Source organism: Bufo gargarizans, chromosome 1, assembly GCF_014858855.1.
Source record: "Bufo gargarizans isolate SCDJY-AF-19 chromosome 1, ASM1485885v1, whole genome shotgun sequence".
Taxonomy (NCBI): domain Eukaryota; kingdom Metazoa; phylum Chordata; class Amphibia; order Anura; family Bufonidae; genus Bufo; species Bufo gargarizans.
In genome coordinates this window covers 81776368-81848456 of record NC_058080.1, presented here as the reverse complement: position 1 = coordinate 81848456, position 72089 = coordinate 81776368, and positions in this window count along the sequence as shown.

The following is a 72089-nucleotide window of genomic DNA, read 5'->3' as shown; positions in this document are numbered from 1 at the left end:
GGGCCATCTAAAGGGGCATAATCTATTATGGGGACATCACTGTGTGTGGGGTTTCTTAAGGGGGCATCATACTGTGTGGGGGGAACTTGAGGGGGCAGCACTGTGTGGGGGCCACTTAATACGGCATAATAGTGTGTGGAGTCTACTTAAAGGGGTTGTCTCACTTCAGTACGTGGCATTTATCTTGTAGAGAAAGTTAGTATAAGACACTTACTAATGTATTGTTATTATCCATATTGCTTCCTTTGCTGGCTCGATTCATTTTTCCATCACATTATGCACTGCTCGTTTCCATGGCTACAGACCACCCTGCAATCCATCAGTGGTGGTCATGCTTACACACTATAGGAAAAAGCACTAGCCTATGTGTGCTCCCATGGTCCCAGCCACAAGAGAGGCTGATGCTTTTTCCTATAGTGTGCAAGCACGACCACCACTGATGGATTGCAGAGTGGTCTGTAACCATGGAAACGAGCAGTGCATAATGTGATGGAAAAATGAATCCAGCCAGCAAAGGAAGCAATATAGATAATACCAATACATTAGTAAGTGCCTGACAGAGCTTACATATTATAATACACTGAGGGGTTTTGTGGTTGTTTTCATATCAATTTGGTCTGCCTTTCCTTTGTGTGCATGCACTAAATTTAGGAACCTTAAAGGAGTTGTCTCACTTCACCAAATAATATTTATCATGTAGAGAAAGGTAATATAAGCCACTTACTAATGTATTGTGATTGTCCATATTGCTTCCTTTGCTGGCTGGATTCATTTTTCCATCACATTTTACACTGCTTGTTTCCATGGTTACAGACCACCCTGCAATCCATCAGTGGTGGTCGTGCTTTCACACTATAGGAAATAGCATTAGACTGTCTGGTGGCCGGGACCATGGGAGCACACATAGGCTGGTGCTTTTTCCTATATTGTGCAAGCATGCCCACCACTGATGGATTGCAGGGTGGTCTGTAACCATGGAAACGAGCAGTGTATCATGTAATGGAAAAATGAATCCTGCCAGCAAAGGAAGCAATATGGATAATAACAATACATCAGTAAGTGTCTTGCATTAACTTTCTCTACATGATAAATGCCACTTACTGAAGTGAGACAACCCCTTTAATAATATATGTGGCATGAGTGTAATGTGATTTACATCTTTAGATATAAAAGTAGACCTGGCTATAGTCAAAAATAGTAAATGAGCCATAATCCGTGTCTTATCTCACTTTTGGCTCTTAAACATAGACCACTGTGTAAAGTCACATATTTAGGCCTCATGCACACGACAGTTTTTTTTCACGGCCCGCAAAAACGGGGTCCGTGGGTCCGTGATCCGTGACCGTTTTTCCGTCCGTGGGTCTTCCTTGATTTTTGGAGGATCCACGGACATGAAAAAAAAGTCATTTTGGTGTCCGCCTGGCCGTGCGGAGCCAAACGGATCCGTCCTGAATTACAATGCAAGTCAATGGGGACGGATCCGTTTGATGTTGACACAATATGGTGCCATTTCAAACGGATCCGTCCCCATTGACTTTCAATGTAAAGTCTGGAGTTCTGTTATACCATCGGATTGGAGTTTTCTTTTAACTTGTAGCATCCCCATCACCATGGGAACGCCTCTATGTTAGAATATACTGTCGGATATGAGCTACATCGTGAAACTCATTTCCGACAGTATATTCTAACACAGAGGCGTTTCCATGGTGATGGAGACGCTTCAGGTTAGAATATACAAAAAAACTGTGTACATGACTGTCCCCTGCTGCCTGGCAGGTGCTGCCAGGCAGCAGGGGGCAGACCCCCCCCCCCTGTTTTTAACTCATTGGTGGCCAGTGGGCCCCCCCTCCCCTGTTGTTAACTCGTTGGTGGCCAGTGTGCGCACCCCCCTCCCTCCCTCCCTCTATTGTAATAATAGCATTGGGGCCAGTGTGCGCGCCCCCCCAACCCCCCCCCCCTCCCTCCCTCTATTGTAATAATAGCATTGGGGCCAGTGTGCGCGCCCCCCCAACCCCCCCTCCCTCTATTGTAATAATAGCATTGGGGCCAGTGTGCCCCCCCCCCCCCGATCATCGGTGGCAGCGGAGTAGAAGATTCATACTTACCTGGCTGCTGGCTGCTGCGATCTCTGTGTCCGGCCGGGAGCTCCTCCTACTGGTAAGTGACAGGTCTGTGCGGCGCATTGCTGTCACTTACCAGTAGGAGGAGCTCCCGGCCGGACGCAGACATCGCAGCAGCCAGCAGCCAGGTAAGTATGAAAATCTTCTACTCCGCTGCCACCGATGATCGGGGGGGGGGAGGGGGGGGGGTGCGCACACTGGCCCCAATGCTATTATTACAATAGAGGGAGGGAGGGGGGGGGGGTTGGGGGGGTGCGCACACTGGCCCCAATGTATTAAAACAATAGAGGGAGGGAGGGGGGGTTGGGGGGGCGCGCGCACACTGGCCCCAATGTATTAAAACAATAGAGGGAGGGAGGGAGGGGGGTGCGCACACTGGCCACCAACGAGTTAACAACAGGGGAGGGGGGGCCGCACAATGATATTCAAACTGGGGAGGGGGGGGGGTCTGCCCCCTGCTGCCTGGCAGCCCTGATCTCTTACAGCGGGATATGATAGTACAATTAACCCCTTCAGGTGCCGCACCTGATGGGGTTAATTGTACTATCATATCCCCCTGTAAGAGATCGGGTGCTGCCAGGCAGCAGGGGGCAGTCTTGTACACAGTTTGTAGTGTATTCTAACTAGAAGCGTCCCATCACCATGGGAACGCCTCTGTGTTAGAATATACTGTCGGATCTGAGTTTTCACGAAGTGAAAACTCAGCTCTGAAAAAGCTTTTATGCAGACGGATCTTCGGATCCGTCTGTATGAAACTAAAACCTACGGCCACGGATCACGGACACGGATGCCAATCTTGTGTGCATCCGTGTTCTTTCACGGACCCATTGACTTGAATGGGCCCGTGAACCGTTGGCCGTGAAAAAAATAGGACAGGTCATATTTTTTTCACGGCCAGGAAACACGGCTCACGGATGCGGCTGCCAAACGGTGCATTTTCCGATTTTTCCACGGACCCATTGAAAGTCAATGGGTCCGTGAAAAAAAACGGAAAACGGCACAATGGCCACGGATGCACACAACGGTCGTGTGCATGAGGCCTTAACCAAATGTGGCAGAAAATGTACCAGCTGCCACAAAACATTACACCACAAAACTGACATGTGTGATTTTTTTAAATGACCTCCAGGGTCTCTATTATAATACACAAAGTCCATATTATAATATACAGTCTATTTTATAATACACAGTGTCCTGTTCTCACAACATGTACCCCCGGGGTCTGTATGCAGTTCAACAGGCAGATATCACCATTCTACTAGTTAATAAGATGAGACTTGTTTCTGTAATCTGTGGTTTTTATTAACCGGCAGTAGATAAGGTAAACTATAGGAAAATGAACATACAAAAACTGAGTATACAGCACAATGTACACAAAAACAATACAAAAACATAAATAAATCCCTTACCGACGATGCTTTAGTAAGAGACACACAATGTGCAGCTGCTCCTTCCATGAGGTGAGGAGAAAAGGAAGCAGGAGCTTGTCTCTTTCCCAGAAAGCACTGTGAGCAGGAAGTCAGGTGACCTAATGAATATGCATAACCTAAAAAGGCAGAAGATGCACTTACAGCTAAAGGTCACTAGATGGTGCTGAAGGCACACACATGAGCACTCACATTAACAAACTATGAAAGAAGACAGTACACTCCCCGCTTGACATCAGCCGATGTCACCACTAGAGTCCTCAACAGATAACAGTAGGATTAGTTCGGAAGTAGGTCTGATAAACAGTTTGGCCTCATTATTGTTTGAAAATCTTGACCTCTACTTTACGGACATGTCCGTCTTCACTTGGGAACACTTTAGTAATGAGGCCCAAAGGCCAATGATTTTTTGAGCCTGAGAGTCTTTAACAAGAACAATGTCATCAGGTTTTAGGTTGGGCTTAACTGTGTGCCATTTTGTTCTTGTCTGTAAGGTGGGAAGATATTGCCTCTTCCACCTATTCCAGAAGGTATCGGCAAGGCCTTGCACTTGTCTCCATTGGCGTTTGTAGAGATCTTTGGTGCCAAACTCTCCAGAAGGAGCACTCACTATACCAGTCTTTTGGGTAAGTAGAGAGGCAGGCGTAAGCAGTATTGGATCTCCTGGGTCATTTGATATCAGAGCCAAGGGTCTGGCATTGATAATGGCTGAGACTTCGGCCATAAAGGTTGTAAGGCATTCATGAGAGAGTCTAGCATTACCCACTTGTAGGAAGATAGAGTTCAAGATTCTGCGGGCTATGTGTACTAAGCAGGTGATAGCTCGCACAAGTGACTTCCAGATGGAAAACCTGATGAAACGTTGACTACCAAGCTGATTGTACGAATTTACAGTGAGTAGTACAGATACCTGGGGGCGGATTTCTTTGTCAGAATCTGCATCTAACAGCTCATATGAGTCACAGGCAGAAGAATGTTCTGAGTTGTATAGAAAGGCAGGACCCGTGAACCAGACTGTGACTGGCAGCAACTGACCTGGTTGCTAAGTCTGCTGGGTTATGGTCAGTAGGTACAAAGTGCCATTGCTTTGGGATAGTGGACCTCCTGATTCTTAACACTCGGTTGTTAACGTAAATGTAAAAACGCCTAGTTTGGTTGTAAATGTAGCCCAGGACCACTTTACTGTCTGTATAAAACTCGGTGTCTCGAATCTCTAGGTTTATCTCTGTTGTAATTAATTCCGCTAGTTCAACGGCTAGTACAGCGGCACAGAGCTCTAGCCTGGGTATTGTATGTTCGAGAAGTGGTGCGAGTTTTGCTTTGCCCATGACAAACCCTGTGTGGCACTGACCTTTGTTGTCTATAGTTTTAAGATACGCTACAGCGGCAATTGCTTTGACGGACGCATCAGAGAATACATAGAGTTTTTGTGTTTTTACTACTGTGGATGGCACAGGAGCGTAAGAACGTGGAACATGCAGGCTAGATAAAGTCTTTAGGGAGTTTCTCCACTCTATCCATAGGTTTCTTTTTTCAGGGGATAGTGGGTGATCCCAATCCAATGTTTCCTGAGTTAAGTCTCTGAGTAGTGATTTGCCCTGGATTGTAACAGGGGCCGTGAATCCTAAGGGATCATAAAGACTGTTTATGGCAGACAGGACACCTCTACGGGTAAAGGGCTTCTCTTCCTGACTTGGAAGGTAAACGTATCTGATTTTAGATCCCAGAGGAGACCGAGGCTACGTTGTATAGGAAGGGAGTCAGTCCCTAAGTCTAAGCTCTGTAGGTCATTTGAATGGTCTTGAGAGGGAAATGCTTCTATCAGCTGCTTACTATTGGAGGCTATTTTGTGGAGTCTCAGGTTTGAGCGTGCAAGCATTTCTTGAGCTCTCTTAAGGAGACTTATTGCACCCTCAACAGTGGGTAGTGATTTTAGACAGTCATCTACATAAAAGTCTCTTTCTACGAATTGTCTGACATCTGACCCATATTCTAGTTCGCCTTCCTGAGCAGAGTGTCTGAGACCATAAGTTGCAACTGCAGGGGAGGGGCTGTTACCAAAGATATGTACCCGCATGCGGTACTCCGCAATATCTTTTGTGGGGTCATTGTCAACAAACCAAAGAAATCTTAAGAAGTTTCTGTGTTCCTCTTTAACGAGAAAGCAATGAAACATCTGCTGAATGTCCGCCATGAAGGCAACAGAGTCTTTGCAAAAACGAAGCAGTACTCCTAGGAGCTTGTTGTTAACCCCTTCACGACCGCAATCTGTATATATACGTGATAGCTGCACATACCCCGTGCAGCTACCATGTATATAAACGTTCTGGCAGCTCTTTAATCCAAGCGCTGCAAAGCGCTTGGATTAAAGCTTCTGCCCCTGCCCTGTATGCTGTCACGGACCGCATACAGTGCAGTAATGCCGGCAAGGGACCAATCAGAGTGGCCCCTTGCCGGCAATCGATCCGATTGGTTAGTCTGTGCAGACTAACCAATCGGATCGTGGCAGTGAAAAAATGCCGGTTTCAGGCTCTGATCTGCGCTCTGCAGATCAGAGCCTGAAATCAGTGTCCTCGTGCCCCCCCCCCCCCCCCCCGATCCGTGCAGCCCCCCCCCCCACCCCGATCTGTGCAGGTGCCTCCCGATCTGTGCAGCATCTCCATGTCCACAGTGCCCCATCTTGTGTCCCATCAGTGCCCCCTCCTGCTGGCCGTGACAGTTTCCAGCCCCCCCCTTCCAGCGCTGACCGCCCCCCCCCCCTCGGTCTGCCCCCCTGCTGTGCTTGATGGCGGCGGCTCCATTCCTGAACCGCCGCCATCATCAGAGTGTCAGCTCTATGCGGCAGCGGCATCTATGGGGTTAATGGAGGGAGGGGGCTCCCTCTCTCCACCATCGGGGCTGCTGCGCTGCGATGGCAGCCCCGATGGTTGCCCTGGCAACCGGACGCTTTGCAAAAGCGTCCGCTGTTGCCACCTACAGGGCATCTGAATGTATTACACTTTGCAATGCAAGAGCATTGCAAAGTATAGTACAGCCATCAGCCCCACTGGATCTTCATGATCCAAGAGGGACTTGATAAAAAAAATTAAATGTGAAAAAAAATAAAAGTAAAAAATAAATAAATAAAAATGTAAAATAAAAAAAATGCCTTTTTTTTCCTAAAAAAATAAAAATAAAAAAACGACACATATTAGGTATCACCGCGTCCGTAACGGCCGTCTCTATAAAGATATCACATGATAGACCCCGTCCGATAAACACCATAAAAAATAAAAAATAAAAACTGTGTAAAAAAAAGCCATTTTTGTCACCTTACATCACAAAAAGTGCAACAGCAAGCGATCAAAAAGGCGTATGACCCCCAAAATAGTACCAATCAAACCGTCACCTCGTCCTGCAAAAAATGATACCCTATTTAAGACAATCGCCCCAAAAATAAAAAAGCTATGATTCTCAGACTATAGAGACACTAAAACATCATTTTTTTGGTTTCAGAAATGCTATTATTGTGTAAAACTAAAATAAATAAGAAAAAGTATACATATTAGGTATTGCCACGTCCGTAACGATCTTATCTATAAAACTATCACATGACCTAACTCTTCAGATGAACGCTGTAAAAATAAATAAATGAAAACTGTTCCAAAACAGCCAATTTTTGCGTCACCTTGCCCCATAAAGTGTAATAATGAATGATCAAAAAATCCTATGTACCCAAAAATGGTACCAATATAAACCTCAACACTTTCTGCAAAAAACGAGCCCCTGCACAAGACGATCGGCAGAAAAATAAAAAACATATGGCGTTCAGAAAACCAATCCAGCACAATCTGCCTTCCAAAAACCGTATGGCATTCCATTCCTTCTGCGCCCTGCCGTGTGCCCGTACAGCAGTTTACGACCACATGTGGGGTGTTTATGTAAACCGCGGAATCAGGGTAATACATATTGAGTTTTGTTTGGCTGTTAACCCTCAATGTGTTAAAGAATTTTTTTTTATAAAATGGAAAATCTGCCAAAAATGTGAAATTTAGAAATTTCATCTCCATTTTCCTTTAATTCTTGTGGAACACCTAAAGGGTTAACAAAGTTTGTAAAATCAGTTTTGAGTAACTTGAGGGGTGTAGTTTCTACAATGGGGTCATTTATGGGGGTTTCCACTATGTAAGCCCCACAAAGTGACTTCAGACCTGAACTGGTCCTTAAAAAGTGGGTTTTGGAAATTTTCTTAAAAATTGTAAGAATTGCTTCTAAACTTCTAAGCCTTCTAACGTCCTAAAAAAATAAAATGACATTTCCAAAATGATGCCAACATAAAGTAGACATATGGGGAATGTTAAGTAATAAATATTTTATTAGGTATGACTTTCTGTTTTAGAAGCAGAGAAATTGAAATTTGGAAAATTGTGAATTTTTCCACATTTTTGGTAAATTTGGGATTTTTTCATAAATAAAGGTGAAATATATTGACTCAAATATATGACTGTCATGAAGTACAATGTGTCACGAGAAAACAATCTCAGAATGGCGTGGATAAGTAAAAGTGTTCCAAAGCTATTACCACATAAAGTGACGCATGTCAGATTTGTAAATTTTGACCTGGACATTGGGGCATCAATGACCCTTGGTCATGAAAGGGTTAAGATCTGGACCTGAGAGCAGGACGTCGTTTAAGGAGACGCCTTCATATTTTGCACTAGAGTCAAACACTACTCTAATTTGGCCCGGTTTCCTTGGGTGGTAAACCCCGAATATGGGTAAATACCAACATTCTTCTGAGTTTTTGAGGGTGGGAGTTACCTCAGCATGACCATTCTCAAATATTTTCCTCATGAAAGTAAAGAAGTGGTCTTTCATTTCTGGTTTCTTGTGGAAGCTACGCCTTAGAGAGACAAAACGTCTGTAGACTTGCTCTCTGTTGTTAGGCAAACGTTGCCTTTGAGGCCTGAAGGGAAGGGGTGCTACCCAACTATTTGTTTCATCCTTAGTGATTTCCTTTTGCATGGTTTCTAAAAACAATCTGTCTTCGTGGGACATTGCTACCTGATTGTCCTCCTTGGTCCTTTGGAACACTGAGCAACCTAGATGGTCTTTGTCACTGTCACAAGCTATGTCGTGGTCTACAGAGTCTATGAAAGAACAAGGTAGTTGAGTACTATGTGGCAATTCCTTTATGAGGAAGTTGTTTTTACATGGTTGGAAGATAGAGGGACGTCCATTATCTAATGTGCTTGTAAGCATGCTATTAATGGAAGTTGGTTTGTGTATGCTTCCTAAGCAGACATCTCCTACTATGACCCATCCTAGGTCATGCCTTTGGGCATAAGGAGCATGATGTGGGCCATTAATCTGCTCTCTAGTTTTATGAACTTGTAAGATATCTCTCCCCAGGAGTAGGATTATCTGAGCGTTAGGATCGAAGTTTTGGTAAGAGATGGGCTATACGCTGTAAATGGGGGTGATGTATGGCTACCTCTGGTGTAGGGATCTTGTGTCTATTATCAGGGATTTGGTTACATTCAGTAATAGTTGGTAAGGAAAGACACGTTTTACCATCTATGGACTCAATTAGGTAACCACTAGCTCTCCTCCCCGCTGTTTCTACAGTACCTGCACAGGTCTTTAGAGAGTAAGGAGTGTTGGGCCCTTTGATGTTGAAAATGTCAAAGAAAGTAGATTTGGCTAGGGACGCATTACTTTGGTCATCTAGGATGGCGTAAACATTGATGGCTTTGTCTCTGCAGCCCTTTGGGTATACTTTTGTTAGGCAGATTTTTGAGCAGGACCTGCCGCCTATGAGATCCTTTACAGACTTCAGTGCATTGTGAAGTAACTGCTGGTGGGTTAGCTTCAGAGTTACTTTCCTCCCCGCCATGCTCTCTGGCACTGTTACTCTGTGATGAGGTCCATGGGAAGGCCCAGGATGTAGGGCCGTGTTGTGATCTGAGTTGTTGCATTCTGTGCATTTTACACTAACCTGACAGTCTTTGGCAATATGTGATGTAGATGAGCAGCACTTGTAGCAAATGCGGTTCTCTTGAGGAAGGCTTTGCGATCTCCTATGGACATTTCTCTAAAGGCTCTGCACTTCAGAAGAGGGTGTGGCTTCTTGTGTAGAGGGCACTGCTTACCAGGATCTTTGACTGTTTCGCGGCTGGGGGAGCTGTAATGCCTGTAAGAATCTGCAGGTGAAATGTTAGTTTTGTGCACTGCCACTGATCCTTTGTGTGGTCTGTGGTCATAGGGAGTGGCACAAGACTGTGATAGATCAAAGCTAGGGTCATTACGAATATTAGCTTCTAGCCTTACAAAGTCAACAAACACACTGAAGGGAGGGAATGGCACATTGTAGGTATGTTTGTACCTTGACCCGTGGGAGACCCATTTCTCCTGTAGGTTGTGGGGAAGCTTTAATACAATAGGCTTGACACCTCTGGCAGTGTCGAGGAAAGCAAGCCCCGGTAAATCCCCTTCGGCTTTGGCAACCTGTAATTCCATCAGTAGATCACTTAAATCCCTAAGTTTCTGGAACCCTTTGCTAGATATTTTAGGGAATTCGTCAATTCTTTTAAACAATGCATCCTCTATGACCTCTGCAGAACCATAACATTCATCAAGTCTATCCCAGATCATTTTTAGGCCAATCTCTGGGTAGTTTATATTAATATCCCTGATTCTCTTGGCATGTTCTACAGAGTCTTTTCCAAGCCGATCTACAAGGAAGTCTATCTCCTCACTGTATGACAGACCCAAGTCTTTTGTAATGTTATAAAAGGAGGCCCGCCATGCTCTATAGTTTTCAGGGCGATCACTGAACTTCGCCAGTCCCTTTGTAACTAGCTCACGTTTAGTAAAGAACCTGGCAAAGTCTATTGTGCTCTGGTTACTACTAAGGTTGGTTGGAGGTGGAAGGTCACAGTGAGAGTGTGGTGTGCGATCATACCTGTATGGAGTCTCTGACTTAGGCCAGCCCATGTCATACCGTCTTGTGGGATAAGGTGGCTCTGTAGGCTGGACTGGAAGCTGGCTTCCTTGGTGTGCAGGGAAGTTAGCTGGAGTTTTGTCACGTGGCTCTGGGCTCTCTTGTTTGTAGGACTGGGTTCCGAGCGTTACTCTTTCTTTTGGACGGTACGATTGCTCTGTGGCATAGGTGACATCTTCGGTTCCAGGGAATGGATCGGCATTGCTGTTTGGTCTGGAGTGTTGACGGACGTACTCTGAAGTGCGTTGTACAGGATCTTGCTGGCCGAGTTCTGGACTAAGCACACTACGGTGACTTCCGGTTTTCGGGTATTCCATTGCTTCCAAGAACTCTGCTTCAGCTATGGCGGCTGCCGTTTCTTTCTCTACGGCGAGTTTCTCTAGCTTTGCATCTAAGAGGACCTGTTGCTTTGCTTTCTCAGCCCTTTCTTCTTTCATCTTCATTTCTTGTTCGGCAAAGGCTGCTTTGACCTTCGCGGCTTCTGCCTTTGCGCGGGCAATGGCGGCTGCATTGCTAACGGAAGATGATTTGGTGGAACCATCCTTCCCTGATCTTGTCTTGTAGCTTGATACTGTGCTACGCGACATGGTGTTGGTGAAGACACTTAACTGCGTGGAGACTACTGTGCTGTGGAATGCCGGTCGCTGTGCTTAGAGAGCAGGTCACAGTATGCAATCAAATGTGTCTACATTGCTTGAAGCGGCTATCTCCTTGCAGCACTGGACTGTATAGAAGTCGCTGTGGTGTCCGTTTGCAGATATTGCGTGGACCGTAACAGACTTCTGTGTAGTCAGGTGTGCTTCTCTCGCTAGAAGTCGTCGTTTACTGTCCTGTTCTCACAACATGTACCCCCGGGGTCTATATGCAGTTCAACAGGCAGATATCACCATTCTACTAGTTAATAAGATGAGACTTGTTTCTGTAGTCTGTGGTTTTTATTAACCGGCAGTAGATAAGGTAAACTATAGGAAAATGAACATACAAAAACTGAGTATACAGCACAATGTACACAAACTAATACAAAAACATAAATAAATCCCTTACCGACGATACTTTAGTAAGAGACACACAATGTGCAGCTGCTCCTTCCATGAGGTGAGGAGAAAAGGAAGCAGGAGCCTTGTCTCTTTCCCAGAAAGCACTGTGAGCAGGAAGTCAGGTGACCTAATGAATATGCATAACTTAAAAAGGCAGAAGATGCACTTACAGCTAAAGGTCACTAGATGGTGCTGAAGGCACACACATGAGCACTCACATTAACAAACTATGCATAGAAGACAGTACACACAGAGTCAATGTTATAACACACATTGTTAATATTATAATACACAAATCTCAAACAGACTCTGTGTACTATAACATTGAATTATTATATGGACCCTGTGTTTTATAATATGGACTCATGGATCCATGATCACTGTTACTCGTGGAAGCGGAACATCTGGTGATGTCATCATGTAGAATCTCCAGGCCTGGTGAAGCTCCCAAACTATTTATGATGTCATAATCAAACTCTCGTCTGGCCACACTTATCGTGATGTCATAATGTGTAGAATCTGGATGAGGTCAACCTCTTGTGATGTCATAATGTAGAATGTGGGTAATACCGGCTTACACCCTGGCATCGGGGTCAGTCTATGTCTGGCTCACCATGTGCTCACGGAAGCGACGCAGAGATGAGATAGGACAAGTGGAGGGAGTTCTGCTCAAGCGAATCAAAGAAGAAGAGGTCGTCCAGCGCAAGCGACGACGAGTGGAAATGGATACAGTAGAGGATATGGAGGTAGAAGGGAGACAGTATGCGGATGACATTAAGATGAAGGACGCAACTGAAGAAACAGAAGAACCAATGGAGGTCGGGGAGCGGCAGTACTCCGACGATATTGAAATGGTTGAAGTTGATGATGATTACCAGTTTGACAAAGATGGCGATTGCATCATGACAGACCTCAGCGCCCACAAACAATGAACCCCAAAATAAGGTGCAGGCATTTCTTATAGTATTTATTTATTTATTATACATCCTGGAATTTTTGTAAACTAAACATTATTGTCCATTGTTTTCTAGATCACGGATGGTAACAGACAATGGAGTTTTATATAAGATCCTACCTGAGATGATGCATGGAAAGAAGGACAACATCTATGCCACCTTATCTACATAGAAACACACAGCTGAACATCGAAACATCACAGCCAAAATTACAGCAAACTCAGTTTAAAAAATCGATATATTTCAATAAACATGTTTGTTATCCATTAATGGTGTTTTTTCAGTTTCTATGCAACAAGGTTTTTTGATGTTGGGGTGGGGGGGGGGGCTGTTAATTGGGCAGTTGTCCAAGGCTACTTCTTAATAGGGAGGTCCTAAGGATTGGTCGGGTGGTGGGGCAGGTAATTGGGCAATTGTCCAGGGTGTTTTCTTCCTAGGGGAATCATAGTTTTTTTTTTTCTAGAGGAAGAGTAAGAGTTAATTGGGCAATTCTTCAGGACCACTTCATGCTAGGGAATTCTAATGGTTGGGGTTGATCTACAGTGGTTAATTAGGCAATTGTCCATTGTCCAGGGCTACTTCTGACAAGGGAAATCCTAAAGGTTGGTCTTAGGAGGGAAGGGGGGGGGGGGGAGGGGGGGGGGAGTGTGCAACTCTCCAGGTCCACTTCTTTCTATGCCGGGGATCCAAAGCATAGGACTCTTTTACAGAATTCCATAGAGTCATGGTGTCTTGTCTTTGGTCTAATAAGAAGCTATTGTAATTCAGGTAGAGTAACAGCGTTCTCTTAGTTTGCACATTGTAAATTTTGGGTTCACGTGTGGTCATATCTGCTCATATAGATATTCTAAGCTCATCAGCATATAGCAACAGAGGGTAATTCATGTCCTTTTGGGCTCTCAGTGGGACTTGTGCTTTAGTATACAGAAAAAAACAAAAGGAAGGACCTGCGTAGTAGACTGATCTATTCCATACCACGGAAAGGCAGTAAATACATAGTATTGTGCAAAATGTTTAGGCAGATGTTGGAAAATTCTGCAAAACAAGAATGATTTAAAATGTACACGTGTATTTATTAATTTTTTTAGCAATTTATAAAATGCTAAGTGAATGAAGAAAAGAGAAATCTAAATCTAATCAATAGTGTTGAGCGCAAATATTCGAATAGCGAATATTAATCGCGAATATCGCAATTTTGCTAATTCACGAATATTTCAAATATAGTGCTATATATTCGCTATATCGAATATTCGTCATTTTTTTACATCTGAAAACATGATTCCTCCCAGCTTCTTTCTTGTGGGTCATTGCAGTTTATATGTGTATTTCCGAATATTCGCTATATTGCTATAACTTCATTTTTTAGAATATTCTTCATATTCTAAAACAAGAATATATAGCAATATAGCGAATATTCGTAAAATACCCATATTAGCCAATAGCCATAGCCAACCAATAGGTAAGTTGCCTTATACAGTTAAAAAATAAAATAAAACGCAATACGTGAATAATTCAATAGCATATTATTTGCGATAAATAGAAAAATAACGAATATTCGATTTTGACGAATATAAGACAAATTTTCAATCGAATATTCGTCGTATATATCGCAAAATCGAATATGGCACCTCCCGCTCATCACTACTAATCAATAGCGTGACCCCTATACTTGCGCACAGTTTCTGAAGGAACGTGGCACGGAGTTTGTTCAAAAACTTTTTTAGAATTAACCACAGATCTTCTGTGGACGTAGGCTTGCTCAAATCCTTCTGTCTCTTCATGTAATCCTAGACATAGTCGATGATTTTGAGATCAGAGCTCTGTGCAGGGTTGAGATCTAGACTCTGTGGAGGCCATATCATTACTTCCAGGACTCCCTGTTCTTCTGTACTCTGAAGATAGTTCTTAATTACATTGACTGTATGTTTGGGGTCATTGTCCTTGGCTTGGCACATGGAAAGGGAGGGACTATAGTAAAAATAACTTGGCTAGAAGCACATTCAGCTTCTGCGCTGTTAGATGATTGCACACATACTGTTGTCTCTTTTTAATTGCCTCGGTGATGAAACACATGACAAGGAGTAGGAGGACAAGGAGTATCAGGACCAGTAGAGGATGGGAAGGAAACCCAGCTCTCTTCTGCTGAGGTGCGGGCTGCTGAGAGATGCATTAGGGTGTGCCACTACATTAGCACCACGGTTTTCCCAGGCCACTTTATGATGCCGCTCTATTTGTTGATGCAGGACTGTAGTGCCAACATTGACACCCTGGCTGTGCTTCACCTTCTGCTCATAGATCCTACATACGGCCATGCTGACGTCTTCAAGCGACTTGATAAAAAATACCCACACCAGCAAGTATGACATTTTATCCCCACCACTCCGTGCTGACTGCATGCCACTGCTTCTATGAAGCCATGCACCACTAGTTGTTTTCAGACAGGAAGGCTCCAGAGTTGAAGACAGTCTACCCTGGGCACGTTTGGCTTCAGACTTCACACTGCCTCCACCCTGCTGGCTCGAGGCCACACTTGCACCTTTCTGGCTCAGAGGAAAGCTGCCACCCTGCCCATGACTCACAGGCACGGCCACCCTCACCCCCTGATAATGTTGATGAAGCCCCCTCTTCACCCAGCTCCTATGTTCGGCTAAATCATCTTCCACTACTGTCTGCTCGTCACTTATGTCACCCTCACCAGTCAAATTACTTATTCACCCCAATTTGTGAATCGGGGCAAAATAGAATTGCTTATCTATTAAATAAGGTGGACACCCCAATACCAGTAAAATTAGATAGCTTTTTAACCCCCATTTGAGAATCAAGGTCTAATAAAAATCTATTGAACAAGGTGACCACCTTAATAACAGTAGTATAAGGCTACTTTCACACTAGCGTTCGGGGCTCCGCTTGTAAGTTCCGTTTGAAGGATCTCACAAGCGGCCCCGAACGGATCCGTACTGCCCCAATGCATTCTGAGTGGATGCGGATCCGCTCAGAATGCATCAGTCTGGCTCCGCTTGGCCTCCGTTCCGCTCAGCAGGCGGACACCAGAACACAGCTTGCAGTGTTCGGGTGTCCGCCTGGCCGTGCAGAGCCAAACGGATCCGGCCAGACTTACAATGCAAGTCAATGGGGACTGATCCGTTTGAAGTTGACACAATATGGTGCAATTTCAAACGGATCCGTCCCCCATTGACTTTCAATGTAAAGTCTGGACGGATCCGTCTGACTAACAATTAGACTTAGAATTTTTTCTGAAATATAATGCAGACGGATCCGTTCTGAACGGATCCCATTGTTTGCATTATAAGAGCGGATCCGTCTGTGACGAAACCAACCTCGCCACAGTGTTTTGGAGGGGGCTGTTGGCCAGCTTCTTGCCTCAGGATTATGGCCCATACTAACTTTAAAGGAGAAGACAGACCGGCCGCACAGCTTAAATCTTTCTTTGGAATTGTATGTTATGTTATTATGCGTTCGGTTAAATTGTATGTTATGCGAGGGTACCTAGCTAATATTATTGTATTTGTGTATTCTGAGTGCCATTCACCTAATGATATGCACTCAGACTTGAGCTATCTGGGGATATGTTAAATGTCTGTGTTTTCTGTGGGGGTGTGACATTGTGTTTGGGTGGTGATTCCTGTCCTGTTGTCTCCACATGTGTATTGGCGATTTCCCTTTGTCCTGAGAGATAATTGGATTGCTCCTCAGGTGTCGCCAGGGCAGAGAGGAGGAAACCATGATGCATTGTGGGGATGTGTTGTGTCTGTGTATCCTGAATTGCTGCATATCTGTCCTGTGTCACAGTCTCCCTTCTGGTCCCCTAGGGGCGTGGCCACCAGATGGGGACGTGCATAAATACGGGCGAGTAGCCCTCAATAAAGAGTTCCTGTTTTATCCTTCATCATGTTGAGGCTGGTGTTTGGATAACTGATCAAAACTGGGGGATTGCTATACGCTGAAGATTTGCTATACTCCCCTGGCATAACTACTAGCTCTTGTAAGAGCTGTTCCTGCTCTCGGGATTTAGGAGAGGTTCACCCACTGGAGCCTGGAGCCTTGTCGTAGGTCCAGGGTGGGTAGGAGACGGTGAGACCTCGACCAAGCTTCAGGCGGTTCGTGGGGTCTGCAGTGCGTACGGTGTCAAGTGGAGTGCTTGGAGCACTAGGAGCCTCTATCGACGGAGGTACCCGGTCGGGGTGCCAGGAGATCCGTTACATTTGGTCTCTTCGGAGGCGTGGGTTCGTATCCCACTGCTGCCACCAAATGTAACGGATCTCCTGGCACCCCGACCGGGTACCTCCGTCGATAGAGGCTCCTAGTGCTTTCCGAGGACTCCAAGCACTCCACTTGACACCGTACGCACTGCAGACCCCACGAACCGCCGAAGCTTGGTTGAGGTCTCACCGTCTCCTACCCACCCTGGACCTATGACAAGGCTCCAGGCTCCAGTGGGTGAACCTCTCCTAAAACCAGAGAGCAGGAACAGCTCTTACAAGAGCTAGTAGTTATGCCAGGGGAGTATAGCAAATCTTCAGCGTATAGCAATCCCCCAGTTTTGATCAGTTATCCAAACACTAGTCTCAACATGATGAAGGATAAAACAGGAACTCTTTATTGAGGGCTACCCGCCCGTATTTATGCAGGTCCCCATCTGGTGGACACACCCCCAGGGGACCAGAATGGAGACTGCGACACAGGATAGATATGCAGCAATTCAGGATACACAGACACAACACATCCCCACAATGCATCATGGTTTCCTCCTCTCTGCCCTGGCGACACCTGAGGAGCAATCCAATTATCTCTCAGGACAAAGGGAAATCTCCAATACACATGTGGAGACAACAGGACAGGAATCACCACCCAAACACACAATGTCACCCCCCCACAGCAAACACAGACATTTAACATATCCCCAGATAGCTCAAGTCTGAGTGCATATCATTAGGTGAATGGCACTCAGAATACACGAATACAATAATATTAGCTATCTGGGTACCCTCACATAACATACAATTTAACCGAACGCATAATAACATAAAATACAATTCCAAAGACAGATTTAAGCTGTGCGGCCGGTCTGTCTTCTCCTTTAAAGTTAGTATGGGCCATAATCCTGAGGCAAGAGGCTGGCCAACAGCCTCCTCCAAAACACTGTGGTGAGGTTGGTTTCGTCACACCGTCTGTGCAGACACCAGACGGATCCGCTCCGAACGCAAGTGTGAAAGTAGTGTTAGACAGTTTATTATTCACTCCAATTTGAGAATTAAGGTGTAATAGAATTGCTTATTTGCTAAACATGGTGGGGCACCCCAATAACAGCAAAACTAGACAGCTTATTCAACCCAATTTAAGAACCAAGATCTAATGGAAATCCTTATCTATAAAACAAGGTGGACACACCAATAACAGTAAAATAGCTTATTTACCCCAATTTGAGAATCAAGGCCTAATAGAACTGCTTATTTATTAAACAATAACAAGCTGAACTGGATGGACAGATGTCATTTTTCAGCCTTATAAACTATGTTACTATGAGATGTGTTGCCAGATTGGAGTCGAGAATAGGGGCATTGCTAGGGTCTCAAAAGATCCGGGGCACAAGCCCCAATAAATATGTTGCCCCTTCCCCCGCACTTTGCTGTACTTGCTATACAGCAGCACTTACCTGTCACATCCAGGGCCTCCAGGTGACATCTCCTCTCTGTCATCATCTGTAGATCTTCTCTCTCATCATCTTCTCCACTCGGTCTGGACAACTTCTCTCAGCCGCCTCGTCTCTGCAGAGTGTGACACACAGACATCTTAGCTTCCTCACATTCTATCATTATCCCCCAACTGGAGTCCCCACAGTGTTCTCCTGCTGCTTGCTGTGCCCCCCCCCCCAGGGGTGTAGCTATAGGGGGTGCAGAGGTAGCAGTCCCTACCGGGCATAGGAGCCTGAAGGGGCCCAAAGACACTAGTGCCGCATAAGAAGACACACAAAGAACTGAGGGAAGGGGGGCCCAAACTGAACTCTTGCATCGGGGCCCATGAGCCTTTAGTTACGCCCCTAATACCCCCAAATACTATCCTGAAGAAACATTACTGCCCCCACAGTAATAGTGCTCCTCATAGTCCCACCAATAGTAATTCCCTTCTAGAATGTCCTCATTAGTAACACTGCCCCAACCATAATAATGCTCCTCAACAATGCCCCCAATATTAGAAGAGCCCTCCCATATTAATAATACCCTCAGAGTCCCCAGGAGAAATAAGGCCCCCTATTGTTCCCCCAGTGGTAATAAAGCTCCCTACAGACCCCTCAGTAGTAATAAGGCCCCCATAGTGCGCTTAGTAGAAATAAGGCGGATCTATAAGACTCTCCTATAAAGCCCCCAGTAGTAATAAGACCGCTTTTAATGTCCCCTGGATCTGCAGTGCCCCCTGCAGTTATAATCCTCCCTCCACCATACAGTCCCATGTAAATAACATCACCTCCTCCCCAGCCGCCTCCAACGCACAATCCCATGTAAACATCACCCCCTAAGGCTACTTTCCCACTTGCGTTCGTGCGGATCTGTCCTGTACTTGTACAGAGAGAACCGTTATATATTCTAAAAATACAGTGGGGCTATTCTACTGTATATTATAATAATACAGAGGGTCTATTACAAACCGGATTCCAAAAAAGTTGGGACACTAAACAAATTGTGAATAAAAACTGAATGCAATGATGTGGAGATGGCAAATATCAATATTTTATTTGTAATAGAACGTAGATGACAGATCAAACGTTTAATCTGAGTAAATGTATCATTTTAAAGGAAAAATACTTGATTCAAATTTTCACGGTGTCTACAAATCCCAAAAAAGTTGGGACAAGTAGCAATAAGAGGCTGGAAAAAGTAAATTTGAGCATAACGAAGAGCTGGAAGACCAATGCACACTAATTAGGTCAATTGGCAACATGATTGGGTATAAACAGAGCTTCTCAGAGTGGCAGTGTCTCTCAGAAGCCAAGATGGGTAGAGGATCACCAATTCCCACAATGTTGCGCAGAAAGATAGTGGAGCAATATCAGAAAGGTGTTACCCAGCGAAAAATTGCAAAGACTTTGAATCTATCATCATCAACTGTGCATAACATCATCCGAAGATTCCGAGAATCTGGAACAATCTCTGTGCGTAAGGCCTCATGCACATGACAGTATTTTCTCACTGTCCGCAAAACGGGGTTCCATTGGTCCGTGATCCGTGACCGTTTTTTCGTCCGTGGGTCTTCTTTGATTTTTGGAGGATCCACGGATCCGTCCTGAATTACAATGCAAGTCAATTGGGGCGTATCCGTTTGACGTTAACACAATATGGTGCAATTGTCAATGGGTCCGCGAAAAAAAAAGGAAAACGGCTCAACGGCCACGGATGCACACAACGGTCGTGTGCATGAGGCCTAAGGGTCAAGGCCGTAAAACCATACTGGATGCCTGTGATCTCCGGGCCCTTAAACGACACTGCACCACAAACAGGAATGCTACTGTAAAGGAAATCACAGAATGGGCTCAGGAATACTTCCAGAAACCATTGTCAGTGAACACAATCCACCGTGCCATCCGCCGTTGCCAGCTGAAACTCTACAGTGCAAAGAAGAAGCCATTTCTAAGCAAGATCCACAAGCTCAGGCGTTTTCACTGGGCCAAGGATCATTTAAAATGGAGTGTGGCAAAATGGAAGACTGTTCTGTGGTCAGACGAGTCACGATTCGAAGTTCTTTTTGGAAATCTGGGACGCCATGTCATCCGGACCAAAGAGGACAAGGACAACCCAAGTTGTTATCAACGCTCAGCTCAGAAGCCTGCATCTCTGATGGTATGGGGTTGCATGAGTGCGTGTGGCATGGGCAGCTTGCATGTCTGGAAAGGCACCATCAATGCAGAAAAATATATTCAGGTTCTAGAACAACATATGCTCCCATCCAGACGTCATCTCTTTCAGGAAAGACCCTGCATTTTTCAACAAGATAATGCCAGACCACATTCTGCATCAATCACAACATCATGGCTGCGTAGTAGAAGGATCCGGGTACTGAAATGGCCAGTCTGCAGTCCAGATCTTTCACCTATAGAGAACATTTGGCGCATCATAAAGAGGAAGGTGCAACAAAGAGGGCCCAAGACGATTGAACAGTTAGAGGCCTGTATTAGACAAGAATGGGAGAGCATTCTTATTTCTAAACTTGAGAAACTGGTCTCCTCGGTCCCCAGACGTCTGTTGAGTGTTGTAAGAAGAAGGGGAGATGCCACACAGATGGGAAAATGGCCTTGTCCCAACTTTTTGGGGATTTGTTGACACCATGAAATTCTGATTCAACATATTTTTCCCTTAAAATGGTACATTTTCTCAGTTTAAACTTTTGTTCCGTGATTTATGTTCTATTCTGAATAAAATATTAGAAGTTGGCACCTCCACATCATTGCATTCAGTTTTTATTCACGATTTGTATAGTGTCCCAACTTTTTTGGAATCCGGTTTGTAGCTGCCATTGCTGTTACTTAGTCCAGTAGTAACGTTCTTCAACTTTCCTTCCTTTACATGTACACAGGTGCCTAATAGTGATGTGTTATATATTAGTTTTTTAGAATATTCAGCATTTTTTTCCATCTGAAGTCATGATTCCTCCCTGCTTAAGTTACAGCAGGGAGGAATCATGACTTCAGATGGAAAAAAATTACGAATATTCTAAAAAACTAATATATAGAGGAATATAACTAATATAGTGCTATATTCGTTTTTCAGAATATTCGTTATATCCTAAAACAAGAATATATAGCAATATAGCGAATATTCGGAAAAAAAAAACGAATATAGAGCAATTTAGCTAATATAGTGCTATAAAAATATTTTTTTATAGTCGTAATTAATTTCCAATCTGAACTTCAGAGAAAAAAATTACAACTATTATACAAAGAAGATTATAGCACTATATTAGCTAATAAATTGCTCTACATTCATTTTTTCGAATATTCTCTATATTGCTATACACGGTATTCTTGTTTTAGAATATTACGAATATTTAAAAAAATGAATATATAGCACTATATCGAATATATTTGTTTTTTAGAATATTCCTCTTTTTTCTATCAATCTGTACAGTTTTTCCACATCGGCATACTTCTCCCCGACAAGCGTCCCTGTCACCTTGGGAACTCCTGGGGGTTAGAATATACCATCGGATCTTAGTTTTCACGATCTTACTGAGATCGTGAAAACTCAGATCCGATGGTTTATTTTAACCCCCAGGTGTTCTCATGGTGACGGGGACACTTGTCGGGAAGGAGTATGCCGAAGTGAAACAACTGTACAGATTGAAAAAAAAAAAGACGAATATATTCGATATAGTGCTATATATTAGTTTTTTAGAATATTCGTAATTTTTCCCATCTAAAGTCATGATTCCTCCTTGCTTAAGTTGCTTGTGGGCCAATGCAAGAAGCAGGGAGGAATCATGTGCTCAGATGGTAAAAAATAAAGAATATTCGCTATAATGAATATATAGCACTTTAATGGGTCCGCAAATCCGGAGATGCGTGCTGAACAGAACAGAAGCACGGAATAGAACCCTACGGGAGCACTATGAAGTGCTTCCATGGGGTTCCGATCCGTGCTTCCGTTCCGCAAAAAATTAGAATTTGTTCTATCTTTTTGTGGAACGAACAGATCACGGACCCATTCAAGTTGAAATTGTGGTCCCCAAGCACAGAACGGAAACAATTCGTGTGAAAGAGGCCTTAAGATGTGTAATACCGTCAGGCATCTTTTTTCTCTTCAGTAATATCTCCTTGCTTGTGCCCAAGTGGTTAAATGCTGTTTTAGGAATGTGAGGATCCAATTGTACATCCACATCAATGCTCACACTCTTACAGCCACAATTAAATATTCACATAGTTACGTTGCAAAAGCCAAATTCTGATCCAGTATCTAAGAATGGTTGAACTTTGATGACCACTAAATAATTGAAGAACAGTGGAATTCTGTCATAAGACTTTTATCACTAATTGGTCTCCCCCTCACCAGAACTTCCCCTCTACTACCCGTGCTCTCCGTTCAGCCAATGACCTACGACTGACATCCCCCATAATCTGAACCTTTTACTCCAGTCTCCAAGACTTCTTCTGAGTTGCACCAGTTCTCTGGAATGCCCTACCCCAAGAAATTAGGTTGATTCATAACATCCACAGTTTAAGGTGCTCCCTAAAAACACATCTTTTTAGGTTAGCCTATCGCATCCCCGGATCTAACTTTTTTATATTCACCCTCCACTCCAATCATCATTCTTCTGAACCTTTTCACACCTCAAGCATTAAGAAGCACTACAGACACAGATCAATGATGACGGCAGGGCCGGTGCAAGGATTTTTGCCAACACAAGCAAAGCTAGATTTTGGCGCTCCCCTCACAGCTCCCCTGATCCCGTCTGCATCAGCTGGCTTCTCCTCTGTGTGGTCCTGGTATCTTCGCTCTGCTTCAGACAATTGCTGGTTTGAGGACCGGATTTTTCACCCATAAGACACACCTAGGTTTTAGAGGAGGATAATAAGAAAAAAATATTTTCCATTACACCTCAGGTCAGACCAGCAATCAGACCCCCAAGGTTAATTAGACCTCAGATCAGACCCCCAATGCCTCAGATCAGACTTCCATGTCAGCCACCAGCCCCTATCCATCAGCCCCCCATGTCAGCCATCAGTCCCTCATGTCAGCCATTATGCCCCCATGGCAGCCATCATGCCCCCATGGCAGCCATCAGCCCCCCATGTCACATTTCTCCCCCTCAAGGCCTCCATGATGCATTTCTCCACCTCCATGTCACTTTTCACCCCTTCAATGTCACATTTATCCACCTCCATGTCAAACCACCTATGTCACATCAGCCCTCACATGTCTCCCCCTCCATCCATGTTGCCACATTTCTCCCCCTCCATCCATGAGGCCACATTTCTCCCCCTCCATCCATGTTGCCACATTTCTCCCCCTCCATCCATGTTGCCACATTTCTCCTCCTCCATCCATGTTGCCACATTTCTCCCCCTCCATCCATGTTGTCACATTTCTCCCCCTCCATCCATGTTGTCACATTTCTCCCCCTCCTTCCATATTGTCACATTTCCCCCCCCTCCATCCATGTTGTCACATTTCTCTACCTCCTTCCATATTGTCACATTTCCCCCCCTCCATCCATGTTGTCACATTTCTCTACCTCCATGTCAAATCCCCTATGTCACATCAGCCCTCCATGTCACATTTCTCTCCCTCCATGTCACATTTCTCCCCCTCCATCCATGTCGCCATATTCCCCCCCCTCCATCCATGTTGTCACATTTATCCCCCTCCATACATGTTGTCACATTTCTCTCCCTCTCCATTCATGTTGTCACATTTCTCCCCCCTCCATCATGTCCATTTCACCCCCCCATGCCACATACATTTTTCCCTGAGGGCCGCACAGACAGACTACTCAGAGACATTTGTCCACACAGTTACCACCAACAGCTCCGCCCCCAGTCTGCAGACCTCAGTTCCCCAGCCTACACCAGTTGCTGCTGCCTGCTGCCAGTGCCACTCGGCAGTCACACCCTCCTGACCCCGTGACTGTCTGTGTTGCCAATGCCGTGCTGCTGCTGAGCCTGCGTGCGGCTCTGTGAGGAGGTGAGGGCCGTGGCCGCACAGCACACCTGCAGGCTGCAAGTTTTGTATTTTAAAAAATAAATAAATAAATTCCGCCCTGGCGCCGCCCTCCCTTCTCTGCGCCCTCAAGCAGCCGCTTGGTCTGCCTTATTATAGAGCCAGCCCTGGATGACGGCACCACGCTCGCCCAGCTTGGTGACGTCATCACGTCAGTGACCGAGAGAATTGTTGCATTTTCTTAAATCAAGATGGCCATTGCAGCCTCTCCATAATCAAATGGATGAGGTAAGGCCTCTTTCACACTTGCGTTCCCCGGATCCGGCGTGTACTCCACTTGCCGGAATTACACGCCGGATCCGGAAAACCGCAAGTGTACTGAAAGCATTTGAAGACGGCATGCTGCAGTATTTTCTCCGGCCAAAATACGTTCCGTTCCGGAACTGAAGACATCCTGATGCATCCTGAACGGATTTCACTCCATTCAGAATGCATTAGGATAAAACTGATCAGGATTCTTCCGGCATAGAGCCCCGACGACGGAACTTTATGCCGGAAGAAAAGAACGCAAGTGTGAAAGAGCCCTAAGTATGTTTTTTTTAACCCCTGATTAACCCCCTGATATGTTGAATTTGACTCTAAGATGCCGGGATCAGTGTTGAACATGGCATCTGAGGGCTTAAATGACTGGGAGGTGCCTGATCACTGTTCCCTGCCATTGTGCCCACTCCATACAATGGAATGTGATTCGTTACGTAATTCGTAATGAAACAAACTTCTTTTTTAAGTTCGGTGAAGCAGCCAAATAGAATTTTTTAAAACTTTGCTCATGACAAATGATCACATCTGGACTCCAACCAACCTAAAAGAGCTCAAAGACCTTACAATGTGCAAACTAAGAGAACAATGGCTCCTTATTAGACCAAAGACAAGACACAATAAATCTAAGGGATCTTTTAAAAGAGTCCTATGCTTAGGATTAGGGGTGTAGTTAGAACTGACTGGGCCCAACAGAACATTTTTGTCCTCTCCCCCAATGATCAATGACATCATCATGCTGCCTGAGATCCTGTGCTGTTCTACCAGTGAGCAGTAGCGATGAGCAGCATGGGTAATATTCATTTTCGCTATATTTAGCGAATTTTTGTCCTAATATTTGCAATAAATTAGCAAATTCTAAAATTTGTGATCTTCAGTTTTGCTACATTTTTCAAGCTGCTAGATGTTTCCTGAGACTGGAGAAAATGCACAGTACAGTAATTCCTATCAGATACACTATATCACGATCTAACCTACACTATCTCTCTCTAACTATCTATATTATACAGTGCCTTCCAAAAGTATTCACCCCCCTTGACTTTTTTCATATTTTGGTGCCTCACAACCTGGAATTAACATGGATTGTTTGAGGATTTGCATCATTTAATTTACAGAACATGCCGACAACTTTGAAGATGTTTTTTTTATTGTGAAGCAAACAACAAATAGGAAAAAAATAACAGAAAAGGTCAATGTGCATAACTATTCACCCCCCTAAAGTAAATACTGTGTAGAGCCATCTTTTGCGGCAATCACAGCTCCAAGTCGCTTTGTATAAGTCTCTCTGAGCTTGCCACATCTTACCACTGGGATTTTTGCCCATTCCTCCTTGCAAAACTGCTCTGGCTCCTTCAAGTTGGATGGTTTGCACTTGTAAATTGCAATCTTTAAGTCTGACCACAGATTTTCTATTGGATTGAGCTATGACTAGGCCATTCCAACACATTTACATGTTTCCCCTTAAATCACTCAAGTGTTGCTTTAGCAGTGTGTTTGGGGTCATTGTCCTGCTGGAAGGTGAACCTCCATCCTAGCCTCAAATCACGCACAGAGTGGTACAGGTTTTGCTGCATTTAGCACCATCCATCTGTCCCTAAACTCTGGCCAGTTTCCCAGTCCCAGCTGCTGAAAAACCTCCCCACAGCATGATGCTGCCACCACCATGTTTCACTGTGGGCATGGTGTTCTTTGGGTGATGTGATGTGTTGGGTTTGCGCCAGACATAGCGTTTTCTTTGATGGCCGAAAAGTTAAATTTTAGTCTCATCAGACCAGAGCACCTTCCGCCATACATTTTGGGAGTCTCCCACATGCCTTTTCGCAAACTCACAACGTGCCTTTTAATTTTTAGCTGAAAGTAACGGCTTTCTTCTGGCCACTCTGCCATAAAGCCCAACTCTATGGAGCATACGGCTTATTGTCGTCCTATGTACAGATACTCCAGTCTCTGCTGTGGAACTCTGCAGCTCCTCTAGGGTTACCTCAGGTCTCTACCTCTATGATTAATGCCCTTCTTGCACGGTCCATGTTTTGGTGGGCGGCCGTCTCTTGGCAGGTTTGCTGTTGTGCCATGTTCTTTCCATTTGGTTATGATAGATTAGATGGTGCTCCTAGGGATCATCAAAGATTTGGATATTTTTTTATAACCTAACCCTGACTTGTTTGGAGAGTTCCTTGGTCTTCATGGCAGTGTTTGGTTAGTGATGCCTCTTGCTTAGGTGTTGCAGCCTCTGGGGCCTTAAAAAAAAAAGGTGTGTATATGTAATGACAGATCATGTGACACTTAGATTGCACACAGGTGGACATCATTTCACCAATTATGTGACTTCTGAAGGTAATTGGTTGCACCAGAGCTTTTTAAGGGGTTCTTAACAAAGGGGGTGAATACATACGCACATGCCAATTTTCTGTTTTCTATTTCTAAAAAATTGTTTTTTTTATATATTTTTCTCATTTCACTTCACCAACTTAGACTATTGTGTTCTGATCCATCACATAAAATTCAGATTAACAAAACATTGAACTTAAGGCTGTAATGTAACAAAACATGAAAAAAGTCAAGGGTGTGAATACTTTTGCAAGGCACTGTATATATGAGCTAACTAACTATCTAATGTAATTGGATAAGGAATAGGATCCAGATGAAAGCACAGAGCACAGCAATGTCACTGCTCTCTCTCTCAGAACTGCAAGTAAGTGGTAGGGAACTTTCCTGTTGGTTGCTAGGGATGTTGCTAAGCTCTGACAAAGAAATTGCAGCCGTCTGATTGGCCCACAAGCAAGAAGCAGTGAGGATACTGATGAAACAAAATCTAGAATATTCATAATTACAATGATATAGCATCATATTCTACATCTTCGTGAATTCTCAAAGTGCCGATATTTGCAATACAAATTCACAATTAGAATATTCTTGATCAACACTAGTGAGCAGCGATACAGTTGTAGAGCCAGCGGCCATAGCATTCAGGGCCCTGAACAAAATATACAGGGCTCAAAGCCCGAATGTTTTGTCCTGACGACCAGGGCCATATTTAGAGCTCATGCTGCCCTAGGCACTGAGGTGAAATACGCCCCCATTAAAAGCACATTTACACTAGATTTGCTGCATTCTGCACAAGTGTAATAATAAAGTGGTCAATGTCAATAAAGGAGATTAATAACTGTAATCCTGCTAAATAACGCACAGCCTTCTCCTGGTAATCAGCAGTGTGGACTGTTCCCTAAGGCCCATTTGCTCTATTGGGAACTACAGGGCACAGTACAGTATAATATACTAGAATCTACAGTATATACTGTGATAAAATAATAATAAAACATTTAGGGCGAGATTAATCAGTGTGGTGTAAAGCAGAACTAGTTTAGTTGCCCATAGCAACCAATAAGATTCCACCTTTCATTTCTGACAGCTCCTGAAAGGTGGAATCCGATTGGTTGCTATGGGCATTTAAGACAGTTCTACTTTACACCACTTTGCTAAATAACCCCTTTAGTGTCTATATAGAGACAAAATAATACTGCCATACTGGATAATAGCTCATACCATGACTGGATAATAAACACTGTAACGCTATAGCTCTATACCATGACCGCATAATGCCTCCATACATTGACCGGATAATGCCTCCACACAGTGACCGGATAATGCTTCCATACACTGACCAGATGATGTCACCATATAGTGACTGGATAACGCCTCCATACAGTGACCGGATAATGTTTCCATGCAGTGACTGGATAACGCCTCCATACAGTGACCGGATAATGTTTCCATACAGTGACCGGATAACGCCTACATACAGTGACCGGATAATGCCTCCGTACTGTGACCAGATAGCGCCGCCACTCAGTGACCGGATAACACCTCCATACAGTGACCGCATAATGCCTCCATACATTGACCGGATAATGCCTCCACACAGTAACCGGATAATGCTTCCATACACTGAACAGATGATGTCACCATATAGTGACTGGATAACGCCTCCATACAGTGACCGGATAATGTTTGCATACAGTGACCGGATAACGCCTCCATACAGTGACCGGATAACGCCTCCCTACAGTGACCGGATAATGCCTCCGTACTGTGACCAGATTGCGCCGCCACTCAGTGACCGGATAACGCCTCCATACAGTGACCAAATAACGCTCTCATACAGTGACCAGATAACGCCTCTATACAGTCATGTATTGTCACCATACAATGTCACCATATAGTGACTGGATAACACCTCCATACAGTGACTGGACAATGTATGACTAGGAGCACTGTACAGGGTATAGTAATGGGGCACAATGCTGGGTATGAGAGGGCATAATACAGGTTAGAAGGAACATTACAGGGTATAAGGGGGCTCAGTGCACAGTAGATGGTATAGTGCACAGTAGTAAAACCAAAAGAAAATACTTGGATCACATAAAGCTCAGAACAAGTCACAAAACACTCCTGTTATCAGGGAAACATAGAAAGCAATAGGATATGACGACTTGGAGTGTGCAGATATTACTGTTAAAATAAAGTCTATTTAAAATAGGATCTGTTTTGACCTATAAATCTCACCACTCCACAGGTGATACTCAGTCTCTCCTCCTGATAAGCCGGTCTGCAGTGCTGGCCAAATTCCACTTGTCACTTTGGCAGTCCAGTGGTCTTCATAGCTTATTCCCTCTGGGTATTCAGTATGGTAATCCACCCTTGCCGGGAAAGGAGACTTTAAAATTACGTCACTTATGGCTATTTTGCGGACCCTCATGCAAAACTAGCAAGGAGAGAAAACACCTTGTGCAGGATGTGACAGTAAAGGAATTTGTTTGATTCGGTTATACTCACAAAATTAAAACTTTTTAAAAAACATCATGATAAAAACGCAGATCCCTCTTCCCGACCGGTTTTCGCCAGTAGGAGCTTTCTCAAGGGCTGTTTGCAATCCAATGAAACCCTTTTCCCTTTTATCCCAAAACACTCACAGGAAACAATTTAAATCTAGCTCAACATTTAACTCATTAGGGGACAGGGAGTTGAGGTAAATGTATATTCTGTTTCCTTTTGGGAAATGGACGTTATCACATCTTTCTCTCTCCAATTCCTTTGATGTTGATACACAGCTATAGCCTTCACACCTCTTGGATCGCAGTGATGCGATACCGCAAAGGGTTAAGACTAGTGATGGCCTTGCGGTTTTGCGCGGTGGTCAGTTCGCTGCTAACTTTGCGCGATCGCGATCCGGCGAACATGCAAACATATGGCGATGTCCGCGTGCGCTATATTCTTTTGCATTGCGCCAAACTTTGACCCATGACACATCCATCAGGTGGGATAGGACAGCCAATTGAGACTTTTCAGCACATGGACACCACCCAACCCTATAACAGAACCTGACCTGGCAGCCATTTTACATTGTGTTTTGCCAGTGTAGGAAGAGGTTGCATTTTGGAGCAGGGACAGGCTGTTAGGAACTTAGGGACGCCAAACGCTAGCTAATAGGGCCACAAAAGTCCTTTTTAAGGACTAGTAACGTTGTGCTATCGATAGGTGATACACAGAGGGGTGTGATATACTCATAATATACTTTCTAACATAGAAAGTATATTATAGTGCATTTGAATACTACCAGAAAATACTGATTGAGGGCTGCGATCTATCAGCTTCCACAAAATAGTGATGAAGTTTTCCATATACCTGCATCCACAAAATTACTGCTTGAGGGTGATATACAAGCTTCAACTAACAACTGATTGAGGCGTACCATATATCAGCTTTACAAATACTGCTCTTCTCTAGGGACTTTGGCACAGGGTCATTTTGAAAATGACAGGCAGAGGAAGAGGCAGGCCGTTCCGCAGGGGTGGTAGGGGTCGGGCAGGTGCACCAGGCTGGAGCTTAAGTGGGAAGTTGCAGAAGGTGCGTGCAATTTTGTCAAAGGACGCACCAGAGTTGGTTGAGTGGCTCACTCAGCCTTCCGCTTCTGCACCCTCCTCATCCTCTCTATCTGCACCCTCCTTACTCTCTGCTGTGTGCACCCCCAAAGACACCACCACCAACATAGCCCCTCCACTTGAGTCAGAGGAATTATTTTCCCATACATTCCCAGAACTTACCGATGTACAGCCATTCTTGGCATCGGATGAGGAAGAGGAAGTAGCAACGGCCGCCACTCAGCGGACTGACGACAGTACACGGATCAACCCAAGGAGGGTGGTACCCACTGTTGCTGCCTTCTCTGAGATCTCTAATGTCAGTGGTGGTGAAGGTGACTGTAACGGAACGCCTAGCACCCCGACCGGGTACCTCCGTCGATAGATGCTCCTAGTGCTTTCCGAGGACTCCAAGCACTCCACTTCACACCGTACGCCCTACAGACCCCACGAACCGCCGCAGCTTGGTTGGGGTCTCACCGTCCTCCACCCACGCTGGACCTACGACAAGGCTCCAGGCTCCAGTGGGTGATCCTCTCCTCCAGCCAGAGAGCAGGAACAGCTCTTACAAGAGCTAGTAGTTATGCCAGGGGAGTATAGCAAATCTTCAGCGTATAGCAATCCCCCAGTTTGATCAGTTATCCAAACACCAGTCTCAGCATGATGAAGGATAAAACAGGAACACTTTATTGAGGGCTACCCGCCCGTATTTATGCAGGTCCCCATCTGGTGGCCACGCCCTTAGGGGACCAGAATGGAGACTGCGACACAGGACAGATATGCAGACACAACACATCCCCACAATGCATCATGGTTTCCTCCTCTCTGCCCTGGCGACACCCGAGGGAGCAATCCAATTATGTCTCAGGACAAAGGGAAAACACCAATACACACGTGGAGACAACAGGACAGGAATCACCACCCAAACACACAATGGCACACCCTCCCAGCAAACACAGACATTTAACATATCCCCAGATAGCTCAAGTCTGAGTGCATATCATTAGGTGAATGGCACTCAGAATACACGAATACAATAATATTAGCTATCTGGGTGCCCTCACATAACATACAATTTAACCGAACGCATAATAACATAAAACACAATTCCAAAGACAGATTTAAGCTGTGCGGCCGGCCTGTTTTCTTTAAAGTTAGTATGGGCCATAATCCTGAGGCAAGAGGCTAGCAACCAGCCCCCTCCAAAACACAGTGGCGAGGTTGGTTTCGTCACACATCTCCCCCTTCCAGGGAAGACTAACCAGATACCTGACCTCACGGTCAGTACCTGAGTTAGTCTGGCAGTCCAACCACAACCCCATACTGGACCTGTTGAATTTTGGGGCCTGGCTCTGTTCCGTATGTCCCCAGCTGCTGAGTGGGCATCTGCGACTCCTTGCTGCCTTGTGGTTCTCCAGCTTGAAGCTGTAGGTACTTGGTGGGCAGAGGCCGACTGCGCTCTGCCCAGATGCTAGCTCTTCCGCTGGGGTCGCTTGTGGGGAGTCCGGCTCTGAAGAAGAGGATAGGGGAGGGCAGAGGCCGACTGCGCTCTGCCCAGAGGCCAGCTCTTCCACTGGGGTAGCCTGTAGGAAGTCCGGCTCTGGAGTAGAGGATAGGGGAGGGCAGAGGCCGACTGCGCTCTGCCCAGATGCCAGCACTTCCGCTGGGGTAGCCTGTGGGATGTCCGGCTCTGGAGAAGAGGATAGAGGAGGGCAGAAGCCGACTGCGCTCTGCCCTGATGCCAGCTCTTCCGCTGGGAAGAAATCAGTGGGTAGCGCAGGCTCATCCCCTGCCCCCAGAACTCTGTTGGGAAGTAGCTGGGAAGGGGAGGGCTCGCTTACCTCCTCCTCCTGGTATCCCTGCGGAGATGGATGGGGATCTGGACCGACTGTCCAGCATCCCTGTAGGACTGGCACCGAGCCCGCGGTCTCATCTGCGCCCATGCAGAGGGGCTTGTGTTCCCCTTTTCCCGGTATCTCCGGCTGCTGGTGGAAGGTGAGGCCGGTTGCCTCTCCTCCCCAGGACTCTGGTTGCTGTAAGGCAGAGGGACCCCGCATCTCCTCCCCCTGGAACTCAGGTTGCCGCTGGGGAGAGAGACCGGTTGTCTCCTCTCCCTGTGATATGCACTGCCGCTGGAGATCTGGGCAGGCGGCCCAGCATCCCTGTAGGGCCAGTAGAGAGACCTCGGTCCCATCTCCACCTGCCATCTGTGGGTCCTCCCAGGACCAGTCTGTGAGGTCCCTCAACATTTGCGAGTCAGGATCACCTGCGTCCACACCTGGCAACTCCGGCTGCCGCTGAGGGTCTGGGCCAGCATCCCAGCATCCCGGTGGAGAGCCCTCGGTCCCTTCTCCACCTGCCTGTTGTGGTTCCTCACAGGACCAGTCTATGAGGACCCCTACCTCTGTAGCTGGTACTGAAGCAGGGGATACTTCAGTCGAGTCTTCCCAGCTGTAGGGTTGTAGGTCTGGGACTGCCACCCAGCTCTCTGGCAGTGTATATTGGGACCGAATTGAGCTGAAGAAGTATTGGTAGTCCTGCTCCAGCTCCCACTCCTTTGTGACTAGAGATGCCAGGTCTTGTCTCACCTCTCTCGCTGTAGCCCAATCATGCATAGCCTCTCTGTAGTCATAGATATCCCAGAACCGGGACCCTCCAGCATCTCCGAACTCCGGTTCTGCGAAGGCCTCAAACAACAGGCCAGGGCCATCATAATCCTCACCCTCGGGTCTGTCGTGCTCAGCCATCCAGGGAGAGTGCCGAATCACATACCACCAGAGTGCCTGGTAGGCGTCATCTAGCCAAAGCTCCTTCCATACCAGGCTCTCCAGTTCTGTCACCCACTCATTCAGGGGCTCCTCTCCCAGAAGGGGCATTCGCAGGGCCACTCGCATCCGCAACTGCTGCTCCTCACTGGGGAGACACTCGCCCCGCCGACGCTGTACATCTTCCAGGGCCTCGTGCCAGACGCCTTTCCGGACTGCATCCCTCCAGTCTGGGTCATCATCCTCCTCGTAGTGGAATGCTGTTCGAAGACTAGCCGATTCCATCCTGCTGTAGCCAGGGGCGCTGTACGGATACTAGCGTTGCCCTCAATATACTCCACGAACGGTGTCTCCGAGCTGCTTCTCCTCACACTAGGACGCCATCCCACTGCTTGCCACCAATGTAACGGAACGCCTAGCACCCCGACCGGGTACCTCCGTCGATAGATGCTCCTAGTGCTTTCCGAGGACTCCAAGCACTCCACTTCACACCGTACGCCCTACAGACCCCACGAACCGCCGCAGCTTGGTTGGGGTCTCACCGTCCTCCACCCACGCTGGACCTACGACAAGGCTCCAGGCTCCAGTGGGTGATCCTCTCCTCCAGCCAGAGAGCAGGAACAGCTCTTACAAGAGCTAGTAGTTATGCCAGGGGAGTATAGCAAATCTTCAGCGTATAGCAATCCCCCAGTTTGATCAGTTATCCAAACACCAGTCTCAGCATGATGAAGGATAAAACAGGAACACTTTATTGAGGGCTACCCGCCCGTATTTATGCAGGTCCCCATCTGGTGGCCACGCCCTTAGGGGACCAGAATGGAGACTGCGACACAGGACAGATATGCAGACACAACACATCCCCACAATGCATCATGGTTTCCTCCTCTCTGCCTGGCGACACCCGAGGAGCAATCCAATTATGTCTCAGGACAAAGGGAAAACACCAATACACACGTGGAGACAACAGGACAGGAATCACCACCCAAACACACAATGGCACACCCTCCCAGCAAACACAGACATTTAACATATCCCCAGATAGCTCAAGTCTGAGTGCATATCATTAGGTGAATGGCACTCAGAATACACGAATACAATAATATTAGCTATCTGGGTGCCCTCACATAACATACAATTTAACCGAACGCATAATAACATAAAACACAATTCCAAAGACAGATTTAAGCTGTGCGGCCGGCCTGTTTTCTTTAAAGTTAGTATGGGCCATAATCCTGAGGCAAGAGGCTAGCAACCAGCCCCCTCCAAAACACAGTGGCGAGGTTGGTTTCGTCACAGTGACAATGATGACGTGTCACGTGGGTGCCCACAAGAGAGGAAGAGGAGGGGAGTTCAGAGAGAAAGACAGAGCAGCAGATAGGGAGGAGAAGCAGGCAGAACTTGCAGTGTACAGGAGGCAAAAAGCAGACTGCAAATGTATCTGGAGCGAGCCATCCACCATGTATGGTCACATCTTGCACTCCCAAGACGCCGGCACATGGCGCAGTGTGGACTTTTTTAACGTGTCAGCTGCTGACAATAGTGTTGCCATCTACAGCCTGTGCTGTCAACGCATAAGTTGCGGTAAGGCCAACACTCACCTAGGGACGACTGCCTTAAGATGGCCTCCCATCACCGAGCCTAGCGGGAGCAACACCGTCAGAACCCACAAAGCCACACTCTCGGCACTCCATGTCCTGCCTCTTCTCCTCTCTCCTCCCATTTGTCCTCCACTCCACCTTCCACCGTAGTGTTGAGCGTATATTCGAATTGCTAATTTTTTTCTCGAATATCGCAATTTCGAGATTTCGCAAATATATAGAATATAGTTCTATATATTTGCGAAATTGAATATTCGTTTTTTTTTTTTGTTCATTTTCTATTGTTATATTTTTTTCTTTCCCACTTCCCTAAAGTTGTTCTTACCTGTCCTTTCGATTCCTGGCTTCCTGGCTGCTCCAGTCAGTGCCCGTTGCCGCTTCTGCCGGCTTCCGTGCTCATGAAGCGTCCCCATCACATGGGAACGTCTCCATATACTAGAATGCACTGTCGGATTTGAGAATTACGTTAAAATCTCAATTCGATTAATTCAAGTTATAATAATCGAATTGCGATTTCAACTTAACACTGCTATATTCCATATTCGTTAATTCTAGCCTAATATGGAATATAGCAGTGCTAAGTTGAAATCGCCATGCGATTACTTCGAGTTATATTAATCGCATTGGGATTTCAACATTTTAAGTATATTCTTAATATTGCTCTAACTTCGTCTTTTAGAATATTCGTAATATAACGAAAATTCAAAAAGACGAAGTTAGAGCAATATTACGAATATTCTAAAAGACGAAGTTAGAGCAATATTAAGAATATTCGTAAAATACACATATAGATTGTAATTTAGCTAATATACTGCTATAGTAATTTTTTTAATAGTGTACATATTTTACAAAACTTAAGTTCAGAAGAGGCAAAAAAAATTAGAGAAAAAAAAGGATTATAGCACTATATTAGCTAAATTACAATCTATATGTGTATTTTACGAAATTTTGTAATATTGCTCTAACTTCGTCTTTTAGAATATTCGTAATATTCTAAAAGGCGAAGTTAGAGCAATATTACGAAATTTCGTAAAATACACATATTAGCCTAGCCATAGTCAATTAGTCATAGGAATTTTGCCTTATACTATCAAAGGAAAAATCGCAATACGCGATTAATTAAATCGCATATTATTTGCGATAATTGGAATAATTCCGAATATTCGATTTCGACGAATATAACACGAATATTCAATCGAATATTCGCGAAATATTGCGAAATTGAATATGGCACCGTGCCATCGTCACGTTCATCTGGCATAAGGCAGGCTTCTGTGGCCCAAATGTTCGAGCGTAAAAAAATGATGACGCCGGATAATCCTTTTGCTCAATGGCTGGCTTGTCGGAACTGCTAGCCCCTCAACTACTGTCATATAAATTTGTGGAATCAGAGGCCTTTAGAAAATTTGCGACCATTAGCACACAGCAATGGAAGGTCCCTGGAAGGAAATATTTCTCCCAGAAGGGCATCCCTAAACTATATGGCCGCATTCAGTAGCAAGTCAGTATATCTCTGGCACACAGTGTTGGTAACATAGTAACATAGTACATAAGGCCGAAAAAATACATTTGTCCATCCAGTTCAGCCTGTCATCCTGCAAGTTGATCCAGAGGAAGGCAAAAAAAAAACCTGTGAGGTAGAAGCCAATTTTCCCCACTTTAGGGGAATGAAAAACTCCTTCAGGCAATCAGAATAACTCCCTGGATCAACGACCCCTCTCTAGAAGCTATAGCCTGTAATATTATTACACTCCAGAAATACATCCAGGCCCCTCTTGAATTCCTTTATTGTACTCAACATCACCACCTCCTCAGGCAGAGAGTTCCATAGTCTCACTGCTCTTACTATAAATAATCCGTTTCTATGTTTGTGTACAAACCTTCTTTCCTCCAGACGCAGAGGATGTCCCCTCGTCACAGTCACCGTCCTGGGGATAAATAGCTGATGGGATAGATCTCTGTACTGACCCCTGATATATTTATACATATTAATTAGATCTTCCCTCAGTCGTCTTTTTTCTAAAGTGAATAACCCTAATTTTAATAATCTTTCAGGGTACTGTAGTTGCCCCATTCCAGTTATTACTTTAGTTGCTGTCACGAGGGTATCGAGCACCACGCCTGACTCCGTTATACCCGGGGTCAGGAAGTCGCAGCGGTTGGCTGCACGCTCTATTTAAGATAGGGCTGTATTCCTTATGGTAGCTTTCTGGGTTTGCTTTGCAAACCCTTTTGGCTCACTCAGGGATCCGTAGCTCCTTCTCCTCAGCTGTTCCTTGTCCAGCACTCCCAAACCTCCTTATATTCCTCTCTCACACTTCTCTGGTTGCCAGAGATAGAGCTTCCTGCCTGGACATCTATTCTGACCCACTGGAGCTGTGTTGCTGCGTTCTCGGATGGTTGTTTCAGAACGTTACCCTCCGGATCCCTGTTGGACCTTTGTGGACTGCTGTGGTCGCCCACTTGGGTGTTTGTGTTTGTTTGTATTTGTCTGTCCTCTCCCTGGTGTTTCCCTCTTAGTGCAGTGGTGCGGACTAGTGATCCCACCGGCCCGTTCACTATCTAGGGCTCATTTCAGGGAAAGCCAGGGCTTAGGCACGTGATCGCCGCATGGGTGAGGAACACGTCTAGGGACGTCAGGGCAGTCAGGTGCCAGCCGCAAGGTGAGTTAGGGGTCACCACCTTTCCCTCTCCCTTGGGCAGGGCTTTCCCTGTTTTCCTCCCTGTGTGTGACGCCGGTCATTACAGTTGCCCTCCTCTGGACCCTCTCCAGCTCTGCTATGTCTGCCTTGTTTACAGGAGCCTAGAACTGAACACAGTACTCCATGTGTGGTCTGACTAGCGATCTGTAAAGTGGTAGGACTATGTTCTTATATACGGGCATCTATGCCCCTTTTGATGCAACCCATTATCTTATTGGCCTTGGCAGCAGCTGCCTGACACTGGTTTTTGCAGCTTAGTTTGCCATTTATTAAAATTCCTAGATCCTTTTCCATGTCAGTGTTACCGAGTGTTTAACCATTTAGTATGTACGGGTGACTTGCATTATTCCTTCCCATTTTTCATAACTTTACATTTGTCAGTGTTAAACCTCATCTGCCACTTATCTGCCCAAACCTCCAATCTATCCAGATCCCTCTGTAATAGTATACTGTCCTCTTCCGTGTTAATTACTTTACACAGTTTAGTGTCATCTGCGAAAATTGATACTTTACTATGCAAGCCTTCTACAAGATCATTAATAAATATATTGAAGAGAATAGGGCCCAATACTGACCCCTGTGGTGCCCCACTAGTAACAGTGACCCAATCTGAGTGTGTACCAGTAATAACCACCCTCTGTTTTCTATCATTGAGCCAGTTAATTACCCACATACAGACGTTTTCTCCCAGTCCGAGCATTCTCATTTTATATACTAACCTCTTATGTGGTACAGTGTCAAATGCTTTGGAGAAGTCCAGATATGCGACATCCATTGATTCACCGCTGTAAAGTCTAGAACTTACCTCCTCATAGAACCTGATTAAATTAGTTTGGCATGGGGGGGGCGGAGCTAGCCGCGTCAGGAAATGGCCGCTTGACCCGAGAGCTATTTAACGGGTTCCCACCCTGCTTTATCATGGGAAACTCAACAAAGACAAGCCCAAAGAGACCCAGATGACGCCTAAACAGGCTAGAGGTCAATCCGACCTGGATAAGTATTTAAAAAAGAAAATATCCTCGCCAGCCGCAAGGTCCAAGATGGCGCAGGAAGCTGCTGCCGCCGCGACTTACACAGAAGACTCCGATGATGAGGGCTCCTGCGCCATGTCTGAGACACACAGAGATCGAGGCTCGATACCCATCACCAGAGCCTTCCTCAAGGAGTCCCTAGCCCTTGCTTTTGAACCAGTTCTGAAAGAACTATCCGCTATTAAAACGGAGCTTAAACAGACGGGGCATAGAGTGGCAGCCTTAGAAGATTCACAGATCGCCCTAACTAAGCACAGTCGTGGGCTGCAATCTAAAGTGGAGGAGATCCGTGAACAAATGAACACAGCTTACCTGCACCTGGAAGATCAGGAAAACAGGAGCCGGAGAAAAAATGTTCACATTAGGGGCGTACCTGAAAGTGTGCATAGAGATGACATCTTAACTACGGTCAGTCAAATTTTCGCATCCTTGCTTGGCCAAGAAAGGGCAGAGACAGTAGTCATAGAGAAAGCCCACAGGGCTCTCAGGCCCAAACCATTGCCAAACGCACTGCCACGCGATATTATCTGTGGCTTACTTAGCTTTGTCGATACGGCCGCCATTTTAACTGCCGCCAGACACAGAGGCGAAATACTGCTTGAAGGCGCTAAAATACAACTTTTTCAAGACCTAGCAGCAAGCACCCTGGCGAAGCGGAGGCAATTCAAGCCGCTGACAGACCTCCTCAGGGAGAGAAGGCACCCCCTGCGCTGGCTCTTTCCATTCGGCCTTTGCGCCGCTGTCAATGGGAAACAGATTACCGTCCGGCAACCAGAAGATCTCGCCAAGATGTGGGATGCTCTGCAGATAGAACCCTTAGATATTCCCTCCTGGTTACCTCTGGCAGGTGATCTGAGAATGCCATCACTGCCTGCAATTGATGACTGGAGAGTCGCCAAGAAATTCAAGTCGCTGCAAGAGAAGAAAAGACAAGCGGAACTCCAGGACACTTGAATATGCTTGAGCATCCCATCCTTCTTCTTACCCTCCTTTAGGAGGCACATCGCCGGTACCTGCCAGGTTCTAGTTACAGTTTAGTGGTTTTTAGCACATTGACTATATTTAACGCTGATATATCACTGTCTTTATCACCACCATTGCCTTCTTACCCATTACCTGTCTCTTACTGAATTACAACACCTTACTCGTGTTAATATTAGAGATTGGTTTATCTCCTCCCTCTGTTCACTTAGTACTCAGGGCCAGGTGATGCCAGTATTCTTAGATCCCAGAACATGTATACACTCTAAGGCTCACCTTACTATAAGTAGGGAGGCAATGGTGGGGGCAGTTTCTTCTTGCCCTTCCCAGGGCCCTTGCATACCATTATATACCAGTGTTTTACTTGTCTGTTATATGTCTATCTGTGTTTACCCCCCATTGCATGGTACTACCTGGGAGATCCATGTTCATGATGGGTCGTCCCAGTTATCATTTATGTGGGAATCCACAGTTTAGATAATATGCTAGTGCTGTGAGAGCCCACACAGGCTTTGTGTATCCCACAGTCTCTCCTCACTCTCTCCCATACTTACTTCTATTCTTACCTTTTCCCTCACTTTACATCGAATACTTTCCCTCTGTCGCTTTCCCTTACATAATTCTATTCCCTCCCTATCCTTTCACCCTTCATATATACCCTCCTTTGGAGGAGGTTCTCACTTTGTTGTTATTGACTGAGCATTAACATGCTTAACTTTGTTTTTCTGTACCTTGTATATAGTTCTTCAAGATGGGTACTGTTTCTGGAAACATTTGACTCTCTGGAATGCAACTTCTTATACTGCCATACAACCATCCACACCTTATGGATTCCTTGAAGGTAACCTCTCTAAATGTAAACGGACTTAATGTTCCCCAGAAGAGAAGTCAGGTCTTCCAAATGCTAAGGAGAGAGAGGGCAGACCTAACTGTATCCCAGCTCTTTTCTCTAAACATTATACAAAATGGTTTCATAGCTCCCACTCTTCAGCCTCTAGGGGGTTGTCTAATGGAATTAGTACCAATATTCCCATCCAAATCCAAGCGCAATACATAGACCCTGAGAGCAGATATTTATTCCTGAAAGGTACGCTCTTTGGTAATAAAGTGACCTTGGTCAACATATATGCTCCTAACTCCAAACAAATACCCTGGTTAATTAAGGTATTAAACTCACTCAAGGATTTCAGAGAGGGAATATTGATCTTAGGTGGAGATTTGAACCTAGTACTAGATCACCCCTTGGACTCTACCTCTGGTGCCCCTAAATACTGTGCTGCACAACTTCGTAAACTTCGGGAAGCACTTTCAGCTCACCAAATTACAGACGCTTGGAGACTGGCTCACCCTAGCGACAGAGACTATATATTTTTCTCCGCTGTCCATAGGTCTTTTCAGCGCCTAGACTACCTCTTTAGCTCCAATCATGTACTGAAGAGGATTAAGTCCTCTACTATTGGTCAGATCACTGTTTCTGATCATGCCCCTGTCTCTCTGGTGATCCAATTGAAAGGCCTCCCTCCTAAAACGTGGTCATGGAGACTTAATGAGACCCTTCTAGAAGATGAGAGAGATAGACTCAGGCTTGAAAAACTTGAAGCTTTCTTTGAATTGAACTGCACTCCCCTTTATGGATAAAGCCATGATATGGGAAGCTCATAAGGCGTTCATGAGGGGTGAGCTCATATCCTTAGGCGCATGAGTACGTAAGCAAAGGTCGCTTCAAATAGATTCTATTTTAGCCCAAATCTCTGTCTTAGAGAACATTTCTTAAAGGGATCCCTCAGATGCTCACTATAAGGAAATTCTTAAACTTAGAAGCCAGTTGAAGGATTTATTAAATATTAAATCAGCCAAAGCTCTTAGGTTTGCTAAATACAAGCTCTATATACACGGAGATAGAGGCTCCAAGCTCCTTTCACAGTTGATCAAAGGTCAAAGAGAGAAAACTTTTATATCCAGCATTAAGTCAGAAAAGGGACATCAGCTTACCAATACCCCTGCGATAGCAGAAGAATTTGCTAAATTTTATTACTCCCTTTACAACTTAGAATCCAACAGCCCAGACCATACACTTGCCAAAATAAATACCTTTCTGGAGACGGTTAAAGTCCCGACTTTGGATACTGATGAAAAAGATATGTTACTATCCCCGGTGACAGTAGAGGAGGTATTAGAGGTCCTAGCGAGTATTCCCTCAGGAAAATGCCCAGGCCCAGATGGGCTACCTATTGTATACTATAAAAAGTTCAAGAAAATCCTTGCCCTACAACTAGTAGACTTATGTAATTCCCTGTTAAAAGGGACATCCCTACCACCCCAATCACTAATCGCTCACATAACAGTTATCCCCAAAGAGGGGAAAGATCCCTCCAAATGCAGTAGCTACAGACCAATTTCCCTACTTAATGTTGATGTTAAATTATGGGCCAAACTTTTAAGCCATAGAATAAAAAAATTATTACCTAAGCTGATTGGCGAGGAACAAGTGGGCTTTGTGACGGGACGTGAAGGTAAACATAATGTCAGCAGAGTCTTACACGCCATTCACTACGCGAAACATTAACTCTGTTGGGAACTGATGCTGAAAAAGCATTCAACAGGATTAATTGAATTTTCATAGATAGTGCTTTGCGCCACTTTGGCTTTCCACCTCTGTTTATCTCTGCCATTTTCTCGCTCTACTCGCAACCCTCTGCTAAAGTCCTCATCAATGGTACCCTATCTCCACCCTTTCGCATATCTAACGGGACAAGACAGGGCTGCCCTTTCTCTCCAGCTCTGTTCATTCTGACCCTTGAGTTATTACTATGCAAATTAAGAACCTCTGAGGTTATTAAAGGCCTTCCATTGAAAGGGAAAACCCACTCCTTGGCAGCCTTTGCGGACGACCTGCTTCTCTTCATAACAAATCCAGTAGTTGCAATCCCAGAGGTGATTAAAATCTTTTCGGATTTTGGAGAAATCTCCAATTTTAAGGTCAACTATGACAATTCTGAAATACTTAATATTTCTGCCCCAGAGAGTCACATGCTGGAAGTCAAAAAGTGTACTTCCTTCCAATGGCCAAAATAAGTCATTAAACATTTGGGAATCATGATTCCAGCGAACCCCTTACGTTTGTTTAGACTTAACTATGTCCCTTTACTTAGTAAAATCAAGGTCTTTTTGGCCTCTATCAAACTTCCCTTCCTTTCCTGGTTTGGTAGGAAAAACCTACTATCTACCTACGTCTTACCACAGATCCTTTACACTTTGAGATGCTTACCCATTCCATTGGCAAATAGGTACTTCTCTGATTTCCGGGTTCTCTTCAGAAATTTTCTTTGGTCCAACAAAAAACCACGCCTAGCATACCCTTTACTCATTAGGAAGACTAATAGAGGAGGGTTAGATCTTAAAACTTACCTCCATGCTATACAGCTGGAAAGGTGGATGGAATTAACTAGACCCTATAACAGTTCGCTACATGTTGAATTGGAAAAAGCCCTCTTAGGAGAAAACGCTCTCCACAATCTATGGGTCCTCTCCCCCTCCAAAAAGAAAAAAAACCCCGCTCAGTGCCTTAACGCAGTGTTTGCTCCAATTTTGTAGTAGATCCGAGGCCCTGTCAATGTCTGCTAATAAACTATCCCCTATAGCCCCGTTGTCTGTTCTCCAATATTACCTCAATAAAGGCGGAAGCGATTTCCATAAAGCCTGGTTCTATCTTTCTGATCTCAAAATTTCTGACCTGGTCAAAGCCATAAATCTTCCGGAATTTCAAAAAAAGAGCCCATAATCACATACCGGGGTCTTTACGTTCCAGGCTAGTTGAGTTAGACCTAGAGCTTAGTTGCAAAAAATACAAGAAAATTTGTGCGGAGCCCCATAGTGACCCCACTTGGCTCGAAAATTACACCCTGCTACCGAATTTCTCCCCCCCCTAAAACCCTTTCCAAAATATATTCTCAACTTGGACTAGACTCCTCAAGTGGGAAACCCACTTACTTAAGAGCATGGGAACGAGAACTGCAGATCTCTCTCTCAGATGAAGAAGTTAAAGCAATTCTTAAACACACTCATGGATTCTCGAGATGTATACGCATTCAAGAAAATTCCTTTAAAATTTTATCTAGATGGTATAAAACCCCAGACTTCCTATATAGAGCCCACCTCTCTCCCTCAGATAGGTGCTGGCGTTGTCAAAAAGAGCAGAACAGAAGTGGGACAGAAGTGGGACATATCATTAACAGAGTCTGCAGTTCTTGTATCTCTCTGACACCAGCTCTTGTACTATTGTGGCTTCCACAAGGTGGCTTCAGGCCTTCTTTTAATAACCTGATCACACATATGATCACTGCAGCTAAATATATTGTCCCCACCAAATGAAAAAACCCTGAACCACCTACCATTAAAGAGTGGCTGGAGAAGATTCACCAGATCTGCCTCATGGAAGAAATGTTGGGATGGTAAAAAGGAAATAAGAAAGCCTTTCTGAAAACGTGGCAACCATGGTTAGATTTTTACAGATCTTACAGGTAGAACCAACCCTTCCCCCTCCTTAAAAAGAGCATATCAACATGCTTTCACCTGTTTATTCTAGTCTAGACCTACAAGGTTTAATTTATAATGGAACGTTTACTTTCCATTTCAGGTGCGATACGTTTAGTGTACTACTATAAGCCACATACGCTTGAATAATTACACCCTGATGTATATATGGTTATATGCCTTTGTCACCTGCTTTTCTCTACAGTATAAGATCGCCTCTAAGCTACAAATCCCAGGCCTGGAACTACCCATCTGTTATGTTTTCCATTTGTTCTTTGTTACTCATGGTTTGACAGTACAGCTATCCTTTGTAAGAGGTGTCACTTGATGCATCTATTATACACCAGTCTAAAAGAATCTACTTCAACTCACATTTTACCTCTAACAGACAAGTCTCTAAGAGAAATGTTCGTCTGTCTTGCCTGCACTATTTGCATTTATATGCACCGTCTGAAATGTATACAGGATTGCCCGGTCGGTGAGTGTCTGCCTATGTACTCCTATGGCATTTTATGTCACTTATTTGCCTTATTTTACTGTACATATCTCTCATTTCTATGTACTATTATTAAAAATTCTTCATAAATAAAGAATTTACCAAAAAAAAATTAGTTTGGCACGACCGATCCCTCATGAAGCCATGCTGATATGTCGCTATTTGCTTATTTCTGTTGAGATGCTCCAAGATAGCATCTCTTAGAAAACCTTCAAACAGTTTACCCACAACAGATGTTAAACTTACCAGCCAATAGATTCCAGGCTCTGTTTTTGGACCCTTTTTGAATATTGGCACCACATTTGCCATGCACCAATCCTGTGGGACATTCCCTGTCAGTATAGAGTCTGCAAATATCAGAAATAAGGGTCTGGCTATGACATTACTTAATTCCCTTAGGATACAGGGGGTGTATGCCATCTGGTCCTGGCGATTTGTCTATTTTTATCTTTTTAAGTCGCTGATGTACTTCTTCCTGGGTCAGACAGGACACTTTTAACCCCTTAAGGACACAGCCTTATTTCACCTTAAGGACCAGGCTATTTTTTGCAAATCTGACCAGTGTCACTTTAAGTGGTGCTAACTTTAAAACACTTTGACTTATCCAGGCCATTCTGAGATTGTTTTTTCGTCACATATTGTACTTCATGACACTGATAAAATGAAGTAAAAAAATAAAAAATCATTTTTATTTACAAAAAAAATAATTTTGGGAATTACATTTTATTTTTGAGGGATGTTACAAGGCTTAGAAGTTTAGAAGAAAATCTTGAAATTGTTCAGAAATTTTCAAAAACCCACTTTTTAGGGACCAGTTCAGGTCTGAAGTCACTTTGTGAGGCTTACATAATAGAAACCACCCAAAAATGACCCCATTCTACAAAAACTACACCCCTCAAGGTATTCAAAACTGATTATCCAAACGTCGTTAACACTTTAGGTGTTCCACAAGAGTTAATGGCAAATGGTGATAACATTTCTGGCATATTTTTCATTTTAATAAATTTTTTCCAGTAACAAAGCAAGGGTTAACAGCCAAACAAAATGCTGTATTTATTGCCTTGATTCTGTAGTTTGCAGAAACACCCCATATGTGGCCGTAAACTACTGTACTGCCACACAGTAGGGCGTAGAGGGAAAGGTGCGCCGTATGGTTTTTGGAAGGCAAATTTTGCTGGACTGGTTTATTTACACCATGTCCCATTTGAAGCCCCCTTGATGTACCCCTAGAGTACAAACTCCATAAAAGTGACCCCATCTAAGAAACTACACCCCTCGAGGTATTCAAAACTGATTTTGCAAACGTTGTTAACCCTTTAGGTGTTGCACAAGAGTTAATGGAGATGAAATTCGAGAATTTCAATTATTTGGCAAATTTTCCATTTTAAAACATTTTTTCCAGTAACAAAGCAAGGGTTAACAGCCAAACAAAATGCTATATTTATTGCCACGATTCTGTAGTTTGCAGAAACAACCCATATGTGGCCGTAAACTACTGTACAGGCATACTGTAGGGCGTAGAGGGAAAGGTGCGCCGTATGGTTTTTAGAAGGCAGAATCTTCTGGACTGTTTTTTTTTACACCATGCCCCATTTGAAGCCCCCCTGATGCACCCCTAGAGTAGAAACTCCATAAAAGTGACCCCATCTGAGAAACTACACCCCTCAAGGTATTCAAAACTGATTTTACAAACTTTGTTAACCCTTTAGGTGTTGCACAAGATTTAATGGAAAATAGAGATACAATTTCAAAATTTCACTTTTTTGGCAGATTTTCCATTTTAATATTTTTTTTCCAGTTACAAAGCAAGGGTTAACAGCCAAACAAAACTCATTATTTATGGCCCTGATTCTGTAGTTTACAGAAACACCCCATATGTGGTCGTAAACTGCTGTACGGGCACACGGCAGGGCTCAGAAGGAAAGGAATGCCATACGGTTTTTGGAAGACAGATTTTGCTAGACTGCTTTTTTTGACACAATGTCTCATTTCAAGCCCCCCTGATGCACCCCTAGAGTAGAAACTCCAAAAAGGTGACCCCATTTTAGAAACTACGGGATAGGGTGGAAGTTTTGTTGTTACTAGTTTAGGGTACATATGATTTTTAGTTGCTCTATATTACACTTTTTGTGAGGCAAGGTAACAAGAAATAGCTTTTTTGACACGTTTTTAATTTTGTTATTTACAACATTCATCTGACAGGTTAGATCATGTGGTATTTTTAAAGAGCAGGTTGTCACAGATGCGGCGATACCTAATATGTATACTATTTTTTTTATTTATGTAAGTTTTACACAATGATTTCATTTTGAAACACAAAAAATCATGTTTTAGTGCCTCCATAGTTTGAGAGCCATAGTTTTTTTCATTTTTTGGGCGATTATCTTAAGTAGGGTCTGATTTTTTGTGGGATGAGATGACGGTTTGATTGGCACTATTTTGGGGTGCATATGACTTTTTGATCGCTTGCTATTACACTTTTTGTGACGTAAGATGACAAAAAATGGCTTTTATTACACCGTTTTAATTTTTATTTTTTTACAGTGTTCACCTGAGGGGTTAGGTCACGTGATATTTTTATAGAGCCGGTCGATACGGACGTGGCGATACCTAATATGTATACTTTTTTTATTTATGTAAGTTTTACACAATGATTTCATTTTGAAACAAAAAAAAAATCATGTTTTAGTGTTTCCTTAGTCTAAGAGCCATAGCTTTTTCAGTTTTTGGGCGACTATCTTGGGTAGGGTATGATTTTTGTGGGATGAGATGCCGGTTTGATTGGTACTATTCTGGCGTACATGCGACTTTTTTGATCACTTTTATTACCTTTTTTGGTAAGTATGGTGGGCAAAATTTTTATTTCCTCATAGTTTTTATTTTTATGGCGTTCACCGTGTGGGGAAAGTAACATGACCGTTTTATAGATCAGGTCGTTACGGACGCGGCGATACCTAATATTTGTAGTGTATTTTTTAATTTATTTTTTATTCAGTGATAAATGTTTATTTTTTTTTTATCTTTACTTTTTCACTTTTTTTAACATTTTTTTTTACCCAGACCAACTTGGTTCTTGAAGATCCAGTGGGTCTGATGTCTGTATAGTACAGTACAGTACACTATATAATGTATTGTACTGTATTATACTTACACTTTATCTGAACAGATCAATGCCTTTAGCACAGATCTGTTCAGCACCATGGACAGCAGGATGCCTGAGAAGGCGTCCTGTTAGCAGACGGGGAAGGGTAAGGAGGGGGGCTCCCTCCCTCTGTGACCCCATCCTGTCTGGGGGCTGCAAAGGCACCTGACTGTTAACCCTTTCCATACAGCGGTCTGTATGGACCGCGGTATGGAAAGGGTTAAACGGCTGACATCACAGCACAGATATCAGCCGTTTATACCAGAGTGTCAGCAATGTGCTGACACTCTGGTATACCCACTGGACACCAATGAATATTCAAGAGGAGGCGGGCGGGGGGTTGCGATCCCGTCTGCCACACCGCCCGCCTCCCGCACCGCCTTCAACCCCGCCTGCACCACCCGCCGGCATAAAATCATTCAGGGGTGGTGGGGATTAGAAACTGCAGAAAGCGTTGAATTGACCTGCGGTTTGCTGCGATCGCCGATACGGGGGGGTCATTTGACCCCCCCCCTGGCGTTGTGACAGGATGCCCACTGAATGATTTTAGCAGGCATCCTGTTCCGATTAACCCCGCAGCGCCGCAATCGCGTTTTAAACTCATGACGTACCGGTATGTCATGTGTCATTAAGGACTCGGGAAACATGCCGTACTGGTACGTCATGTGTCCTTAAGGGGTTAATGGGGAATTAATTTTTACATTCTGCATGTCATCTGACAGTTTATTTTCCTCCATTAATACATTGGAGAAAAAAATATTTAACAGCTTTGCTTTCTCTTCATCGCTCTCTGCGACTCCCCCCTCATTACTCTGTAAAAGGGCCGACACCTTCAGATTTATACTTTTTAACATTTATATAATTGAAAAACATTTTAGGGTTAGTTTTACTCTCTTTGGCAATTAATCTCTCGGTCTCTAGTTTGGCCGCTTTTATTTGTTTTTTACATGTTCTATTTTTTTCCTTATAGTTTTTTAGTGCTTCCGTGCTACCCTCCTGTTTTAGTGATTTATATACTTTCTTTTTGTCATTTATTGCTTTCTTTACAGTTCTATTTATCCACATTGGTTTCTTTTTGTTCCTTAAACTTTTATTCCCATATTGTATGTACCTCTCACAATGAAATTTTAGGATGCTTTTAAAGATATCCCATTTTTTGGCTGTATTTTTATTTTTAAGGACTTTGTCCCAGTTAGTTAGGCCTATGGCCTCTCTTAGTCTGCTAAATTTAGCTTTTTTGAAGTTTGGTATTTTTGTTCCTCCCAGTAGAAACGCTCTTTTGAATGATAATTGGAGGGTTATTACTTTATGGTCACTATTTCCCAGGTGTCCCCCAACCTGCACATCTGTTGTTCTGTCAGGTCCATTGGTTAATACTAAGTCCAATATGGCCGACCCTCTAGTCAGGTCCTGAACCAGTTGGGAGAGGTAATTGTCTTTGGTTATTGCCAAGAACCAGTTTCCCTTATGAGATATACAAGTTTCAGTTTCCCAGTCTATATCTGGGTAGTTGAAGTCCCCCATAATAACCACCTCATTATGATTTGCCGCCTTGTCTATCTTGTTTAGTAGTAGATTTTCTATGGACTCTGGTATATTAGGTGCCAAGATACATCTGACCACAGAAACGTGGTCTAGCAAACACAGGCAGGGAAAGTACATAACTTTTACTGCCCACTGGGTGAACCTTCTGACGGCCATCAAGCATATAACCCATGGCACCCATGCGGATTTGGTGTTACCGCCACAGATTGCATGCAGGCCGGCCTCTTCTTCTCCTCCTCCTTCTCCATCCTCCGTCTCCTCCTCGGCTGACTCCTCCTTTTCCACTGCTACTGCCTCTTCTACTGCACCCCCCAAGCTCCCCAGAATCTATTCGAGGTGAGATGTTGCCATGCTGTGCTGCGGGTGTTGTGCCTGGAAGCCAAGAGCCACACCGGTCCTTCACTGCTTTCAGTGGCTAACCTCGCTCAATTTGACAGTTGGTAAAGTGATGTGCGACAATGGTGCCAATCTGCTGAGCGTGCTGAAACAGGACAAAATGACACATGTGCCGTGCATGGCACACGTCCTGAACTTTGTCGTTCAGCGATTCGTTGCCAAATACCCTGGGGTCTTGCGGCAGGCCAGGAAAATCTCTGGCCATTTTAGAAGATCTTACACCGCCATGGCTTGCCTTGCTGACATTCAGCGGCGACACCACTTGCCCATCAGATGTCTGATTTATGACTGCCCGATGCGCTGGAACTTCACCTTGTATATGCTTGATAGGCTGCTCCAGCAGAAACTGCAGTTAATGACTACCTGTACAAACTTGTTTTTTTTTTTCACCGTGCCAGTGGCTGCTCTTGCGCAATGCATGCAGACTTCTGCGGCCATTTGATGAGATCACCAAACTGGTCAGTCGCAGCCAGGGTGCCATCAGTGACAGCTTACCTTACGCCTTCGTTCTGGAGCGTGCATTGCGTTGAGTCATTGATGAAGCCTTTGAGGAGCAGGAGCTGGAAGATGAGGAAGTCGCAATGCTGAATGAATTCCCAGGGGGGGCTACTCCATCTGAGACAAGTCAGCAGGAGTCTGAAGAGGAGTCAGAGGAGGATGGTGCCTGGGGGGGAGGAGAATGAGGAGCAAGAAGAGCAGGCTTTAAAGGGTTTCTGCAGTTTGCTTAAACTGATGATCTATCCTCTGGATAGATCATCAGCATCTGATCGGCAGGTGTCCGAGACCTGGGACCCCCGCCGATCAGCTGTTTGAGAAGGCAGCGGCACTCCAGCAGCGCCGCGGCCTTCTCACTGTTTATCGCTGGCCCAGTGACGTTACGACTAGTATCAACTTGCCTGGGCGGGGCTAAGCTCCATTCAAGTGAACAGGCTGCCTTCTCAAACAGCTGATCGGCGGGGGTCCCGGGTGTCGGACCCCCACCGATCAGATGCTGATGATCTATCCAGAGGATAGATCATCAGTTTAAACCTGCAGAACCCCTTTAAACTTTTCGGGGATCCCTGGTGTTGTCCGTGGCTGGGGGAGGAGACCGAGGACGACTGCTTCCAATTTAATGCAAATCGGAGCCTTCGTGCTCCAGTGTTTGAAGAGGGACCCCCGTATAAAAAGCATAAAGGTCAAGGAGCTGTACTGGGTGGCAACGTACTTAGACCCCCGGTAAAAACACAAAATGGTTGACATTTAACCAGCATCACAGAAGGCTGTCAGAATGCAACATTTCCAGGCCTTTCTGCGAGAGATGCTGCATTCTGCTGTTGCAGGCACTGGCAGAGGAATTTCCACCAACAGCGAAACAGGTGCAGGTACCAATCCTACCGAGCCTGCAAAAAGAGGGCGGTTTGAAGATGTGTTGGTCACTTCAACTATGAGATCATTCTTGTAGCCAACCCATCGACAGCCGCCCTCCGGATCCAGCCTCAAGGAACGCCTAGACCGACAGGTGTCCGGCTACATCGGGTTAACGGCCGATGTGGACGCTCTGAGAAGCGACGAACCCCTTGACTACTGGGTGTGCAGGCTTGACCTGTAGCCAGAGCTGGCACAATTCGCCATGGAACCCTTGGCTTTCCCCTTGTCAAGAGTCCTGTCTGAAAGGACGTTCAGGGGAGCAGGGGGGATTGTGACCGATAAGCACACTCGCATAGCTCGCGACAGTGTGGACTACCTCACATTTTTTAAAATGAATGAGGCATGGATCTCAGAGGAATTTAACAACTGTGATGACCACATGTAATTGAATTCCCTCATGCCAGCCCACACATATCTGCCATCACACAGGTGAATGCCTATTGCCTAATTTTTGGTGCCTGTACTGGCCGGCAGTTAATTTTTTTTTCCTGTGACTGCCTAATGTCACAGGGTCATGTGACTGGGCCCCCCACCGCTTACTGTGCCCTTCACCCCGTACTGTGCCCCCTTAAACCCTGCATTGTGCCCTCTTACCACACCCTGTGCAGTGCCCCTAGTCATTCCCTGTACTGTGCCCTCTTATACCCTTTTATCCGGTCACGGTATGGCGGTGTTATCTGGTCACTGTACAGAGGTGTTATCCAGTCAATGTATGGCGGTGGTATCCAATAACTGGATGGCCATAACTATATCCCTTTCCCTGCCCACGCCATCCTTTTTTAGACCTGTCATGAGCGGGAAAAATATGCTGATTCCAGTGCTAAGGACCTTTGCGCTACAATCTGTGTAAGAAATACGCCTAACATAGACGTATTTCTATATAATAAATTACTACCTAAATGTATTATTATTCGGGGGTAGGGATAATATCTTTATATTATATGGATTCTAGTGTATTATACTGTGCCCTGTATTTCCCAGTAGAAAATGATCCTTGGGAAACACAGTCCTCATCCCTGACCACCAGGACCAGGTAGCGCTCTGTCAGTACATGGCGGCCTCCCCTCTCCGCCATACTGCTCTGCTGTGTACTGGTGCTTATTCTGACACTAGGGCTGGGTTCACATTCTATTTTTGCCATCTATTTAATGCATACCAAAAATGTATGCGTTAAGAGGTGCCTCAGACTGATGCCGCACAGTGGCGTCTGTTCACCATTCAGTTCCATGGTAGAAAAAAAAATTACGTTAACGTATGCATTTTTTTAATGGGCTCTGGAGGATACAAAAACTTGGAGTTCTGCACATTTGTATACTTCAAACCGATAGGAAATAATAATATTCTCGGCTCCAGCGGGGCACATTTTTGAGAGTTTCTCTTTAAGACGCATAAAAACGGCCCCTGATTAAAATACATAATTTTTGTGGGAATTTTTGCCAATGACCCCCCTCTGGTATATCACTGTTTATGTTGTGTGACTATTTGTGTACTTCTAGTAAGTGTTTTCTGGCTGCAAATATGACCTGAAGGCTTTTCAGGTTTGCCTGCTATTAAAGTGAATGGGGCCCGCCGCGAACGCGCGGTTCGCGAATATTTGATCGCAAACGCGTGTACGCGAATCGTCCCGGCTGATGTTCGTTCATCACTAGTGAAGACAGACTGTGCGTTTTCAGTTCTTTTTTTTTGATGTCCCTAATGTGCTCGCCCAGTCTGACCTTCAATTTCCTCCCCACGTATTGTTATCCACAAGGCCATTCTATAAGATAGATGACATTTGACGAATCACAGGTGATGAGCTGTTTTATTATAGTAAGCAAAAAACATCCTGTATGATATGATAAATGAATATGCAGATGTGCATTGCTACATTTATAAAGAAAACATCACAGAAAGTCAGGCAGGTCCTACTCTAAACCTACCTATGCCGTTGGGCATCTACATTCAGGAGGGCAGGCCCTGCACATATATTGTGCTGCTCCTTGTTACCGCTATGTGCATCCAGCAATCGATGAGAGGTCGCATGTGGGCAAGGTGGGGCAAAAGTGCACAAAAATGTTGCTCCTAAACTACAAACTAAGCAAAAATCACAGAGAAAAGATAAAAAGCAAAGATAAAAACATCCTGCACGATATGATAAATAAAATATGTGGATGTTCATGGCTGCATTTGCAGAGCGCTACTGGGTGCGACATCAATCAGGGGGTCACGTTAAGATGTTATAGATGTGGATTAAAAGTATGTTGTGACGCCATTTGCATTTCAGTAACGAGGGACTAAGTCCCCCTATGTAGAAGGTGATGGTGGAACCCAGAGTAGGAATGCCAGAGTGATGTAAGGGTTGCCTATAGTGTCCCTTGGGTGTGGCTTTTAGCACTTGTCACGGTGCTCCTACCTGGATGCAGCAGCAGGTTTTGGCATTAATATTCTGGCAGGCAAAGACTCTCAACTCTGCTATATCTGTACTCTTTCAGCACTTCTATGTTGGCTGGATTAAATAGGAACTTTTCCTCTTCTGCTGGCACTTAGCTTGCTGTAGTCTGACTCTGTCTGTATCTGAATCTTTATTTTTATCTTTATCTTAGTCTTTATCCTAATCTTTATCTTTGTCCAGGGAATCTTTCCACCTGACTCTAAAGATCTCTAATTCTCTTCTCAGGCCTAGCCGAGCAAAAGATGCTCTGCTGGCTGGCACACCCTTTCCCTTACAGGGGGTAAGCTAGACTGAACTCTACTAATACTGAACTCCTCCGTCTCTATAGAGGGCTGGAATGAATAGAAGATTCCATTCCAGGGAAACTAGCTCTGCCACTGTTGCCGCCATCTGCTGGTGAACCAGGCATATTACACTTTAAGAGTCATTTGCAAGGAAATATACAGTGGATATAAAAGTCTACACACCCCTGTTAAAATGTCAGGTTTCTGTGATGTAAAAAAATGAGACAAAGATAAATAATTTCAGAACTTTTTCCACCTTTAATGTGAACTATAAACTGTACTTCTCAATTGAAAACCAAACTGAAATCTTTTAGGTAGAGGGAAGAATAAATATAAAAAATAAAATAATATGGTTGCATGAGTGTGCACACCCTTAAACTAATACTTTGTTGAATCACCTTTTTATTTATTACAGCAGTCTTTTTGGGTATGAGTCTATCAGCATGGCACATTTTGACTTGGCAAGACTTGCCTACTCTTCTTTGCAAAAACACTCCAAACCTGCCAGATTGCGAGGGCATCTCCTGTGCACAGCCCTCTTCAGATCACCCCACAGATTTTCAATCGGATTCAAGGTCTGGGCTCTGGCTGGGCCATTTTAAAACTTTAATCTTCTTCTGGTGAAGCCATTCCTTTGTTGATTTGGATGCATGCTTTAGGTCGTTGTCATGCTGAAAGATGAAGTTCATCTTCATGTTGCGCTTTCTAGCAGAAGCCTGAAGGGTTTGTTCCAATATTAACTGGTATTTGGAACTGTTCATAATTCCCTCTAGCTTAACTAAGGCCCCAGTTCCAGCTGAAGAAAAACAGCCCCGAAGCATGATGCTGCCACCACCATGCTTCACTGTGGGTATGGTGTTCTTTTGGTGATGTGCAGTGTTGTTTTTGCGCCAAACATATCTTTTGGAATTATGGCCAAAAAGTTCAACCTTGGTTTCATCAGACCATAACACCTTTTCCCACATGCTTTTGGGAGACTTCAGATATGTTTTTGCAAAATGTATCCTGCCTTGGATGTTTTTCTTCGTAAGAAAAGGCTTTCGTCTTGCCACTCTACCCCAAAGCTCAGACATATGAAGAATACGGGAGATTGTTGTCACATGTGCCACACAGCCAGTACTTGCCAGATATTCCTGCAGCTCCTTTAATGTTGCCGTAGGCCTCTTTGTAGCCTCCCAGACCAGTTGTCTTCTCGTCTTTTCATCAATTTTGGAGGGACATCCAGTTCTTGGTAATGTCACTGTTGTGCCATATTTTCTCCACTTGATGATGATTGTCTTCACTGTGTTCCATGGTATATCTAATGCCTTGGGAATTCTTTTGTACCCTTCTCCTGACGGATACCTTTTAACAATGAGATCCCTCTGATGCTTTGGAAGCTCTCTGTGGACCATGGCTTTTGCTGTGGGATGTGACTAAGAAAATTTCAGGAAAGACCAACTAGAGCAGCAGAACTTTATTTGGGGTTAATCAAAGGCACTTTAAATGATGGCAGGTGTATGCTGACTCCTATTTAACATGATTTTGATTGTGATTGCTTAATTCTGAACACAGCTACATCCCCAGTTATAAGGGGGTGTGCACACTTTTGCAATCACATTATATTATATAGTACAGTTTATAGGCCACATTAAAGGTGGAAAACGTTCTGAAATGATTTCTTTGTCTCATTTTTTTACATCACAGAAACCTGACATTTCAAGGGTGTGTAGACTTTTTATATCCACTGTATGTACACATGATGCAGGACATGGTATTAGATGTATAAAATTATATAGGATCAACCATTAAAGATAGTGGGGGCCACAAAAAGGTGGTAATGCCACTCTTGGGCGTTACACATTATTTTAAAAAATCACAGAAAACAGATGATAATGCACTAACACAATAGATGCAAGAATTGTATATAGACTAAGCCCTCACTCTGATATGACAAAATCCGAGACTGTTTTATATCATATTTATTCTGTCTTTTGAATAAAAATGATCCTGCTTCAACATCTTAACAGTTTTGCAGGCCATACATTTTATTGCAAGAAAAAACCTTTTAATTGGTCGATTCCACTTTTGTGCATGATTTTAGATGCTTTAGGGCACAGTAGATGGTATAGGGAACAGTAGATGGTATAGGGCACATTAGATGCTATAGGGCACAGTATATGGTGTAGTGCATAGTACATGATATTGGGCACAGTAGATTGTATCAGACTCCTGGTATAGGGCACAGTAAATGGTATAGGGCACAGTAAATGGTATAGGGCACAGTAGATCATATAGAACACTGTACATGGTATAGGGCACAGTAGCTGGTACAGGGCACAGTAGATGGTATAGGTCACCGTCGATGGTATAGGGCATAGTACATTGTTTAGGGCACAGTATTTGGTACAGGGCACAGCATATGGTATAGGGCACTGCACATGGTACAGTATAGGGCACAGTAAATGGTATAGGGCACAGTCGATGGTATAGGACATAGTACATTGTACCAGACTCCTGGTTTAGGCCACAGTACATAGTGTAGGGCACAGTATTTGGTACAGGGCACAGAATATGGTATAGGGCACAGCACATGGTATAGGGCACAGCACATGGTATAGGGCACAGAGCATGGTATAGGGCACAGAGCATGGTATAGGGCACAGAGCATGGTATAGGGCACAGCACATGGTGTAGGACACAACACATGGTATAGGACACAGCACATGGTATAGGGCATAGTACATGGTATAGGACACAGCACATGGTATAGGGCACAGCACATAGTATAGGGCACAGCACATGGTGTAGGACACAGCACATGGTATAGGACACAGCACATGGTATAGGACACAGCACATAGTATAGGGCACAGTAGATTGTACAGGGCACAGTAGATGGTATAGGTCACAGTCGATGGTATAGGACATAGTACATTGTACCAGACTCCTGGTATAGGGCACAGTACATTGTGTAAGGCACAGTATATGGTACAGGGCACAGAATATGGTGTAGGGCACAGCACATGGTATAGGGCACAGCACATGGAACAGTATAGGGCACAGTAGATGGAGTAGGTCACAGCCAATGGTATAGGACATAGTACATTGTACCAGACTCTTGGTATAGGGCACAGTACATGGTGTAGGGCACAGAATATGGTACAGGGCACAGAATATGGTATAGGGCACAGTACATGGTATAGGGCACAGCACATGGTATAGGGCACAGTAGATGGTATAGGGCGCAGCACATGGTATAGGGCGCAGCACATGGTATAGGGCGCAGCACATGGTATAGGACACAGTACATGGTATAGGACACAGCACATGGTGTAGAACACAGCACATGGTGTAGAACACATCACATGGTATAGGACACAACACATGGTATAGGACACAACACATGGTATAGGACACAGCACATGGTATAGGACACATCACATAGTATAGGGCACAGTGGATGGTATAGGGCCCAGTACATGGCAGAGGCACTAAAAAAGACTACGCGATTTAGCGCAGGGCAAGGGAACGCATCGGAGCATGAGATGCTCCGATGCCAACATCAGCGGTCCTGCCTGGGTGAAAATAAGGCTATCTCCGGGTTCAGCTCTAAACCCGGACAACCCTTTTAAAATGTAAGTGCGAGAAATAATAATGCAAATATGTAAAGGACAGAATCAATCACCCATAGTGTGCCTCCAACGGGATGGCACCAACCCCAATGCGTGTTTCTGCGAACCTTCGTCTGGGGTTCGCCGAACCTTCTGCTGAAAGGAATTATAAAAAAAAAAAAAAAAATGTGACTCTTTGGTGCCCTGGACTAAGTGCCTATTACAAATATTTCCCTGCTGGCAGCACTCCTGCTACTGCTTAGGGCCCCTTCTAAGCTCGGGCCCCGAAGAAGCTGGTTCACCGATAGCTACGTTACTGCTTAGGATCCCCTATAAAGAAGTGGCCCTAGAGTATTGCACAATTCCCTCCTAAGGCTAACCCTTACGACTGCCCTAGTAAGAAGTGTCCCTGTACAATTGTCTAATTAACCTCTCCCCACTCTGAGACTAAGGCCTCATGCACACAAACGTATTTTCTTTCTGTGTCTGTTCTGTTTTTTTTTGCGGACCATATATTGAACCATTCATTTCAATTGGTCCGCCAAAAAAATGGAAGTTACTCCGTGTGCATTCCGTTTCCGTATGTCCGTTTTTTCCGTTCCACAAAAAAATAGAACATGTCCTATTATTGTCCGCATTACAGACAAGGATAGTACTGTTCTATTAGAAGCCAGCTATTCCGTTCCGCAAAATACGGAATGCACACGGAAGTCATGCATATTTTTTGCAGATCCGTTTTTTGCGGACTGCAAAATACATACGATCGTGTGCATGAGGCCTAACCCTTAAGATACCCTAAGTAGGAAGTGATGCTGAACAACTGCCCAATTAACACTGGCCCAAGACCAACCATTAGGATCCCCTAGCGAGAAGTAGTCAGGGACAATTGCTCAATTACTCCCTCCAAGACCAACCATTAGGATCCCCTAGTAAAAAGTGGCCCTGGAAAATTGTCCAATAAAAAACTCCACACCAACCATTAGAATCTCTCTAGTAAAAAGTGGCCCTGGGCAATTGCCTAATTAACCACTCTAGACTAACCCCAACCATTAGCATCCCTAAGCAACAACTGGTCCTGGATCATTGCTCAATTAACCCTCCACCCAGAAAAACCTTTATAATCCTCTTAGAAATAAGATACCCTGGACAATTGCCCAATTATCCCGTCTAACCCACAGACCACCAGACAAACCTTTAGGATCTCCTTAGATAGATGTAGTCTTGTAAAATTGCCCAATTAACAGCCCCCCCAACACCAAGAAATCTTGTTACGTAGAAACTGAAAACACCATTAATGTATAAAGAACATGTTTATTGAAATACATATTTTTTTAACTGAGTTTGCTGTAATTTTGATGTGTAGATGTTCAGCAGTTTGTTTCTATGTAGATAAGGTGGCGTATCAGATGTTGTCCTTCTTTCAATGCATCGTCCAAGGTAGGATCTTATATAAAACTCCATTGTCTGTTACCATCAGTGATCTAGAAAACAATGGACAATAATGTTTAGTTTAAAAAAAATTACAGGATGTATAATAAATAAAAAATACAATAAGAAATGCCTGCACCTTATTTTGGGGTTCATTGTTTGTCGGCGCTGACGTCTGTCATGATGCAATCGCCATCTTTGTCGAAGTGGTAGTCATCATGAACATAAACCATTTCAATATCGTCGGAGTACTGCCGCTCCCCGACCTCCATTGGTTCTTCTGTTTCTTCATTTGCGTCCTTCATCTTAATGTCATCCGCATACTGTCTCCCTTCTACCTCCATATCCTCTACTGTATCCATTTCCACTCGTCGTCGCTTGCGCTGGACGACCTCTTCTTCTTTGATTCGCTTGAGCAGAACTGCCTCCACTTGATCTATCTCAAATCGGCGTCGCTTTCGTGAGCACATAGTGAGCCAGACATAGACTGACCCCGATGCCAGGGAGTAAGCCGGTATTACCCACATTCTACATTATGACATCACAAGAGGTTGACCTCGTCCACATTCTACACATTATGACATCACGATAAGTGTGGCCAGACCAGAGATTGATTATGACATCATAAAGAGTATGGGAGCTTCACCAGGCCTGGAGATTCTACATGATGACATCACAGGATGTTCCGCTTCCGCACCAGACAGTGATTATACATGGATCCTTCACATTGTGATACTTTTTATGTGTTCAGTACTCAGTGATTTGTGTACATGTTTGTGGTTTATGTGATTTATATATATCTATACATAGATATGTCAGTGTGTGGTAATTGAGGTAATCCATTCCTAATTCCATGCAGTGACTTGTAGAACACGATTATATTACCAGCCGTCATTCAGAGCTTGATGTCAATGAAAAACTAAAAACTGACCACTGATGGTGACATGGAACCAGCCAGTAATATAGGGACGTTCATTAATCACCAATCCAAACTGCTGTGACAATAGAGTTTACTTAGGCCACATGCATAAAACAGTTAAATATGGCCGTCTGATGGCCGTTTATGTAACGGCCGTCACACAGCAATTTTTAGCAGAAATGAAAGTCTATGGACCTATTCACATGGCTGTTTTTTTAACGACCAGTAAATAGCTTCCGTCAAAAAATAGGACGTTTTATTTTCCCTGACGGACCCCATTGAAATCAATGGGACCATTTTTAATAGAGGAGTGAACCTGTCTAATGGCCGTTAAAAATGGGTACACTAGAACCATATGACCTTTTTAGGGTTTAAATATTTTTTTTTACACCTTATCCACTTGCACACGCAGCAGCAGTCACTTCCCTTGTGATTGAAAAGGACCTCCCAAAGGACCTGTGCTCAGCGTAAAGATGTCACTAAGCGCTCATGATGGGAGCGCGTGGTGACATCATCACGCTGAGCTCAGGTCCTTCGGCAGGTCCTTTTCAATCAAGAGAGGAGTGACTGCCTCTGTGCGTGGAAGTGGATGAGGAGAGTATTATATTTTTTTGGGCTAAAGCAAATCTTTACAGCTGGGGGCCACTATGGGGGCCATTATGGGCCATTATGGGGGACATTACTAATTCTTGAGGCCACTATAGGAGACATAACAACTGCTGGGGCCACTACTGGGGACATTATTACACATGGGGGCCACTATGAGAAACAATTATTACTGCTTGAAGCATATTATTTGTACTGCAGGGAATGGAATTTCATTTTTTTAAAAGCCAATGAAACTTATCAGTTTTTCATGGCCATTTTTTAATGCCAAGAAAAACTGATACAAAATGACAATTAAAACTGTAGAGATGGACAGAAAATAGATGCACAAAGGGTTGAAAAATGGCCATGAAAACTGACAGTGGGGGAGATTTATCAAACTGGTTCAGAGTAGAACTGCCCTAGTTGCCCATAGTAACCAATCAGATTCCAGATTTCATTTTCCAAAGGAGCTGTGAAAAAGAAAGGTGGAATCTGATTGGTTGCTATAGGCAACTAAGCCACTTTTACTTTACACCAGTTTTGATAAGTCTCCCCCAGTGTGTCTGTTTTTAACAGACATTTTTGGATGTGCATGTAGCCTTAGATTGTGAGCTCCACAGGAGACAGCAAACAGTGATAATGTCTGTAAAGCGCTGTGGAAAATATGAGCGCTATATATGTGTGTAAAATAAACAAATTGCATTCTGCACACTTTTATAATACTCCATAATATTTACATAGTCAATATCATTATACACAGACTCCATATTATAATACACAGAGCATCCATATTCTAATACACAGTCCATATTATAATATACAGAGTCCATATTTGAATAGAATCCATATTATAATGCACAGAGTCCATATAATAATATAAAGAGTCCATATTATAATACTTAGTCCATAATATAATACTCAGAATTCATATTATACTACACAGAGTCCATATAACAATACACCCTGCCCATATTATAATACACCCTGTCCATATTATAATACACAGTCAATGTTATTATACACAGACTCCATGTTATAATGAACAGAGTCCATAAAATAATACACAGAGTCCATATTATTATACACAAAGCCAAAATACTTTTAAAATCATAATACGTATCTGTGTATTATAATATGGATGCTCTGTAAATTATAATACGGACTCTGTGTATTGTAATATGCATTCTGTGTACTATACCATGGACTCTGTGTATTATAATATGGATTCTTTGTATTATAATATATGAGTATTATAATATGGACTATGTGCATTATAATATGGATGTGTAACATCCCAGAGTGGTGTTACCACTTCTTCACCATGCTACTATCTTTTATGGTCTAACCTCGTGTCATCTTCTGTATTTATTCCAGGTCCTCCACAATGTGCATTCCTATTTTGTTATGTAACTGTTCATATGTAATATGCCTGGTTCACCAGCAGGTGGTAGCAAACATGGTGGAGATGCAGTTAGGTACAATGGAGCAATACCCACTTCCTGCAGGAAGGGTGGGTCCCAGTTTCTAGTCAGTTCTATCTTACCCCCTGCTTGGGGAAGATATGCAGGGCACGTCTTTGCTGGACATGCCCAAGCCAGCCAAAGCACCCTTAGCTCTTGAGGCCAAAGCTTAAAGCCTCGGAAGCCAGGAGCATAGTTTCCTGGCCTGATCTAGAGACAGCCCATACAAAGAGAGAAGGAGAAACAGATGTATCAGAGACGAGTTTGCCTACCAGTTTTAATGCTAAAGCCTGCTGGGACCAAGATAAAGTTTAAAGATTATTTCTGATGAACGTGATGCTGTTCAACTACATACAAGATTCCCCCTATGTATTGTTTCTGAGCCAAAACCTGGGGTCCAGCTATGTCCAGGTAGGAGCACTGTGACACACATGTAAAGGGACATTTTAGGCTACACTATACCACTCGTCACTCCTACACCCGGGACGTGTTTTATATATAAAGGGCCCTAGGGGGAGGCGCCCATTGCAGATGCTCTGTGTAATATAATAGAGTGGAGAATACAACAAACCCATTGTCACAGCTGAATAACGGCTTGTAATATAATCGTGTTTTACAAGTCACAACATGTACTGTAATCAGTTCCCCATCGCGGAGCTGCGTACACACAGGAGCGGATAGTACAGGACACACAGAAGACAGGAGCCAAAATCTTATCACCGGTCAACATGGGGCCCCATAGTTGAATTAAGAATGGATTACTGATCATTGTCTGGGGCGAAAGTGGAAAATCATGTGATGTCATCATGTGGAATCTCTATCCCTGGTGAAGCTACCATACTCTTTATGATGTCATAATCAATCTGTGATCTCACCACACTTATTGTGATATCATAATGAGTAGAATCTAGATGAGGTCAACCTCTTGCGATGTCATAATGTAGAATGTGGGTAATACCGGCTCACCCCCTGGCACCGGTGTCAGTCTATGTCATGTGCTCACCAAAGCAAAGCCGAGTTGAGATAGAACAAGTGGAGGCGGTTTTGCTCCAGCATATCAAAGTAGAAGAGGTCGTTCAGTGCAAGCGATGACAAATGGAAATGGATACAGGGTCTTTCCAAATGCAACATCTCTCAAGTGCAACTCTTAAGTGCCCATACTGAATTATACCAGAATGTAATATTATGGATATGGAATCCACTTTGTCATGACTGCCTACTGACCATCACCCAATTCTCTCCTCTCCAGGTATGTCTTCACTGAAGCTTACTGCTGCACCCAGCTTTTCCACAGTCTGATATTGTCCACCACTCTGATCTTTTCTTGTAAATTCTGGTATGTCTTCACTGAACTTTAATGTCTCTTTCCCTGCTGGATTTATTGAGTATTTGTTTACATTGACTATTTCACCCCTGTATCTGGTCCTCCCTTGATTAGGCCAAATGTAGCCCCCTCCCCTCTTGGTCACACCTGATTGAACACTGAGTGGTATAAATCTAAGTTCCTAGGTCTTCCAGACCTTGGTCTTTCCAAATGCAACATCTCTCAAGTGCACATACTGAATTATACCAGAATAGAAACAGATGGGTACCACAGGTAATTACAGACATAGTTACTGAAAACAATGTTTACATTTTTAATCTTACTCTTCTAAACTCCTATCATTCTCTTCCTCCATTGGCCTATCACAGTGGTCTTCAGCTCCCACCCACAGATGGTCACACTCTGGATCTTATCTTTACCCACCTATGCTCCTTATCTAACCATTCTAATTCACCTCTCCCCCTATACAACCACAATCTACTCACCTTCTCTTCATTGGTCTCTTCTGCTGCTTCCCCGGTCCACACACTAGCACACCCCCGCAGGAACCTTAAACATCTCGACTTTCGCTTGCTTTCTGACTCTCTTCTCCTGCCCTCTACCATCTGTTCCCTCAAAGACTCAGATGCTGCCACCACCCTATATAACCACGGCATATAAGCAATCCCTCCTTACATTCAAATCCTCACTCGCTGATGCAAAACAGGCCTACTTCTCATCTCTCATATCTTCCCTGGCTCACAGCCCTAAACAACTTTTTAACACTTTTAACTCCCTTCTCCATCCCCCAGCGCCCCCACCCTCTCCTCTCATCTTAGCTGAGGACCTTGCCAAATACTTCAAACAAAAGATAGTCAACATCAGAGAAAGCTTCAGTACACAGTCCCCACAGACCCTCTACACAACTGCTCGGTCCTCTTCTCCCAAAACCCGCTTCTCCACCATTACAGAAGAAAAATTCTCCACTCTACTCTCCAGATCTCATCTGACCAGCTGTGCACTTGACCCAATCCTATCCCACCTCATCCCTAACCTCACCACAGTGTTTATCCCAGCCCTAACTCATCTCTTCAACCTATTACTAACCTCTGGTGTCTTCCCCTCTGCTTGTAAACATGCTACCATTACCCCCAGTGGCGGATTATAATTGGGGCGTTTTGGTCTGTAGCCCCGGGACCGACATCGCTGGGGGGCCCAACGTCGACCCAAATGCCCAGCATGGGTACATTGGTGCACCCTTTAGGATGAGTGGTGCTATAGTCACATTTAATATAAACACTGTCCAGGAGCTGTACTATTATAGGCCTAAGTGTTTGCATTAAATGTGACTATAACCCCCCTCATTCATAGGAAAACACCTATGTGCAGCAGTGCATTAGTGAATTTCTATGGATGAAGGGGCTTATAGTCACATTTAATATTAACACTGTCCAGGAATTGTACCATAATGACCTGTGTATATTAAATGTGACCATAAGTCCCCTCATCTATAAGATTCTTATGGATGAGGGGGGGGGTTATAACACAGGTGAATTACAGTACACTTAACAGTGTTCATATTATATGACTATAACCCCCTTCATCCATAGGTATGAACCCATGTACTGCACATGTTTTAGCCCACCTTTAGGTTGAAAATTTATTTTTTTATTATTCTCCTCCTTTAAACCTGGGGTGTGTCTTACATCCAGGTGCATATTATAAAGCAAAAAATACGGTATGTATTTTAAATTTGGCAACAAAAAAATTAATTTTGCTCCTAAATTTTTCAGTTTAGGAGCCAATGGCTCCTGGGTATTTTTGCAGTCCTATGTAACACTACAGATAGCATAAGGTAAAAGGTTTCTCTGGGATTTATATATTGATGGCCTATCCTCAGGATAGGACATCAATATGAGACTGGTGGGGGTCCGACTCCTGGCACCCTGGCCAATAAGCTGTTTGAGGAGACCGCGATGTTCCAGTAAGCTCCGCAGCCTCTCTGTTCAGCAATGTCATTTGATAGCACTGTGCTTGGTATTGCAGCTCAGCCCCAACCACTCAGATGGAACTGAGCTGCACCTAGGCCAAGTAACAATGAATATGATGTCATATGGCCTAGGAAGGGACTGTGGCGCTCACGAAGCACCACAGCCTCTTCACATAGAAAAAACAACTAAACTAAAATAGAGGGAGGGTCCCAAGTTGGGTAGAGAGCCCCGGGCCCATCATGCACTTAATCCGCCCCTGATTACCCCCATCCTCAAAAAGCCTTCACTTGACCCATCTTCATTGTCCAGTTATCGCCCCATATCACTTCTTCCGTATGCTTCAAAACTACTTGAACAACATGTCCATTCTGAACTGTCCTCTCACCTCTCCTCCTGCTCCCTCTTGGACCGCCTACAATTTGGCTTCCGGCCCCACCACTCGACTGAGACTGCCCTTACCAAAGTCACCAATGACCTACTAACAGCCAAAACCAAGAAACAATACTCTGTCCTCCTTCTCCTTGACCTGTCCTCTGCCTTCGACACTGTTGACCACTCCCTTCTGTTGCAAACTCTCTCGTTTCTTGGCATCACTGACCTGGCCCTCTCCTGGATCACATCATGCTTCACAGACCGGATGTTTAGCGTCTCCCACTCCCGCACCACCTCCTCGACTTATTCCCGCTCTGTTGGTGACCCACAAGGCTCTGTCCTAGGACCCCTGCTCTTCTCTATCTACACTTTTGGCCTGGGACAGCTCATAGAGTCCCATTGCTTTCAGTATCGCTCTTATTCTGACGACAGAAAAAGCTACCTCTCTGGTCCAGACATCACCACCTTACTATTAAGAATACCACAATGTCTATCTGCTATATCCTCCTTCTTTCGCTTTCTAAAACTTAACATGGATAAAACAGAACTCATCATCTTTCCTCCATCTTGCTGAACCCCCCCCAACAGACCTATCTATCACGATAAATGACTGCACACTAGCCACGGTCAACCAAGTCTACTGCCTTGAAGTTACCTTGGATTCTGCCCTTTCCTTCCGACCGCACATCCAAGCCCTTTCCACCACCTGCCGCCTCCAACTCAAAAACATCTCTCGCATCTGCGCTTTCCTCAACTTTTAATCTGCGAAAAATGCTTGTACATGCCCTCATCATCTCCCGCCTAGACTACTGCAACATTCTCCTCTGTGGCCTCTCATCTAGAACTCTTGCACCCCTCCAATCTATCCTTAACTCTGCTTCCCGACTAATCCACCTCTCACCCTATTACTCCTCTGCCTCTCCCCTCTGCCAATCCCTTCACTGACTCCCCATTGCCCAGAGAATTCACTTCAAAGTACTAACAAATACATACAAGGCCGTCCATAATCTGTCCCCACCCTACATCTCTGAGCTACTTTCCCGATATATCCCCACACGCTCTCTCCGATCCTCACAAGACCTCCTTCTCTCCTCTCCTCTTATCACCTCTTCCCACAATCGCCTCCAGGACTTCTCCCGTGCATCTTCCACACTCTGGAACTCGCTACCCCAACATATCAGACTCTCACCAACAGTGGAATCCTTCAAAAACAAACCTGAAAACCCACCTCTTCAGACAAGCCTACAACCAGTGACCCTGCTGCCTCTATACCGCCATGACCAACTTCACCCGCACCTACTGTGTCCTTCTCCCATACTATGTAGATTGTAAGCCCTCACGGGCAGGGCCCTCTCTCCTTCTGTACCAGTTTGTAACTTGTCTTGTTTATGATTAGTGCAATTTGTCTGTATTATGTATGTATACCCCTTTTCATATGTACAGCGCTATGGAATGAATGGCACTTTAATAATAAATAATATAATCTAATACAGTAGAGGATATAGAGGTAGAGGGAAGACAGTATGCAGATGACATTGAGACGACGGATGTGAATGAGGAAACAGTAGAACCAATGGAGGTCGGGGAACGGCAGTACCCAGACGATATCGAAATGGCTGATATTGATGATCATTACCAGTTTGACAAGGATGGCGATTACATCATGACAGACGTTAGTGCCCCCCAAACAGTGAACCCCAAAATAAGGTGCAGGGATTTCTTAGTGTATTTTTTTATTTATTAATACATCCTGGAATTGTGTTCATATTTGTTCATCAATGTTCATCTTCTACATCACAGTTGACAGCAGCTAATGGAGTTTTATATAAACTGCAAAGAAAGAAGGAAAACAACTGATACACCACCTTATCTACATAGAGACAAGCAGTTCAACATCAAAACATCGCAGCCAAAAATTACAGCAAACTCAATTAAAAATATATTTATTTTAATAAACATGTTCTTTTAAACATTAATGTTGTTTTAGTATCTATGCAAGTAGGGTTGATATTGTCTAGGGTAACTTCTTGCTAGGGAGATCCTGTGGGTTGTTCTGGTGGTCTGTGCGGAAGGAGGCGGGTTTAATTGTGCAATTGTCCAGGGCATCTTATTCCTAGGTGGATTGTAAGGTTTGGACTAAAGGTGGCAATTTTTCCTCAATGGATCCTAACAGGTAGACTTGGAAGGATTAATTGGGCAGTCTAATGGGGGATTGAGCAATTGCCCAGGGCAATTGCACTAGGACAATTGTAAGTGTTGGCCTTAAGAGAATTAACAGTGCAATTCTCCAGGGTCACATCTTTCTAGGGGGTTCCTAAGCATAGGACTCTTTCAAAGGATCTCATAGATTCATTGTGCCTTGCCTTTGGTCTAATAAGGAGCCATTATAAATCAGGTAGCGTTCTCTTAGTTTGCACATTGAAAGATCTTTAGGCGCGCTAAGGTTTGAGGCCATGTGTGATCATATCTGTACAATTTGATATTCTAGGCTTATCAGCAGTGTTGAGCGAATGGAAGCATCCAAAGCAGAATTTGATCCAAAGTTTAATTTGGATCAAAAGATTTGTTACCTCATGTTTCGTGGTAACAAATCACATTTTTTCTTAAAATGGCTGCTGCACATGTTGCAAAGTGGAAGTAAGAAGCCTGGGAACACAAGATTACCCATAATGCCGCGCAGCCAACCAATGAGCAGATAGCCATCCCCTTTGATGTCACAGCCCTACAAAAAGTCTCATCCTCCTCAGTCCCCACCATTTAACTGTGAACTGACCCTAGGGAGAGACATGGCAAGTGCTTATGCACTAGGGACAGTGTTTCAGAAAGCTTTTAATAGAAGAGTATTGGATAGGGAGAGTGCAGGGAGATAGTAGGGACATTTTTTAGACACTGTAGGGAAGAGAGCATAGGGAGACAGCAAGGACACTGAATGGTTGAGTGTAATCATCATGTGCATCTTGTTGCCACAATCCCACTTAATCTTTTTAATTTATACATATAATTACTGTGCCTCAGTAATAAAGTGCAGTGTAATATGTTACTGTCTGCATCTTGTTGAACTGCTGGCACATTAGCAGTTAATCTGTTACTGATACAGTTACTGCACACTATGTTCAACAGTCCATTGCCTGGGCCCTCCAAAGGAATGGGCAGTGGCAACAATGTTGCTGTAGCCAGCACAAGTAGTAGCAGAAGAAGGGGTGGTGGTAGGAGCAGCCACATTAACCACTTCAACCCCGCTAGCTGAAACCCCCTTAATGACCAGGCCACTTTTTACACTTCTGCACTACACTACTTTCACCGTTTATTGCTCGGTCATGCAACTTACCACCCAAATGACTTTTACCTCCTTTTCTTCTCACTAATAGAGCTTTCATTTGGTGGTATTTCATTGCTGCTGACATTTTAGATTTTTTTGTTATTAATCGAAATTTAACTATTTTTTTGCAAAAAAATGACATTTTTCACTTTCAGTTGTAAAATTTTGCAAAAAAAAAATGACATCCATATATAAATTTTTCGCTAAATTTATTGTTCTACATGTCTTTGATAAAAAAAATGTTTGGGTAAAAAAAAATGGTTTGGGTAAAAGTTATAGCATTTACAAACTATGGTACAAAAATGTGAATTTCCGCTTTTTGAAGCAGCTCTGACTTTCTGAGCACCTCTCATGTTTCCTGAGGTTCTACAATGCCCAGACAGTACAAACACCCCACAAATGACCCCATTTCGGAAACTAGACACCCTAAGGTATTCACTGATGGGCATAGTGAGTTCATAGAACTTTTTATTTTTGTCACAAGTTAGCGGAAAATGATTTACTTTTTTATTTTATTTTTTTCTTACAAAGTCTCATATTCCACTAACTTGTGACAAAAAAATGAAAACTTCCATGAACTCACTATGCCCATCACAAAATACCTTGGGGTGTCTTCTTTTCAAAATGGGGTCACTTGTGGGGTAGCTATACTGCCCTGGCATTCTAGGGGCCCAGATGTGTGAGAAGAAGTTTGCAATCAAAATCTGTAAAAAATGACCGGTGAAATCCGAAAGGTACACTTTGGAATGTGTGCCCCTTTGCCCACCTAGGCTGCAAAAAAGTCTCACACATCTGGTATCGCCGTACTCAGGAGAAGTTGGGGAATGTGTTTTGGGGTGTCATTTTACATATACCCATGCTGGGCGAGAGAGATATCTTGGCAAAAGACAACTTTTCCCATTTTTTTTATACAAAGTTGGCATTTGACCAAGATATTTCTCTCACCCAGCATGGGTATATGTAAAATGACACCCTAAAACACATTGCCCAACTTCTCCTGAGTACGGCGATACCACATGTGTGACACTTTTCTGCAGCCTAGGTGGGCAAAGGGGCACACATTCCAAAGAGCACCTTTAGGATTTCACCGGCCACTTTTTACAGATTTTGATTTCAAACTACTTCGCACACATTAGGGCCCCTAAATTGCCAGGGCAGTATAAATACCCCATAAGTGACCCCATTTTGGAAAGAAGACACCCCAAGGTATTCCGTGAGGGGCATGGCGAGTTCCTAGAATTTTTAACTTTTTATCACAAGTTAGTGGAATATGAGACTTTGTAAGAAAAAAAAGATAAAAAAATAAAATCATCATTTTCCGCTAACTTGTGACAAAAAATAAATAAATTCTAGGAACTCGCCGTGCCCTCACGGAATACCTTGGGGTGTTTTCTTTCCAAAATAGGGTCACTTGTGGGGTAGTTATACTGCCCTGGCATTCTAGGGGCCCTAATGTGTGCAAAGTAGTTTGAAATCAAAATGTGTAAAAAATGACCAGTGAAATCCTAAAGGTGCTCTTTGGAATGTCTGCCCCTTTGCCCACCTAGGTGGCAAAAAAGTGTCACACATGTGGTATCGCCGTACTCAGGAGAAGTTGGGGAATGTATTTTGGGGTGTAATTTTACATATACCCATGCTGGGTGAGAGAAATATCTTGGCAAAAGACAACTTTTCCAATTTTTTTATACAAAGTTGGCATTTGACCAAGATATTTATCTCACCCAGCATGGGTATATGTAAAATGACACCCAAAACACATTCCCCAACTTCTCCTGAGTACGGCGATACCACATGTGTGACACTTTTTTACAGCCTAGATGCGCAAAGCGGCCCAAATTCCATGCCCTTCACGGAATACCTTGGGGTGTCTTCTTTCCGAAATGGGGTCACATGTGGGGTATTTATACTGCTCTGGCATTTTAGGGGCCCTAAAGCGTGAGAAGAAGTCTGGAATATAAATGTCTAAAAAAATTTACGCATTTGGATTCCGTGAGGGGTATGGTGAGTTCATGTGAGATTTTATTTTTTGACACAAGTTAGTGGAATATGAGAATTAGTAAGAAAAAAACAAAAACAAAAACAAAAACAATTTAATGGAGCCTTACAGGGGGTGATCAACGACAGGGGGGTGATCAGGGAGTCTATATGGGGTGATCACCCCCCTGTCATTGATCACCCCCCTGTCATTGATTACCCCCCTGTAAGGCTCCATTCAGATGTCTGTATGATTTTTACGGATCCACGGATACATGGATCGGATCCGCAAAACGCATACGGACGTCTGAATGGAGCCTTACAGGGGGTGATCAATGACAGGGGGGTGATCAGTGAATCTATATGGGTGATCACCCCCCTGTCATTGATCACCCCCCTGTAAGGCTCCATTCAGGCGTCCGTATGTATTTTGCGGATCCGATCCATGTATCCATGGATCCGTAAAAATCATACGGACGTCTGAATGGAGCCTTACAGGGGGGTGATCAATGACAGGGGGGTGATCAATGACAGGGAAGTGATCAGGAAGTCTATATGCGTGATCACCCCCTTGTCATTGATCACCCCCCTGTAAGGCTCCATTCAGACGTCCGTATGTGTTTTGCGGATCCGATCCATGTACCCGTGGATCCGTAAAAATCATACGGACGTCTGAATGGAGCCTTACAGGGGGGTGATCAATGACAGGGAAGTGATCAGGAAGTCTATATGCGTGATCACCCCCTTGTCATTGATCACCCCCCTGTAAGGCTCCATTCAGACGTCCGTATGTGTTTTGCGGATCCGATCCATGTATCCGTGGATCAGTAAAAATCATACAGACGTCTGAATGGAGCCTTACAGGGGGTGATCAATGAGAGGGGGGTGATCAATGACAGGGGGGTGATCAGGGAGTCTATATGGGGTGATCATGGGTGATCATGGGTTAATAAGTGACGGGGGGGGTGTAGTGTAGTGTAGTGGTGTTTTGTGGTACTTTACACAGCTACCTGTGTCCTCTGGTGGTCGATCCAAACAAAAGGGACCACCAGAGGACAAGGTAGCAGGTATATTAGACGCTGTTATCAAAACAGCGTCTAATATACCTGTTAGGGGTTAAAAAAATCACATCTCAAGCCTGCCAGCAAACGATCGCCGCTGGCAGGCTGGAGATCCACTCGCTTACCTTCCGATCCTGTGAACGCGCGCGCCTGTGTGCGCGCGTTCACAGGAAATCACGGCTCTCGCGAGCTGACGCATATATGCGTGACTCTGCGCAGAGCTGCCACCTTCGGAACGCGAATCTGCGTTAGGCGGTCCGGAGGTGGTTAAGGATCCATTCAGATGTCCGTAAGTGTTTTGCGGATCCTCAAATTGCGGATCCGCCAAACACGGACATCGGCAA